At 45.9% G+C, this 60,241-nt stretch overlaps 1 protein-coding gene across 1 annotated transcript; it reads right to left on the minus strand.

Moving 5' to 3' along the window:
- Window positions 1–22,492: 22,492 nt before the first annotated feature.
- Window positions 22,493–53,336, minus strand: LOC148454881 (riboflavin-binding protein-like). The gene is made up of 7 exons (XM_088460668.1): window positions 53,311–53,336; window positions 50,609–50,760; window positions 49,463–49,562; window positions 42,911–43,039; window positions 42,368–42,476; window positions 27,090–27,320; window positions 22,493–22,561 (listed from the first exon to the last, which is right to left on the minus strand). The coding sequence occupies exons 1-6, from the start codon at window positions 53,325–53,327 to the stop codon at window positions 27,096–27,098; spliced, it is 732 nt and encodes a 243-aa protein (XP_088316794.1). The 5' UTR covers window positions 53,328–53,336; the 3' UTR covers window positions 22,493–22,561; window positions 27,090–27,095.
- Between the last annotated feature and the right edge of the window lie 6,905 nt (window positions 53,337–60,241).

Raw genomic sequence — 60,241 nt, forward strand, 5'->3', positions numbered from 1 at the left:
CTGCTCTCAAGTGTCTGTATGTAAAACTGCTGGGCACCCCTGCAGGGAAATTAATGCCCTCGAGAAATTAATAGGGTTGACCCACAATATTTTCATAGAAACTTGTGCACTGGATTGGGTGCTGTAATCCCAATTTATCAATATAGCATCAGCATACTGCGTAGCTAAGTAATCAGACGGTGACTTTTATTTTCCAGTACAGATGAGAGCAAAAATATAGTTGCTAATGGGTTAGTGGTGACCAAATGTATATAACATCAATTTGTACTATATGAGTGTTAGTTCCTAATGCTAGAGAAACTGTATACATATATGGGACTATTATCTCCCACATTGCAGAATAAGTCCGCTCCTGATGTGGGAGCAATTAGGTAGATGTGAGGATTACTCATTTTATGCCAGTGACTGGGACCTGCTGAGTTCCTACATGAACAATCTGGTTACACTGTGACACCACCATCTCCTCATTGTGGCAATAGCTGTTTTTTCAAATTATTGATATTCTACTTGAGAACTACTAGAATCATATAAGAGGATGGAAGGGGTGTGTGCACATGATATGAAATAATGACTGAGGTACATACAGTAATCCTACATTGTGATCCACAATCGCTCAGAAGCATGTCATTTATTTACATTCATTAGCTCTCTGCATAAGAATAGCAGTGATTTAGGATTATCAATTCCTACATCCCAATACAGAATAGAGGGGTACATATAGTTAAATTTGAGAAAGAAATAAATCAACCAGAATTAAGGATGAATAACTGTGGACAACACCGGTTTTAATTCACGTACACTATTTTATTTAAAATATTTTAAAACATTTTTTGCTGTTTTATATGAGCTAATGAAAGTCATGTGTTATATTTACTATGGGTCACTATAAGATATGTTTGTGATTAGAATTAGTCCATGAGTGCCCCATAATAGGAATACTTTGTCCTCTTACTTTACCTGTATCTACTTTGTTTCTCGGAGAACCTCCCCTCAGAGTAATTATACATTGTATTATAATTTAAATGCAGGGGAAGGACAATAATACAATATGTCTGTGCAGATATTCTCCCTCTTTTTGACTATTAGGACAAGTGTGCTGCATCTCACAGGACATGTAGCAATGCATTCTCCTTGTAGCTTGGGCAGGTAATTCAAACCTGAATACTTTGGACTGCTAGGTATTGGTAGGAGAGGGAAGGAATGCCCACCAGCTGAATCCCAAAAGGAATGAGAAACATAGTTGTTTATTGTGTAGCTTCTGTTCCCAAGATTTATGAGTTGAGCGGCTTTGGCTGTTCCATCATGAGGCGATTTTATGCCTTCAGTGATTCCTTGATTTATATTATGACAGGTTTTTGTACCTTCTGGGAAATACTTGAGGGATTTTCTTGCCTCAGGGTACTTTTACTGTTACCAATCCATTTTATGGGGCCTACTTGGCTAAATTAAGAAGCAGGATCCATCTTGTACTGCCTATCAATTCCTACCTACCTATACACTCTAAAATAATTGTCGCTGTTTAGCGTTCTGAGTCGCACAAGAAATAATTGCTTTCGGACTTTGATTGTGGTTCCAAAGCACAAAAGGTATTATTCAACGTAAAAACAGATCGTTACACGCTGTGATCTAACTACAATTAGCGCAAATAACTTATACAGACCCAAGGTACAGTCGTTACATGCGCATGCGCTCTGGATCCAGATCCCGGCATCAAAGAAGAAACCTCCGTCAACAGCAAAGCAAGAAGACTGAGATCCAGTTTCATAGAGCTCACATATATACCCTTACAGAGATAGGTAATACAATAGAACAGATTGGCATGATTCCATTGGTTCTTCTTCCTGGTTCTTCTGTTACAGTATAGTTCATAGGTCAGTTCGTATGGTCACAATCCAGCCTCCAACAGCCCTTTGTGTCCATTTTCCCGCTGCATAATAAATCTAAGCTGGCTACATTACAGAGTACATTTTAATGTTTAACTCTCTATGGTCCATAGTTTGCAGACACATGTTGCGATCTTCTCACCGATGGTACCGAAAATCTGCAAAGACACAGTGGATCAGAACGACCAACACGGTCTGCTTACCATGTACTAAACCTTAGATATCAAATAACATTTATTTCACAACATTACTAATACTGAATTAACCTTGAATATTACACTTTAATGCTAGGGAAACTTTGTATGTAAGTGTGCAGTGTGTAAGTATTGGGGTATTGAGAAAAGACGCTAGTTAGCGTTGTGCGACTACGTGTTAGTGGAGTACACCGTGGTACGTGTTTTGCAGAGTTGATCATTTTATATGTTTAGTGACACTGTATTTATTTAATGAGGACTTTTAACATCTTTCTATTGCGTGGGAATCGCACGACGCTAAATAATAGCATCGCTTATGGTGTGCGAGATTAGCTAAAATGGCGCTGAGCAGCCAGTCGCAAAATGGCGTCTCGATGCCATTCGCAAAATGGCGTAGTGCAGATCTAATTTTAAACCGATTCTGTCTTAACCAATTATCCGGCTTCGTCATGCCCATTACACAGACTCCAGTACATTTATACTCATCCGTCACTGTTACATGGGGGAATTATACACTCCCTTTTTGTTATTGTTTATATATCGGAAGAGAAAAGGTTGAAGATGGTTCTGTCTGCTCTGCAGGAGCCTACTGGGTAGGGAGGAATTGCAGTTCCTTATGTATTTAGGCATTATAGAGCAGCACGTACATATTTGGTGACCACATGGTAGATGATCGATATAACATATGTCTTAGATGCTTGATGTAGTCTGTTGTAGAGTTGATAAATATATTATCTCAAATTATTGAACCATGTTCTGCCCATCTATGCTTTCACCAGCTCTTTCATGTGCGGGCGCAATAGCAAAAATATTAGAGGTATCGGCTGTTACATATACCCCATATAATATCATGAACAATGGAAATAATTTGCATTCTTGGATGGTTTAGGTTTGTGGAAACTAAAGGGAATTCACCATTTTGAATACGGTATCCCTCTTATCAGGATCTCCAGCAATATGAGATACCCCCATGAATAGTTCTACAAATTTTTGCAATTAAGGCATGCTGTATTTACACAGCGGGACCTTGGAGGTCCAGATACAGCTGTATCTCTGCTGGAGATCACTTTATGGGTCTGCGTACAATGTTAATTGCCAGAATATATTACATGTGCCCCAATAGGGATCTAATTCCATGAATGTTTTTTGATGATAGGACAAAGGATGTGGGTGACCTACTCGAGGAGGACGTGAGGGTAGTACTGCACAAAGATTTCCGCTTGACTGCATAGGTTTACGGAAAAAGATGGCCTTGTTTGTGGTGAAGCCCTGGCAGAGAGAAGGAGTTGGCTGGAGTGAAGACATCCTTACTGAGGTAGGGAGTAGGTCAAGGCTTGACAAACCCTGGAGGCCAGGCCATGGTGACCAAGAGTATAGACCTTGCAACTAAATTTTTAAAGGACCAGGGACACTACTAATAAAGCTACTTTTAATTAAATTGAAAAAACTCTGCTCCAGAGGTGTTTATGGCCGTGGCCCTCCACATTCAATTAGTGCGGCTCCGCTTCCTCTACTCTGCCTAAAATATGTCACAGGAAGTGTAGAGTATACGTAGACCGGGCGCACATCATGCAGAGATTACTGCAGCGGGAATGTGGGCAGGGATGGCTATCTACCATCAATGATTCAAAATCATCAATGCATTATTGCTGATGTTGAATACTTTTACCATCAATGACAGAGTCAATGGTTCTCTGCCATCGATGGATTTTAGTAGGAGCTGTTTTTTTTTTTTTTACTGGACGGAGCTTAGTGACAGCTTTAGCTAATACATTTCTTTTCACCCTTTACCGGTATGACAGGATTAGGAAGAACAAAATCTACATCTCTTTTTCCAACGCAGAATCACCTCCCTCTTGGCTCACACCATGATCGGCAATAAGCCCTGTTCCTAATACAGGTTGCTCTGATGCCGGTGGGAAAACTTTTTTTCACCCTTTCTTTTGAAAGGTCTCCCCAGGATTTGGTCACGCCCCCTTCAGTACCTGATCCCCTGAATATGGGGCCCTTGTGCATTGCACTCCCTGCATCCATTATAAATACACCTATGACTCCACCCCATCCCAACCACCTCCCTCCTGCAGCTGTATACTTCTCCATCTAGGGTCTGTCCCGATGCTCTAGTAGTGGTAGCCATGGGCGGGATGGCGTTTGCCGCAGGCATTCACCTTGGCTCCCACTGTACGTGCATGGGACATGACAGAAGTTAACAGATTATTATATAGATATGTGAAGGCTGCTTGCTTATATAATGCATATGCTGACAGTGTTGGACTAGCAAATGAAAGTTCCACCAGGGAATGCAGTGATAGGTGCCCAAGCTTAAGGGGTGTGGCCAGCCACCACAGAGGGACTTGGCTAACCATTAAAGGGGACTTGTAAAGAACAGGGCCCTTTTGTAAAAGAGGGGAGAGGGGTATGTCAGGACCACCCACTTTAATTGACAGGACGACTATTCTTGATGTAGTACACAATTGTACCATGATCATGCTCCACCAAGTTTTTCTCCCCTAAAGGAAGGGGTGGGTCCCACAGGGAATGTCCCCTGTAAACCTTTGGGCCAGTCCAACCCTGCTTGCATGGGCTGGACACTTTATTTGAATCAGAAATTTGTGGAAATATTGTTTTCTCTACTTACAATATGGGTGCATACTAGTGAGGCTTCATTTGGACATGTTAAGTTTTAATGAGTTGAAAAATGAAAAAAAACAAAAACCGAAATGGAACAATTTCCACTAATTTTGAACTACTGAATTCTATGTAGGGACAGAGCTGACGTGTTATTTAATTTCCTTGCTACAGACATGCAGGACCGCTGAGAGCTGGTACTGGGAGGGGACATGTACATTCTATGTAGGAACAGAGCTGATGTGTTATTTAATTTCCTTGCTACAGAGATGCAGGGCCGCTGACAGTTGGTACTGGGAGGGGACATGGCCAAACCCGGGAGGCGCAGCACACTGCAAATGTGGACATTTGTCCCCCTCAGCATGTGAACAAGTTAGTACCCGCCCCCCCTCCCCCCCTCAATGCCCCTGCAGACATGGCTAAGGGTGGGAATACACTAGAGAATTGCAAGAACCCCTGTGTTTTGGAAAAACTACCCTCAAGTGTTTGGTTCGGTTTCAGTTATGGTTTGAAATTTCTTTTGGTAAAAAACAGCTAAATCATGTAATTTGGAAATGTTTACATTCAATCCAAAACTCAAGATCCAGCTTTTAGATCTAAACTTATGGGTAGACTTGAGATGATTCTATTTGGAACCCCAATATTGATTCAGGACTCGGTATAATTTGGAACCTCAAAGTTCAGGCGTGTAGGGTTTTCAGCAGAGCCAAACCACTCATCTTTATCACCTGAAGACATCTGCTGGTGTGTACAGACAACCCTCCGACCAACCAGTACACTGGCCGCAGAAACTGCCGACACTGACATCACACCTGGCCAGGCAAATTAAAATTCTCGCCCAGTTGGGATGTCAGGTCAGACATATCCAGCAGCCGATTGGTAAGTGTGTATGCGTATCAAATCGGTCACTTGGTATGCAAGGACAATTGGTCGGACTGACAGAGGAGTATATAGTAAAATGTATCACTTACTGTATATTACCTTCATCTGTCATAGATAAAAAATTCCATGCTTTCGGGAGTTGTTTTTTTTATCTTATAATTTTTATTGAGTTTTGAAAGCACACCCAAACAAAATAACAAAAACTGCAGTATAGTAGTAATATCAGCAGACATAAGATATATCACAATTCACAATAGGTCACATATTGATAATCAAATCAGGTGATACATAAAAAGAGAACATACAGTCAGGTGCATAAATATTGGGACATTGACAGAATTTTCAGATTTTGGCCTCTATTCACCACCACAATGGCTTTGAAATGAAACAAACAAGATGTACTTTAACTGCAGACTTTCAGATTTAAATTGAGGGTAATTACATCCAAATCAGGTGAACGGTGTAGGAATTACAATGGTTTCTATATGTGCCTCCCACTTTTTAAGGGGCCAAAAGTAATGGGACAAACTAAACAATCCTAAATCAAACTTTCACTTTTTAATACTTTGTTGCAAATCCTTTGCAGGGAATTACAGCCTGAAGTTTGGAATGCATAGATATCACCAGACGCTGGGTTTCATCCCTGGTGATGCTCTGCCAGGCCTCTACTGCAAATGTCTTCAGTTCCTACTTGTTCTTGGGGCATTTTCCCTTCAGTTTTGTCTTCATCAAGTGAAATGCATGCTCAATCGGGTTCAGGTCAGGGGATTGACTTGGCCATTGTATAACATTCCACTTTTAGCCTTAGCTTTTGAAGTATGCTTCGGGTCATTGTCCATCTGCACTGTGAAGCACCGTCCAATGAGTTCTGAAGCATTTGACTGAATATGAGCATATAATATTGCCCGAAACACTTCAGAATTCTTTCTGCTGCTTCTGTCAGCAGTCACATCATTAATAAATACAAGGGAACCAGTTCCATTGGCAGCCATACAGGCCCACGCCATGACACTACCACCACCATGCTTCACTGATGAGGTGGTATGTTTTGGATCATGAGCAGTTCCTTTCCTTCTCCATACTCTTCTCTTCCCATCACTCTGGTACAAGTTGATCTTTGTCTCATCTGTCCATAGGATGTTCTTCCAGAACTGTAATGGCTTTTTTAGATGTTGTTTGGCAATCTCTAATCTGGTCTTCCTGTTTTTGAGGCTCACCAATGGTTTACATCTTGTGGTGAACCCTCTATATTCACTCTTGTGAAGTCTTCTCTTGATTGTTGACTTTGACACATATACACCTACCTCCTGGAGAGTGTTCTTGATTTGGCCAACTGTTGTGAAGGGGTTTTTCTTCACCAGGGAAATAATTCTTCTGTCATCCACCACAGTTGTTTTCCGTGGTCTTCCGGGTCTTTTGGTATTGCTGAGCTCTCCGGTGCGTTCTTTCTTTTTAAGAATGTTCCAAAAAGTTAATTTGGCCACACCTAATGTTTTTGCTATCTCTCTGATGGGTTTGTTTTGATTTTTCAGCCTAATGATGGCTTGCTTCACTGATAGTGACAGCTCTTTTGATCTCATATTGAGAGTCGACAGCAACTGATTCCAAATGCAAATGTCACACCTAGAATCAACTCCAGACCTTTTACCTGCTTAATTGATAATGAAATAACGAGGGAATAGCCCACATCTGTCCATGAAATAGCTTTTGAGTTGATTACTTTTGGCCCCTTAAAAAGTGGGAGGCACATATAGAAATCGTTGTAATTCCTACACCGTTCACCTGATTTGGATGTACTTACCCTCAAATTAAATCTGAAAGTCTGCAGTTAAAGCACATCTTGTTTGTTTCATTTCAAAGCCATTGTGGTGGTGAATAGAGGCCAAAATATGAAAATTCTATCAATGTCCCAATATTTATGCACCTGACTGTATATATATATAATTAGTAATGCTGGAGTTGTGCACTTTGATTTTTTCTTTTTGCGTCTGCAACAATATTCTCAACAGGTAGCACCTCCCATTATATATATATATATTCAGGGTGTGCAGTCTAGGGCCCTTTTCCAAATTTCTGTGAAATATCCTGCATTGTGCCATTAGTACATAGGAACAATACAGAAAATTCTGCAGAAACTGCACATTTAAGTAGAATACTAGAATGATCGATTGATTGATTGATTAATTAATTGATTAGTGTTGATAATTTTGCAATAAAAAAAGCCAATCAGAATGGAAAGCATTGTTAAAAACCAAGCATTCAAAATCTCAATGAAGTTGTTTAAATTACTTTTTAATTGATTTATTCATTGATTGATATTGATAATTTAACTACAAAAAAAGCAAATAAGACATATGGAAAGCATTATTAAAAAACAAGCATCCAAAATTCCAATGAAGTTGATTCCTCAGGATTTAAGGCATAGTCACACTGAATAATACCGCTTGTACACCGAAATTCCGGGTCTGACCCATTATTCTACCCATTATTCACCTATTTGTAAATATCAGTTTTCCTCCAAGATGCAAATCAGTGGAGATCTCTGCATGGCTCGCGGAAGGCATTAAATACCTAAATTGCATAATGCGCAGCCATGTTTCCCGCTTTTGCGGATACCCGGTCTAAATTTAAAATCCCAAATATTTAATCAATTCTGTTTAAGGTTGTTTAATTATTAGACCGTTCCCCACTATAGATTTGCTCAGTCTCCGATAAACCTTTACTAAAGGCCATACCTCTATAGCATAGGATGTGCACAAAGCCACTGGTTCTGCAGCTAAAGACCCACAAGGAGTCGCTTGGGAATAATATCTGGCTGAGACTCCTGATGGGGAAGACTGGGCAGTAATAAGAGAAAATACAGCCACAAACTCTATTTGTGTGATAATAAAAGACAATAGCTACAAATCACTTTATCATTGATACTATGGCTGATGTTCTTGGGTGCCAGGGATGTGACATGGTCACGTCACGATCTTGTGACCGTCCCCAGCGCTTACTGTGGGTGGAAGGAGTTGGAGGAGCAGAGACAGCCACTTCCCTGCGCAGCAGCAGGACTAGGTAGACAAAAAAGAAAGAAAAGTTTAACAAAGCTGTTTTTTTGCATACTATGGCCCGTATTCACTTAGAAGCGAAAACCCAAGATCCGCGAAAAAGTGTATTTTGCTACTTTTATATTTGTACCCCCACTTTGTACTTTTTCATCCACAAATTCAAACTACTTTTTAGGGGTGTTCCTCACTTTTTTTTTTAGGGATTTTTTGACCAGGGCCGGCGCTTCCACTAGGCAAGCTTAGGCAGCTTCCTAGGGGCGCCGGCCACTAGAGGGTGCCCGGCCCTCCGATCACCCTCCCCCCATTTGCCGCCGAGATTGTGTTACCAGCAGGCACACTACTCTACCCTCCCCCCCCCCCCGCGCTCCCCCGATGCCGGAGGACGGAGCTCACTCCTGAGCTCCATTTTCCGGGTCCCGCAGTGCACTATGGGAGTGACGTCATGACATAACTCCCATAGTTCCTAGGAGCGTGCGCCAGGGACGGACGGCAGCAGGCACTGGAGTGGGGTTTAAGGTAAGTGTTGTTTTTTTTTAAATTATGTGTATGTATTTGTGCGCGTGCGTTGGGGGCTTATTACAGGGGCTGCATTACTGGGGGCACTACAGGGGGCATTACAGGGGCGGAACTACTGGGGGCACTGCAGGGGCCTTACTATTGGGGTCACTACAGGGGCCTTACTACTGGGGGCACTGCTGGGGCTGCACTACTGGGGGCACTACAGGGTCCTTACTATTGGGGGCACTACTGGGGCCATTATAGGAGCCGCATTACTGGGGGCACTACAGGGGGCATTACACGGCCGCACTACAGGGCCTTACTATTGGGGGCACTACAGGGGCCTTACTACTGGGGGCATCATATGGGGGCACTACAGGAGCCTTACTACTGGGGGCACTACTGGGGGCACTACTACAGTGCGCATTACTTTTAGGGGCATTATTACTGCTGGGGGAACTGCGTAAGGGGCACCATTACAGTGGGCATTGCATAAGGGGGCGCGTGCCTGCGTATCGCCATATTCAATTTGTAAGTACGTGAAAATGGGACCCGGCGAAACTTAAGCGGAAAGTACTGTCAAATTTGGGGAAATCAGCCTGACACCCCCCCCCAAAAGATGCTCTGACATGGGGGTTAGGTATGGTATCCCCCGATTTGGCTTGCTGAAGGTATTTGGTGTTTTTAAATGGGATCAATAGCTGCTAAATAGCGTTTTTGTATAAGTGGTGAAGAATAGTTGGGCTAGCCATCAATGGTCACCATCGATAGTACCATTAATAACTTACCGACTATGTAAAAAAACATTGGTACCCAGTCTGTGCCATAGATGGTGGAGCACCATTGGATCTCCCCCATCAATGGCAAAACCATCAACCATCGGTGGTTAACCATCAATGGTTGTTTACTATCGATGGTCGATGGCCATCCCTAGTATTTATTAGGCCTTAGTCAGATGGAAAAAAAAAAGGAGCCAACCAAACTGTAATACAAGAGGTGCAAACACATTTATTTACCTTTTTGCATTCAGTTGTAATACTGAGAGTAACTTTACTTGTCGTTAGAGGAATAAATGAGCTGTCTGATGCCAGCCTGGGCCCCTTAATGATCCTGTCACTATGCTGTGAGATTCCAGAGCTGCCTTTAGCATTTCACAGCTGCCTCTGACTGATCAGGGGCTAAGTCTGGCATTCACTGGATGGGTTCAGCAGGAAATCCTGATACAGGAGTTGAGCAACCTGGATGTCTGGGCCCATTTACCCTCTAATGAATAGGGGCATAATCAGAGATGCCCCACGGAAGTGAAGTTGTTAATAATTACATTCTCTTCTGTTTTATAACATGGGCCGCTGACAGTGGCGGAACTAGAGAGTAGTGAGCCCTGGTGCAAGAATATGCTTTGCCCCCCCCCCCCCATTCCTGGCACCCCACACCACAACATCTGACACAAACCCACAGAAGAAAAACAAGAGACGTTAGTACCTTGTTGTATTGTTTACTTCCTTTCAAGCATGTGTATGGGACACTATAATATGACCACATACAATTAGCAAAAATGTAGAAAAAAACTGAAATATACAATGCCACATATAAATATTAAACATAACATTAAAATCAATAAATAGTATATTACATTTTAGCACAGAGTCTGTTTTCCTTGTTGGCATTTTTCTTACGCATAAATAAGCAGGTTTCTAAGATATACCGATCGCCTACTGCTACTGTGTCTCTCCAGCTCAGAGACTGGCAGTAACAGTGCTACAAATAGTTTAATGGGCCTGATTCAGACACGGTCGCTATGAGCGTACGCTCGCTCGATGCGTATGCAAATATTTGAAAGTGACGCGGCAGGGAGCGATCGCTCTCCAAGGCATAAACACGACCATCTTACCTGTATGAGCGTTCGCTTTGTGTATGCAGACTCCCCTTAGCGAATGCAGAGACGCCCACTGCCCCACGTCATCTCCTGGAAGTTTGTGAAAACATTGGTACATCGACCACTATTGGATGTGAACGCAGTGCTTGTGGTAGCTTTTTTGTACCGCAAGCATTGTGAGGAAAACAGAGTAAAAAATTGGCTGGTGACGTGTACTATGACGCTGCCTGTTAATTATGCACGTCCCCAAAACGGCGTTGAAACACTCAGGCACGCCTGCGTTCACATCTCCACTCCCCCGTTTTTACTGGACTGCCCCTGTCACCACCCACACACGGCCTCTCCTGTCACTCACTCTGCTGGGCTGGCTTTGCTGTGCGAGCAAGGGATCTGCAAGCACACTGTGTAGTTTTGCGCACGCACACTGCTATGCATACACATGCGCAAATTAGCAACCATCGGCAATAGCGAGCGCACTGCGGATAGCGTCCGGGTCTGAATCAGGCCCAATGTCCCTGTATGCAAGGAATGACTCTTATAGCTTAGTACAACATTTCAAGAGAGACCCAGGTTTCTGAGGTCTTTGGGATATACCGTATATGTGGACAAACAAAAGTGAAACCTGTCTCACCACATAACTGACCCTAAGGATGACATAAGCACAGTTTACTTAATATTTCTCTGAATTTTTCAATAAGAAAATTTTGGCCTAGGGTTGCTATGAAAATATTCTGAAACTCTAGGGTGCAGTGACTAGACAGTCTCTATATAATGCAGCAATGGTCACTGCTGCTGCAGCAGCATCCTAAATAAAGCGCATATAGGGCGGTATTCAATTAGTTTCGCACCCGCAATACTTTTTTGCATAGCAGACTTTTCGCCTAAATCGCGTATTTTAGCTGTGGAAACTTATCGTGCGCGTCCCCACTATTCGCCGTATTCAATTCCAAAAGATGCGAAAGCGCAACCCGGCGAATGCAAACCAGATGAAAAGTGCTGACAGAATTGGGGAAATCAGCCTGACACCCCTAAAAGATGCACTAACATTGGGGATCAGTGTACATGCCCCCGAATAGCCCTAATAAAGCTATTACTTAAGGTGTTTCAACTTCTTCTAATTAGCGTCTTTGCACAAGTGGTGAAGAATAGCATTAATGAGTAGTTGTCACAAGCCGAGCAAGCGCCTTGTTTCCCACCGACTCGGGACCTACACTGACTCAGAATCCGGTTCCGCTGATTACCAAGCACCGGGGGGGGATGCTGCAGAGAGTGACTCAAACTCCATATGCTGCTGATTGGCTGCTCCTCCTATTTGTAGCTTCCAGATTCATTCCCCCTCGCCGGTTATAGAGTTTCCTCCTACAGCTTGGTCTGGTTGTTCCAGCTATCCTCCGTGATTGTCTACACTTCAGCCGCTGCTTCTATTTACCACTCTCTGCCTCCCTCCACGCTGCCTTCCAGGCTTCAGCAGGTAGCTCAATTATTCAAGACTGTTGTTCCACTCTGCTCTGAATGCTGTTAGCTTGCTGTCTGTTTTCACCATCCACATGCTGTGCTCAGTGAATGCAGGCCCAAGCCTTTGGGTCCATGCTTCCTCTGTATAATCAGCAGCTACAGCTTCTCAGCCCTACTGTGTGTAATCAAACTGTACATTTACACCTGAACTATTCACCATCCACATGCTGTGCTCAGTGTATGCAGGCCCAAGCCTTTGGGTCCGTGCTTCCTCTGTATAATCAGCAGCTACAGTTTTCTCAGCCCTGCTGTGTGTAATCAAACTGTACATTTACACCTGAACTATTTTCAGCCTGTGTTATCCTGCCTTCCTGGCAGGCAACTCATCTAGCCAAGAAATCCTGCCCTCCTGGCAGACAACTCATCTAGCCAAGAAATCCTGCCCTCCTGGCAGGCAACTCATCTAGCCAAAGAATCCTGCCCTCCTGGCAGGCAACTCATCTAGCCAAGAAATCCTGCCCTCCTGGCAGGCAACTCATCTAGCCAAGAAATCCTGCCCTCCTGGCAGGCAACTCATCTAACCAAGTTATCCTGCCCTCCTCGCAGGCTACTCTACTAACCAAGTTTTCCTGCCTTATCTGGTGAGACTTTTCCATAACAGTAGTCCAGTCAAATTTGGGGTACTTGAAAGTGGGTGCAAGCATGGTTTAAAGTCGCAAAAGTCAAGTTTAAAAGAATGTAAAAAACGCACCTGAAGGAAACACCTGCAATCAACAAACACCTCACCCATACTTGCAGACCCCAAAAAGTCTAATTCGCTAGTTTTTAAGCGTGTACCCCCATTTTGCACTTTATTGTCCCCTTTTTCAAGTGCTTTTTGGGGGTGTTCCTCAAATTTTTAAAGTTTTTTTTTTTACACAGTTATCCTTTGGGGGGCTGTCCCAAAGGTGCTGAGTGGTTTCCCCACCTTTGCACCCCAAAATAGCGATTTTGCACTTATTTTCTCCACCTTTTCAGAGGCGAATCTTTTTCATTGCATTGCATTGCGTTTTTGTGTACCTAAAAAGTGGATGGAATTGAATATGAAAATACTTTTCTGACAGGCAAAAAGTCACAATATATACTGGCCTACTTGTTTGCCGTGGAGGAGAAGCCCGGAGAGGAGTTGCAGTTGGCCCCTGAGGGGGTGGAGCTGGAGTTTTGTGTCAATAAGCTCCACCCCCATATTGGCATAATCGCACAAATCACTGGTCTAAGAAGAGTGGGTTTCGTTCTGATCGAAATGAATACTACACACGTGACCATTTGAGTGAGTACAAATTAACACACTTTATTTACAAGTAACAAACAATTAACATACAACGTATACAGTATACTCAACTTTTGTCTATATATTCAGATGACACCGGTAGTTCATCATCTTCAACATAAGATCTTCATCTTCTGGGGAGCCCTCGTTTCAACAATGCCCAGGTAGTTCAATTTATATTGCAGGCACCGTACTGCAGTCTCAGGTCCATGCACAAGCCAAAGAGCCTTTGATTTATATACCAGAATATGGGTGCTGGTTTTCCGGATATTAAGCCCATATTAGTTACATACTGGATATCAAGCACTGGTTGGTAGAACGTAGCATTGGCCAAACTTATCTTTTGCACATGCCCTGTAAGCACTAACATATACTCAGACAAAGAAATACAGTAATGACGTATCCTAATGTCTGAAGATAAACTCTCAAAGCTCCTTTGTCTGTAGAATATGGACATCACTGTCAGTTACCCATAATGCGTAGCGTCTCTACACATCTTACAGTGGTCACTCTATTGGAATGTGGCTCACTGTCTACTGATAACACCAGATAAGCATTACTTGTTCCCATGCACGGTTACAGGACTTTTTTCGGGCTGCACCCACCCTGTGGAATGCCTTCCCATGCACAATAAGACTTTCCACTAGTTTCCAAACATTCAAGCGTTCTCTGAAAACTCACCTCTTCAGACAAGCTTATCAGATTCCAGGACCGCCCACCTAACCTTTTATAGCTCCCTATCTAACTCTATTCTTATAGTAAACACCTATCACATCTTCTCTTTCTTCAATTGAACATCCTCCTAACCCTAGGCCAACTTTCCAGTGTGATTGGATTATACAGCCCACCAAGAATATCTGCAATTGGGCTGGACCAATTTGCAATAGCACCTCTCCTTGTGTATCAACACCTATTTCCCTATAGATTATAAGCTTGCGAGCAGGGGCCTCTTACCCTTATGTATGTAATGTATGTATGTCTTTTACAACCCAGTATAATGTTAATCTTGATTCAAATTGTAAAGCGCAACGGAATTTGCTGCGCTATATAAGAAACTGTTAATAAATAAATAAATAAGCTATGAATGGCTCATTATACATCTCTAATAGTAATGACTGGTACAAGTTAGGCTCCTCAAGTTATGGCTTGTTTGACCTCAAGGTGATTCTGTCCATTCTATGCTTAGACTGCAACTGTATGAATATAATCTCTTTGCAAACCTCAATGGGACCTAGCAAGGGTATATGTGTGTGTTACAACTTATATGCCTATGTAGAAATTAATTATTTAACCCACTGGTTACATATATATTATATATATATATATATATATATATATATATATATATATACTAGAAACCCCATTTGTTCCTGAGGAAGCCCTTCTTAGGGTGAAACATTAAACTGAGAAGCACTGAGTCTGCCGGCTGACCCTACATCTGTGTCATTCCCCCCACTTAACAAGAAAAGACTCCAGGAAAGGTAACCCTTTGAATATTCCAGATTTGATGCTGGGAGGCTGTCATTTTTGAAGGAACCTGAGGTAGAGCATAGCATCAATAGGTGTTTTTCCCCCTACATGGAATATTTTTGATGTGGACGGATTTAACACAGCAAGTTTTTCTGAATATCAATAAGAATTGACTTATCACTATTCTATTTAATTAAATCCCTACATAGGGTTTTTTTTTGTGCAGCGAGTAATTTGCTTCCTTTGTGCTTTTCTGCACATTGCTATTTTTTCTTCTATTTGTTGTGGCAGTTACATGTTGTGTGTACCGGTACATATGTGGTGTACCGGTACTAGGTATTTTGTTTTTTAGTGTTTTACTATTACTAGTTATTAATTGATTGTATATCACTGTTTTGCTATGACATAGACCCCCCATTTTTTTACAAATAAAGACGCAATACTTTGAATATAATTTATTGACTCTATGTGAATTCATTACTCACACTTAAATTGCACAGGAAGCCCCTTTTCTCTTTTGCATGTACCCAATACGCTTCCTAGCAGCATTGTAAGTGTAAGGTGGTCACTTTTTTGTGGTCGGAGCGTGGTGTTAACCCCCTATTATATAATACTAGAAAATACTTAAAAATCCTGCGTTTGACCCTGAAACCACCAATACTTTAACTTTTAATGCAAATTTTAACTGTGTCTGGGGGCTCTATTTATTATGTTAATTATAGAGGTCTGAAGCTATTCATCATTGCTCAAGCGTGGAGACTGCTGATCTGAAAATCAGCTGTCTCCCTGAAGCGCTTCACTGATCCTTTCGGAGCAGTGACACTATTGCTCATGCATGATCTACAGGTCACGCATGCGCGCAAAAGCCTTGGCGTCCGGAGGAAGGAGCTGGACAGGGGCGGACGGATTTGAAAGGATCCTTCTTCGCAACTGGGGATTCCCTCCCATAGGGAAGGAGCAGGGTTAGCAGCGAGTGCGGCAGTAAATGTCATCTGAAGATGGCGAATGCTCCCGCAGTCAATTTCCGAAAATATTGTAATTTTGGAGTTTGATCAATTCTGTCCCCATACTAGTGTATGGGGACAGCAGGTCATTCCGGGAGAGAAAGGTAAGCAGGAGATATCTGTGATACTAGTGTATGGGGACAGCGGGTCATTCCGGGAGAGAAAGGTAAGCAGGAGATATCTGTGATACTAGTGTATGGGGACAGCAGGCCATTCTAGGAGAGGAAGGTAAGCAGGAGATATCTGTGATACTAGTGTATGGGGACAGCGGGCCATTCCGTGAGAGAAAGGTAAACAGGAGATATCTGTGATACTAGTGTATGGGGACAGCGGCCATTCTGTGATAGAAAGGTGAGGAGATATCTGTGATACTAGTGTATGGGGACAGCGGGCCATTCCGGGAGAGAAAGGTGAGGAGATATCTGTGATTTTTGATGAATGGCTCGAAAACATAATTTCTACAAAAGCAGGTGAAAATTAAGATTTTGTAAAATTAAGTGATGATTAATAGAGCCCTGGGTAGTTAGGGCTCAGGATGCAATTTCCTTGAGGAATGGCAGATGCCAGCTGTACACATTTCGCTAAATGAAAGCTCTGCCATAGCTGAGAGGTTTCAGGCCATCGCTAGGAGTAAGGGGTTAGAATTCTCTCCTGATATTTGGTATGTAGAACTTTGAGTAGAATGTGCTGATGCTGTAGGTTAGGGAGAGTTCTTATACCAGCAACAAAACACTGATCACTGACAGCAGAAGAGAAGGCCCCAGTATGGGAAATACATGGTGTATACTTACTAGAAGTACATGTAGTAACTACTAGTGCGCTTTTTATAGGGTATTCCTTATTGATAAAAATAGGTTTATGGAGAAATGAGAATTACAGCAGGATATAAGTGGAAGAGAGACACTTGAGAGACATTCCAATGTAAGGGTGTCCCCATATATTTGTTTCTATTTTGTTTACTCATATAATTATATGGGACTAAAGATTGAACCCCGAAGACAAGGGGCTGTAATATAATATGATGTGGAAAGCTACTGATGTGTGCAATATTTAAAGTCCCAGATTAAAAGAAAAAAAGCAGTAGCATAAATATATTTAAATATTAACATTTAAAGAAACTAAAAGCAGAATAATAGAAATTGTACAGTGATGTTGGCCAAGATTGGAATATTGGCCCTGATTCAGACCCACTCGCAAGTGGGCGTACGCACGTTCGCCGTACGTAAAAAAATATTTAAATTCAAGCACTCGCTCGTTTTTTCCTACGCAGCTAAAAATCCGCCCCAAACTCAGGCGACCCCTCCTCTGACTAACGAGCGTGCCAAATAGCGAGCGTACATCCCCGAAATGGCTTGAAGGGAACGCACGCACAAGTACAAACCGGAAGTGGGACTGTCAGATTCCGATTACCTGCTCGCTTTTTCGGCCTACCTCCTTCAATCGTATCATGCCAATCAATATATCAATTAGCTTAATTTTTTATTTTTTTCTTTGAGCAATAAATTGAAACAAAAAATCTGACATTGGATTGTGAAATTATTGTACAAATGGATTACATTTAATCCTGGACCAAAAGGCAAAAACTGGCAAAAAACAAGAAAAATTAAAAAAAAAGAAATGGGCTCTTTAAGGAACGTTTAAAAAATCATATAACGAGGCAAATTCAAGAGGTAAAAATAAAATGGTGCGAAAATTAAAACATGATGACATTATTGTTACAATAGGCCCTAGCCACCAAATTGAGGGCAAAATAAACCCCCACAAATGTACGCAAATTGATTGTGTCATCCTGACATTAGCAGCTCTGAGTTCCACCTGCGTACGGTTTTGTGCTATCCCAAAAAACTGATTTCAAAACACATACCAAGCCGGTTTTCAATCCAACACTAATTGCTTTTCAGCCCTCCCGCGATTAATTGCAACAACATCGTGGAGTCCTGGGACGGAGGAGAAGGCCATCGCCAATGTGGTCGAGTAATCCAGACCCTAAGCTGTGCGAGCATTTTGAAGGGAAAGAGGATCATCCAGTGACGTATGAGTCGGTCCGAACACATTTTACGCTCGCATTTGCTAATGTATGTACGCCCCAAAAACGCCTCGCCACGCCTGCGTTTTTCCATCTCCACCCCCGTCAACACCCAAAAACGCCCTGTTCTGTCAATCACATTTGACATGTCACTTCCTGTACGGTATTTGACGAACGAGACCCCAAAAACTCGCAATCTGCCATACGCACATGCGCAGTGTTACACCGACGCATGCGCGGTTATTCAACATCGGAACGCAACGAGCGTACTGCTGTTTGCGAGTGGCTCTGAATGAGGGCCATTGTTTCCTAATATTTTATTACCTGTGGTTGCTATTTATAATCCCACCACTAGAGGGCAATACATAACTTTAATATTTATTATGGTAGTTGAGATGAATCAGAAGGAACCGTTTGTATTTAGGAATCGGATACGTCTTTTCCATCATGAACTGTGTGTTTCTCTCCTGATGACTTGGGCGTGTATTTACTAAGCTGTGTTAGGTGATGAAGTGAACGGTGATAAGGTACCAGCCAATCAGCTCCCAACTGCCATGTCACAGGCTGTGTTTGAAAAATGGCAGTTAGGAGCTGAGGCTCAATTTATTAACATAATTTTTACTAAAATAAAGTGAAAAAGGGTGTTTTCACACCCTTTTCATATTATTTTAGTATCCCCTAAAGTTACTAAAGGGCAATTGGAGTAGAATTCATAAAATTCTACTCCAAGCCCTAATTATCACTTATTTTTAGTAAGCAGATCACATTTCCCATAATTGTAATGGGAAATGTCATCTGGCCAAAGTTACTAAAAATTAAATGTGAAAAAATACAGGGGAAAGCCCTGTGATAATAACGCCACCTGGAGGTGGCGTTATCCAGGGTCTCCCCCGGTTACCGGACTCCTGCTCTGCTCTAATGGGGAGAACAGAGCCCGGAGCCGGCCCCAGTGATCAGCTGTATGGTCTAAACACACCGCAAGCTGATTACTGCAAAAAAAAAGAAAAAAAGATAGTAAAAATAAAAAGCTTACCAGAGTCCAGGAACCGGTGATTGGGGGTTCCGTGATGTCCTCCCTCCGGTCAGCTGGTCTCCCAGCCTGCACTGGGGCCCAGTCGTCACCTAAGTCCTAGTGCAGGATGAGATGTTAGCTGACCGGAGCCACGGAGGACATCACCGGAGCACCGATCACTGCAGGTAAGTGTAATTAAGGGAGGGGGCACCGAGGGGACCGCGATTGCCGTGGATGATGCCTACAGGCAGGGGCGGGGCTTAGCGATGGCTTAGCGCATGCACTGGCACTTGTCACGGTATTTTTTGCGAAAATACAGTGATAAGTGTGCGGAGGGGATTCGCAGGGACAGAGCTTTATCGCAAGCTCTGTCCCTGCAAGGGATTTTTTAGTAAATCCCTGTGATATTGCCTGATTTCGCAATCGGTAATATCACACTACAATCTGCATTCAAAATGCGGATTGTAGTAAATAGAGCCCCTAATGTTTTATTACCTGTGGTTGCTATTTATAATCCTACCACTAGAGGGCAATACATAACTTTAATATTTATTATGGTAGTTGAGATGAATTAGAAGGAACCGTTTGTATTTACATCTAAGGAATCGGATACGTCTTTTCCATCATGTACTGTGTGTTTCTCTCCTGATGACTTGGGGGTCTATTTACTAAACTGTGTTAGGTGATAAAGTGAACGGTGGTAAGGTACCAGCCAATCAGCTCCTAACTGCCATGTCAAAGGCTGTGTTTGAAAAATGTCAATTAAGAGCTGATTGGCTGGTACCTTAGGAGATAAAGTGAATGGTGATAAGGTACCAGCCAATCAGCTCCTAACTGCCATGTGAAAGGCTGTTTGAAATATGGCAGTTAGGAGCTGATTGGCTGGTACCTTAGGAGATAAAGTGAATGGTGATAAGGTACCAGCCAATCAGCTCCTAACTGCCATTTTTCAAACACAGCCTTTGACATGGCAGTTAGGAGCTGATTGGCTGGTACCTTACCACCGTTCACTTTATCTCCTAACACAGCTTAGTAAATAGACCCCTTGGTCTATGCAGATTGTTAGCTCTTATGCTGCTAACTAGTGAAATCTAGTATCACAATGTAAATACCTCATCCTTATACAGCAAACGAGGGTCTGAGCACTTTTTTTTACTTCGTTCATTGGCAGTTAGGAAATGTGCGGGGATAGAACAACCTGTAGCCAATCAGATTACTTGAAAGGCACAAGGGCACCAATAGTGACATCACTGTGGGCGGCAAATTTGAAGCAGCCCTATATAAGGAGAAGCCTGGCCACTCCCAAACTATACTCCAGTGTTCTAGTGATCCCTACTGCTCGTTCCTGACCCATGCCACTGCCTGGTACTGTGCTTGATATCTGGCATTGACCTTGACCTGTTCTACGTCTGATCCCTGGTACCATCTTGTCCGTTTGGTTCTGACCCGGCTTGTCGACTACGTTTGGGCGCCTTCATCCCACTCTGCTCCAATCCATCCGGATTACCAAATTTTCTGTATACCAGTCCAGCGTCGCCTTGGAAACATTACAGGTGCCTTTGTCGTCCTGATAAAAACATTTGTTGTTTCCATAGAACTGCAAGTGCATGGGCCTCCCTACCAAGTGTTCTTGTAGAAACCGCCACATTAGTGGCCATTTGGAACCCGTGTACAATTGTATGCATGGTATAAGTTTCGCTTGCACGGGGGTGTCCAATCACTTTGTGTACTACACAGGGCTGCTCAGTGCTAGAGGGAGCAATGTCTCGGACACAGTGGGACAATTTATCAGATCTTAGTGTGGATGAACAGCACAGACATAAGGGAAGTCTGAGTTACTCATCAGCATGTCCACGTTTTGTAATAATTATACATATTTTCCACAGATTGCTGCGGTATAACGAGGATTACAGGCTGCATTAGGAGCACAGAACACAGATGGCTGCGGACTAAATTTGCATGAATGGGAGAAGGAAATGTCACTCTGGGATCGCTCCTGGCTGTTTTATTCTGTAACCAAGTAATATTTTATGTGCAGAAATGTTCATTAATGTGATGTTCCCACAGAGTCTCCTAATGTTCTCACATTACATGACCCTTGCTCAGCTGTCTCTCACATGTGCCTCTAGGTTACTGTTGGGACAAGGGAATGACCTCACAGCCGGTATCTCACAGAACATGAGGCCGAGGCAGCCGCCTGAGGCCGATCTCCGAATGTCTCAGCTGACTTGAGAAAATAAAATCGAATAGAGAATAGAATTTTCCCCTTAATAGCCGACCACCGGCTTCTCGACTGTCTAATACCGGTAGGGGTCTAATGAGAGGCGTCAAAATCCCGACGCCTATCATTATCCCTACGCCGGGAGCCCGACGCCCAGCATACCAAACGAAGGTAAGCCGGGCAGCGGGCGCGGACAGCCGTGTGGGGGGGAGGGTTAGGTTAGGGGCTCCCGGGGGGGACTTAGGGTTAGGCACCCCCTGGGAGGGTTAGGCTAGGGGAAGCATGGGTTAGGGGTATGCACCCCCGGGGGGAGGTTAGGGGGCTTGCAGTCGGGATGCCGACCGCCGGCATCCCGACTGTCTAATCCCGGCAGGGGTCTAATGACAGGCGTCGAAATCCCGACGCCTGTCATTTTACCTATGCTGGGAGCCCGACGCCCGGTATCCCTATCGAAAAAAAGCAGTGGTGAGGGGGTCTCCTTAGTACATCCATGTTGTTTGTGTACTCAGCTGCGTCAGGACGCCATCCACATTGCAATTCTGGTCCACAACATCATGGAGACTCCATGGCGGAGCCCAGAGCCACTGAGCAAATGGGCAAAGCTGGGGTCATTTGTGTAGGTGGCTGATCCAGGAGCCCCCCCCCATCCACCCTCCCCCTTCAAACTTGATAATCTCCCGTGGTGAGTACAATCCTGACCAACCTATACATACGGTCCTGGGGTGAGGTGCAAGAATCAGTCATGCATGCAAACACATTTAGCAGCACTTTATTGTGAGGTTATTGACAGTGTTATAGGACACATTCTGGGGGTGCTTGATCTGGGTGTCTCCACCCTCTAGCGGGGCATCGGAGGGATTTCCTGCTCCAGCACTGGATCAGACAGTGACTTTGCATTACTTTGGGTGGGTCACCGAGAATGAATCATGAACTGACAAATTCACTGAAGATTCAGAGAGCAGATCAGAACAGATTTATACCCACAAATATATTCCCAAATCCTGCACGAAACTAGGGACCATGTTCTTCTCTTCTTCACCCTGTCTGTTCCTGACAATAGAAGAGAGTGGAAAATTAAAGTATTCTGAAATCCCCTTGTGCCATGTGAAGCCCTCAGCCGCCATTGTCGGAGGTGATCAGTGATGTATTTTCCATTAAATAGGTTTAGATCAGTTGTAGGGAACATGCATGTATGAGGGAAAGATGACACTCACTATATGGACAGTACATGTCGACCTGACAATGCCGGGGCCAGGATCCCGACACAGGTGTAAAGCTACTTAAAGCATTGTAACTGTGAAAGGGTTATAATTTTAAACATACCACTTAACGGCATGTTTAAAGTTACATCACTTGCACAGCTGCAATGTTCTAAGTATACATTACACCTGTACATCTGTTTCTCACTACCTGGGGAGCAGGCTGGCAGACCTGTTGAGAGACCCTGCTATGACTTTATGTAAGTGATGTTTTTAAATGCTGTTTTGTTTGAATTGGACATTAGGGGGCCTATTCATCATCACTTAATTTATACAAAAGTAGGTGAAAAATAAAATTTTCACCTAATTTTGTATAATTTAAGTGTCAGGGCTATTCATCATTCATGCAAAGCAGGAGATATCACAGATATCTCCAAGTTACAATTGCACATCGATCATTTCCACAGTCCCCAAACTTTAGTATGGGGATGTGGAAATTGTGGAATTCATCATGTTCCGAAAAAGCATTTTTTTCAGAACTTGTGAGTGATGCTATTCGCCACCCTGAGGTGGCGTATGTCATCCGGTAACATGCACCAGCTGCCGATTACATGGCAGCTTGTGCAGCAGAGGGATCTGTTCAGATCCCTCCTGCTGTCTCTACTTACCTCCGGCGTCTCTGGCTGTGACCGGCTCCCTGCTGTTCTCTTCTGCCAGCGGGAGCTTGTGCTGCAGGGGCTCCGGGGAGGAAAGGTTAGCAGCAGCGGCAGTTGCAGGGTTGGAAGGTGGGGAGTCAGACTCCAGTGGCAGATAGAGAAAGAGGGTGGTCGGCTACCGACACCAGCGGCTGCGGGGAGCCAGAGCCGGCACCGTCACTGGTGGCCGCAGGGAGAGGGGGAATGCTGCACTTATATATACAGCCGCCGGGAGACGGGACGTATACAGGCGGCCGCGGGGGGGAGAGGGGGCCGGCGCTGTCACTGGTAGCGGAAGGGAGGGGGAGGCGCGGGGGGTGCCGCATGGACATCATCTACAGCCACGGGGAGCCGGGACTGACACAGGCGGTCACAGGGGAAGAGAATGCCGGCGCTGACATATGCAGCCGGAGAGGGGCTGCACGGACAGGGTGAGCCGGGAATGACACAGGCGGTCACAGGGGAAGAGAATGCCGGCGCTGGCATGTGCGGCCGGAGGGGGGCTGCACAGACAGGGTGAGCCGGGAATGACACAGGAGGCCACGGGGTCGGAGTTAATTACAGCAATGGGGTGTGCAAGGGCACCAGGGACACATACAGATGATCCTGGAGCGGGGGCGGAGGCTCTGTGTGGACAGTATGCAGGCAGAGAGGGGACACTGACATGGGAAAAGTATCACTTTCCGAAAAGATGTCTTCGCAAATATAGCATCTTTTCAGAAGTGATACTTTTGAAACAGGGGAAGCGATAGATAAATAGATAGATAGATATGAGATAGATAGATATGAGATAGATAGATAGATAGATAGATAGATAGATAGATAGGAGATAGATATGAGATAGATATGTGATAGATAGATAGATAGATAGATAGATAGATAGATAGATAGATAGATAGATAGATAGATAGATGATAGATAAATAGATAGTTATGAGATAGGTAGGTATGAGATAGATAGGTATGAGTTATAGATAGATAGATAGGTATGAGATAGATAGATAGATAGATAGATAGATAGATATGAGATAGATAGAGAGATAGATAGATAGGTAGGTATGAGATAGATAGGTATGAGATAGATAGATAGATGCATGCTCCCTACAAGAATATTATCCAGAACGCATTTCTGAAACTTTACTGTGGATAGGTCAGGTCAGAAAATGTCCGGAGGTGACCTAATCTCGTAACTGGACATTGTGTCCCTGGCGTTCTCACCACTGCTATAGCTTTGCAGCCACTTCAGACTACAAGGCAGCCTCTGATGCCCCGGATGAGACAGAATGGGATTGAAATGCCGGCGGCTGTGTAGCCACCGGTTCAAATCCCGACAGCACTAGCCCGACGTGGAAGAAATCCGACAGTGGAGGTAAGTAATCTAACCCTCCCCTCTCCCCACCTTACCCTAACCCTCTCTTAGGGGTGCCTAACCCTAACCTCCACCCCTAGTGCCTAACCCTAACCTCCCCTCATTAGTGCCTAAACCTAACCACCCCTCCCCGCACCCTAAACCTAACTCTCCCGGGGGGGTTCCTAACCATAACCTCCCCCCCTAGTGCCTAAACCTACCCCCCCCTTCCCCTAGTCTGATCCTAACCCTCCCCGGGGGGTGCCTAAAACTGCCCCCCCGGGGGGTCCCTAAACCTAACCCCCCCATCCCCGGCTACATCACTATTACCTCCGGCGCTGGACGATTAGTCCGGCATCCTGTTGGGGTCCTGGCATCTGAATTAACACAGACGTCGGTATTTCGATACCTATGTTAAATCCCCTGCCGGGATTGTAGTGTCGGGATTGAGACCAGCAGCCATGCGGCCACCAGTCTCATAACTGCATCCCGATGAGACCGTGGGCCTGATTCAGAGATGGCCGCAATTAGCAATGCTAACATATGCTAATGCAGAGCAGGAGTCGTCTGAAGAGAAATGGCGCCTTCTGCCAGCATCGCAGATCCGGTGCTGCATCCTATGTCAGATACACTGCTGATGCCCGACGCAGTGGAGCGATATTTTTTCTCTACAGCACATGCATCAATGTTACACAGCGCATGCATCCAGGTAGCATACGCATAGAGTCGGAGTTGTGATTGAGGGGCATGGGAAATGCACAGTCTTAGAAATGTGTTGGAAATGTGGTGGGCATTTCTGGGCGGAGACAGGGAGGTGTCTTAGCGTGTGCATGGGGCTGGTCCGTCTTATGGGCGTTATGGGAGTGAAATGGGCGTGGCTATGAAAGTGGTTTGCGCGTAACCACTCACACAGGAGCGCATACTTGGACAGAGAAACATCATCTGCTATAGGGTTGGCGCAAGTTTCGATCGTGTGATCGATGGTTCATCTAAAGATGTACTGATTAGTATTTCAGCATCTACAGACGCTGAGAGTGGGCGTCTCAGTCCTTGTACAGTACATGCAGGTGCCAGGATGTGTACCAGGGAAGGACTTTGGAACGGCATTTGCATAAAGTTGCAGACAGGCGACCGCCAATAGGCGCAGACACGGAATCAGCCCCAAAATATCTAAGCAGTTTCCATAAAGAAATTTGAACTTTTGCACTACAAAATTAGCCGCCATCTTCTTGTATTAATCTGCAAGTTTCCAGAATAAACAGCTGAACTCATGGGAAGATAAATGCAGTGATACACACAATGGCATTTCAGTCACATTGTTTCAGCTTTGTGATGACCCTCAGTGTCTTGTCTTCGTATTACAGAACCCCAGGCTGGGGGGGGGATCAGAGCAGTAAATCCATAGTCCTCAGCGCTGCTGTACATCCGTGTACCAGAGTGTGGGATACATCTGACCTCCTGAAATGTTCTGCCCTGCGCTAATAACATGAGACACTACAGTCCCAGCAGCACCACACGGCCTGAAAGGCAGCGCCAAATAATGTGAGTTTGTTACATCTCCCGCAAATGTTATCCCAGTTTAATAGTTTATATACTGACATGAGTCCAAATACTGTCTCAGCTGATTATATATATGTCGGCCTGAGGGTGTCTGGATATAGTGCCCTTGGGGTACATTTGGGTGAGTGCCCTGTGGCGAGGAGTAAGGTGTAGAAAGTGCCCTGTGGTGAGGAGTGAGTACCCCTGGAGTGAGGTGGAGTGACTGCTGCTGGTGTGAAATGGGGTGAGTGTTCCTGGGGTGATGTGGGGGAGAGTGTCCATGGAGCTAAGTAGGGTGAGAGCCACTGTAGTGTACTGAAGCAGGGTCAGTGCTCCCAGAGTGAGGTGGGATGAGTGTCCATGGAGTGAGTGCCACAAAGTGAGGGAATAAGGTTTGGTGAGCATCCATAGGTGTGTACCAGAAGTGAGGTGGAATAAGGTCACCCAGGGGTGAGCTGGGACAAGTGCACCATGTGTGAGTTGGAGTAAGGTGTGGTGAGTGTCAATGGGGTGAGTGCCCTAAAGTGAGTTGAAATAAGGTGTGAGGAGTGTACATATATGGGGTACCCCCCAGTTTGAGTTGGAGTAAGGTGTGGTGAGAGTTTATGGGTTCAAGGTCCCCGGAGCTAATTGGAGTAAGGTGTGGTGAGTGTTCATGGGGCGAGTGCCCCGGTGGAGGTGGGTGAAGCAGCGCTGGAACAGAACAATGTAAATATATTTTCTATCACAGCTCAGGAGATACATGGGGACCAATCTGTGCAAATTACTAGTTTAACTTTAAATTACATTCTACTGTACCTGTACTCAGTCATCCTCATCCTCATCAGGTTTACCCTTGTCCTGGGGCCCCGGCTGTCGGAGTTTGCAAGCCTGTTCCTCCCTACTCTCTGCGGAGTTCTCATTCTCCAGAATGAATTCAACCACATTCCCATCTGTCTGAGTCATGTCCAGGCAGCGGCAGGGAGAATGGCTGACCACGAAGGAGATTCCCCAGGCGCTCTGACATAAGTCTGTGCCATTCGCATACATCTGGTTGAGAAAGGAGATAAAATGTTTTTCTTTTCTACCAGTGTCAGTATGTATGGAGCAGGGAATATATAATAATAACAACGTAATATGAAGTTACAGTTCTACCTCCAGGGTAACCCCTGACTACACTCACTGACTGAATCTAAACATCTCCTAGCTAAACTATACGCTCTTTCTTCATGTGTCCTATTATCAGATCCTGTTTACATGGTACTTAGGGGTCAATTCAATTGCATGCGAAGGATGCGAGTTGTCGTTGCCACAGCGTTAAAACGCCAGCAACGGCACAGCATCTTGCACCCCTGGCGGCCCGTTCCAAGCCCGAATTTGCATAATTTTGCTCGGAGCCCTATGGCGCTGCAAGCACTTTTATGAGAATTCAGGCTTCCGTCACCTGCGTGGACATCTTGTGGAATTATATTGGCCCCTTAGTATCCTTTATTTATAGGGCGCCACAAAGTATCCACCATAGCGCCTTACAAAGAGAATACAATCGATAAACAAACAATATAAACTACAAATATATAAAATACAAAAAAGAGAACAGACAGACTAAAAAGAGACAAAAATAAAAAGTGAAATAATCGTAAAACAGAATGAGATACAGATATAACAGGAGCAATCGGTGACTCCGTGCCTGGGCAGGACAGACAGTGGGAATCAGGGTCTCTGACTGTAGCTCTATAAGTGGGGCACACTGGAGACAGGAATAGTGCAGGGTGAGAACTAAGATGTCAGAGGGCCCTGCTCGTTACAGTCTAAGGGACTGTATATCATATATCTATGTACCTACCTGTATTGTGCTGAGTACTTCTTGTGCCAGTAACTAAATCCACACAGTACTTTTTCCCAAGGGCTGAATTAGATTAATGTAATGTATTGTATCTCTGACATTAAGGGTAATATCCATCTGTATGCCCCATCTGGCCCTCGATACTTTGGTGTCTGAGTCGCTGCAAATTGCACCATCAGGTACCATATTACTGAAGCTATTTAGTGGGACAGCTGCTCCGAAAAGCCCTAACACTGACATTGACACCGCTAATCAGTGTGACCCAGTAGAGAGAGTGCACATACATGAGCAAAAAGACTCCTTCCCATGGTAAAGAAGTCTCCAGGAACAAATGCCATCTAACGATGACTTAGGTACCCACAGTCATATTCCAATAACATTTCAGGTTTCAGAGTTTGATGAATGAATGGCCCCATACTGGTGTGGGGGCTGTGAGGTAAGCAGGACATTTACCTGAGTAATGAATGGCCCCATACTGGTGTAATGGGGCTGTGAGGTAAGCAGGACATATCAGTGCTATCTCCTGTATTACCTGAGTAATGAATGGCCCCATACTGGTGTATGGGGGCTGTGAGATAAGCAGGACATATCAGTGCTATCTCCTGCATTACCTGTGTAATGAATGGCCCCATACTAGTGTATGGGGGCTGTGAGGTAAGCAGGACATATCAGTGCTATCTCCTGCATTACCTGTGTAATGAATGGCCCCATACTAGTGTATGGGGGCTGTGAGGTAAGCAGGACATATCAGTGCTATCTCCTGCATTACCTGTGTAATGAATGGCCCCATACTGGTGTATGGGGGCTGTGAGGTAAGCAGGACATATCAGTGCTATCTCCTGCATTACCTGTGTAATGAATGGCCCCATACTGGTGTATGGGGGCTGTGAGATAAGCAGGACATATCAGTGCTATCTCCTGCATTACCTGTGTAATGAATGGCTCCATACTAGTGTATGGGGGCTGTGAGGTAAGCAGGACATATCAGTGCTATCTCCTGCATTACCTGTGTAATGAATGGCCCCATACTAGTGTATGGGGGCTGTGAGGTAAGCAGGACATATCAGTGCTATCTCCTGCATTACCTGTGTAATGAATGGCCCCATACTGGTGTAAGGGGGCTGTGAGGTAAGCAGGACATATCAGTGCTATCTCCTGCATTACCTGTGTAATGAATGGCCCCATACTGGTGTAAGGGGGCTGTGAGGTAATCAGGACATATCAGTGCTATCTTCCGCATTACCTGTGTAAGTTTAAATGAGGATTATATAAAATGTAGACATCAGTGGAATCACAATCTCAATAATTCCATAATTATTCCTCTGGAGACTGAGCCATGTAGTAGCCGTCACTCCCTGTGGGGAGGACACGTGGCTGCGGAAGTGACTGCACCACAGAGGAGGCACAGAGTAAAATATAACTCTCCCCACGCTGCTCACCCATCTATTTCTATCACCACACAGTACAGCCCTGGCGTCCTCAGCTGTTATTGTGGTCTATGAGAAGGCGCCAAACACAGAACATTTCCTCCCAGCACTCCCAGAGTTCATCACTCAGCGGCAGACATACATGTTTACTACATACATATTTATTACATGCTGCCTTTGTGGGGTCAGTAAGGGTGGTATTGTTTTGTCCTATTTACTCCTGTTGACCTGTATTCTGCTAGAGATACACCATCTTCAAAATAGATAAAAGAAAATAATAATAATAAAATAATGTTTAAATAAAGATTAAAGGGCATGGAAGTAGTAACAGGACTAAGGGGGTCTATTTACTAACATAAGTATCATTTTTCATCGCCATGTATCACTGTATTTACCAGAAACAGCGCTGTGTTACCGACCTACCGGAGTTGGTGTGAAGTACCGCTGGACCTAAGCCTGGCGGATGAAATACCGACGACAGAAGGCCGGCACATGAAGATCCCGACTGAGGTGAGTAAGACCCCTTACCCCCCCCTCCCTCTCCCTTAGAGGTGCCTAACCTTAACCGCCCCCCTTAGTGCCTAAACCTAACCCCCTTCCCCGCACCCTAAACCTAACCCTCCGAGAGGGGTGCCTAAACCTATCCTCCTCCCCATGGTGGTGCCAGACGCTAACCCCCTCTTCCCCTAGCCTAACCCTCCCGGGGGGGGGTGCCTAACCCTAAGTCCCCCTGGGAGTCCCTAAACCTATGTTTGGTGAATGTTTGCTAGCTGAGCGCAGTATATCTTTTTCTCTGTCCCTAAACCTAACCCAAAGCGGCTATCAGCTCCGGACGCCCGGCTTACCTACATTCGGTATGCTGAGCGTCGGGATTTCGGCGTGGGGCTAATGATAGGCGTCGGTATTTAGACGCCTATCATTAGTCCCATGCCGGGATTTCACTGTTGAGAAGCGCCGGCTTCCTGACTACATCCCGATTAAATTACCACTTGTACCTGAAAAATCTGTAGGGCTACTCGTCATTTCATAAACTTTTATAAATAAATCTTATAGTCCATTTTTGCACAGAAATGTACAGTCGTAGGGGTCTATGTACTAATAAAGAGGCTAGAGTGATGCATTACTGCTCCTTTTTCATACTTGCACGAGTAGACCTAACACAGTGCTTGTTGCTGTTGCTTTATGCAGCTGTCTACCAGGCCAAGGTGTCTGGAAAGTGCCACAGTGACGGCACTTCCCAGTCTACCAGGCCAAGGTGTCTGGGAAGTGCCACAGTGACGCCACGGGAAGCGAACGCTCGCCAAGGCGTAAGCATGCCCACCATGTCTTAGCGAGTGGCCACTTTGTCTGTGCGTACGCCCAATCGCACAGGCAGAGCCGCCCACCAGCACACGTCATCTCCAGGAAGTGTATTAAAAACATTGGTACATCAAGCACCATCGGATGTGAACGCAGTGCTTGCGGTTGCTTTACCCTACTGCAAGCAGTGCGAGGAAATCAGTGTAAAAAAATGGCTGGTGACGTGTACCATGACGCTGCCTGTTAATTATACACGCCTCTAAAACGGCATTGAAACACTCAGGCACGCCTGCGTTCACATCTCCAACCCCCCCGTTATTAGTGTCCTGCCCCTGTTACCACCCACAAACAGCCTCTCCTGTCACTATTACCTTGGGCTGCCTTTGCTGGGTGAGCGAGAGGGTTGCGATCGCAGTGTGTGTAGTTGTTGAAAGCGCAGAATGAAGCGTGCGCATGCGCGTATGCAAAACATCGGGCCGCTTGCGAACGCACAGCGCGAGCGAGCGGCTCTGAATCAGGCCCTAAGTTTGGGTTTTTTCGTTTTCTTTTTTTACGGTTTCCTGCTATATGAGTAGCAGAAAACGTTAAGTGCTGTAGAGGGCAATGACCTGCTCTCCACAATGCGATGTATGATTTGGACATTTACAAAGAAGATAATTGTGTAATCTTCTCCTTTAACCTGTTCCTTGATAGCTGCAATACTTACATCATGCAGAAAGGTTTGCTTGCTGTATAGACCCCTCAGCCTGTGTCACCACTATACGTGTTTTGTAACTTTGTTTCATAGCCCTCATTAAGGTGAGCGCATCTACATCGTATGCATAGACGTGCGCAGAAGCCATTCCCCCTCTGACAGATCATGGAATACCCCGTCTCCCCCTCACTCCGGGACAAACACTACACAATTGGACTCACCTGACTGCCCAGGTGAGTAGTGTATGTCATACATGCCTACTTTCCCGGTTTGGCCGGGAGCCTCCCGAAAATCAGGTGCCGTTCCCGACCTCCTGCAAAAGTAGGCACTTGTCCCGGTAATTTACCCTCTCTCCCGCCCGCCGGATATATCAGAAAAAAATATATACACCTGCAACTCAGTGTCGAGATTACAGGCATTATGTTGCCAGGGCGGGGCTGCGATCGCGAGGTCACGCCCCCTGGCCCGCGCTCAAAACTTTGACATGCCCCCAGCTGTGCCGAGCTGGCTGCCTCTCGGGATGAGGCAGCCAGATAGTCGGCAGTCCTGGTGTATGTCCAGGTGGGAGGTCCATGACCCGGTGGAGGGGGTAGTACTGAAGAGACAATCCCTATGCCGGCTTCTGCGCACACCTATGATTGTATGGATACTAAAGGCCCCATTTATCATAAATATTTGCAGCTTATTCACCTGTTTTTTTGTGTTTTTTGGGGGGGAGGGGGGAAGGGGGGGTTTAACCGCAAATATTTACTATCATCCCCATGTATGACAGAGGGACCGCAGCAGATATCTCTGATACCTGCTGTGATCCTCCATTCCCGCAGGCAGCTGCATCCCCCATAGGTGTCTATGGGGGATGCTGTGCTGCTAGATTTACCAACATCTGGAATGCGATGCATTTGGGATAATGGCCCCCGTAGCTAACGCCATCTGAAGATGGTGTTAGCCCATTGTAGCCAATGGGCTACACATCGCAAAACTTACCGGGAGAGGGTTCCTTAATAACCCTCCCCCAGCAATGGCGGCTGAGCAGTCAGCAGGACTGAGCATGCACAGTAGCCTGACAGCACTGCGGGCACATTGCCGGGACAGGCTCCTTTCAGAGCCCCTGTCCCTACATGTGGCGGATTATACATCCCAGCGCTATGGTAACACCATGCCCAGATCGCAGTGCAAATACGGTCATTAATAAATGGGCCCCTAAACTATAGGGTATATTATTTATATCTCTTCTATAGCACATCTCATATTCCTGTGCAGCAAGGGCACATACTAGTAGGGGTGTATTTACTAAAGTGAGAGTTTTTACAATTGGAGATGTTCCCCATAGCAACCAATCAGATTCTACTTAACTGTGAACTTGCACCTTCTAGAAGGTAATAGCTAGAATCTGAGTGGTTGCTATGGGCAACATCTCCACTTCTAAAAACTCTCACTTTAGTAAATTTACCCCATGATTTCTACTCAATACCCACCATGTTATAGGTGGGCACATATATTGATTATAGCATGATGAATCCTACGCTGTATTTTCCAGCAAAAGTACTGATACATCTAAAAAGTGTGTTATTTGGGACAGAGCATATTCTGTAATGTCCCACTTGTTACTCTACAGAACAGGTGTTGCAGGTGCTGGTAAATACTACAGGTCTCTCTAAAGCTGGCCATACACGCTACAATTACGATATCCGCGGATCACCCCGATAATTGTAGCATGCGTGCGGGCGACCGAGGGTTACATATTACTCAGTCGGGCATGCCGGATTGTCCAGCATGCCCGTTCGATGCGATATTTACCGGTAAACTGTCGGCCGCTTCGGGCAGTGTATGCCCAGCAGCGGCCGACTGACAGACATTTCCTGTGTTCCTTCCCACGGAAGGAACAGGGAAATGTCTCCTCCCCCGGGGGCGGAGCGCGGATGTCGGGCTATACACTGTGAGATTTCTCTCACAGTGTATGCCGGCGACATCTGCGGCTGGCAGGCTGCCAGATAAAATGTCTGTCGGTCTGACAGACATTTTATCTGGCCGTGTATGCCCAGCTTAATACGGGTCAGTAAACCACTGAGAATGGTGTTTGGTTAAATCCATTAAATTAATCTGCGCAGATTATCAGTATTAGTAACGTGATGCTGCTGCCAAACCAGGTGTTAGCTGCTAATTATTGCCAGCTGTATAATTACTCCTAATGAGACCTTTCTTTGGAACAGACATTTACTGGCAGAAAGACCTAACAAATACCACGTAACTAAAATGTACAGGGGGGAGCAGGTTGTGAAGTGAAGTAGATATTAGAGTCCGTGTGTTTGATAAACTACAATTCTGGCTTTATAGACAGTAACCTTTTGCCGAATAAATCAAAACGGAACAAATCACATTCCTGGCAAATACTCCCCATTGCCCCTGGCACTACGATTTTATTACCTGTAGATAAATGAGTTGTCATTAATGTAATAATATGCAGAATATATCAATATGGATCTGTCAGGGGACAGATGGAACAAAGCAATGTTCCGTAGATCTTTAGAGGGGCCAGTAATGTAATAATCTGCAGTATACATCACTACCCGTTCACACAGCATGGTTTCACAGGTTACTAACCTGTTAAACCCTGCTATTTACCTGGTTTGGATTGCCGGGTCACTCGACCCGGCGATCCAACCCTCACCCCTTTTACTCCAAGGAGCTGCCCGGGTTAACCCTGCAATAACCCGGGTTTTAGCTCCGGTGTAAAAGGGGTATAACTAATACCACTTTTACACCAGAGCAAAAACCCAGGTTATTGCTGGGTCTACCCGAGTCGCAGCTCAGTGTAAAAGGGTCCCTGGAAAAAAAACCCAGGTCTAGTGACCCGGCAATCCAACACTGTTAGCTACCAGTGTTGGACCCAGGATGGACCTGGGTTTTGGTGCAGTGTAAACGGTGCAACCCAGGTTATCTGACCTGGGTCATGCCTAAAATGAGCTGATTGGTGGTTGTGGAGCAGTCACCTCCCACTTTTTATGACCTCACAAGTTTAGCAGGGCAGACCCAGGTTCAGTGTGAACGGGGCTGACCTGAGAATAAGGGTGCCCATCCTCTAGCAGACATGAAAACGACTGCACGATTACGACCTTGCAATCGTGCAGTCGTTTGTCAGTCTGTGATGTGCCTACACTGAACGAGCAGTTGTTCAGTGCAGGCTCATTAATCATCTGGAAACTTGCTGAACCTGACGATATCATCAGGTTGTCCAGCATGTTTGCACTTTAATAGATGTTTAAACGACCAGGGGCACGCACATCGCTGGTCGTTTAAGACACTTTTACAAACGATTTGCAAGCGATTTGCAAACGATTTATGAACGATTGAACGATATCGTTATCGTACAATCGCTCACATAAATCGCCTAGTGGATGGGCACCTTCACCCAGATTGATGGCGCTGTGTAAACAGTGTCTGACCTGGGTCAGAACCATGTCTGAAAACCCAGGTCGGACCCAAGTTTTTGGTGGAAAAGAGGTATTACATTCTGCAGAATGTATCACAATGTATCTGTCAGGGGGAGGTGGAACATAGCAATGTACTTCAGATCTCTATAGAGGTCAGTAATGTTATCTGCAGAATATATCAATATGGATCTGATGATACAGAGCAATGTTCTGCAGATCTCTAGAGAGCTCATTAATGTTATAATCTGCAGAATATATCGATATGGATCTGTCAGGGGGTAGATGATAAAGAGCAATGTTCTGCAGATCTTTATAGAGGTCATTCATGTTATATTCTGCAGAATTTATCACTATGCATCACATACACACACGTGTAATAATCAGCGGTGGCTCCTACCCTATTAGATGAGTGGGGCTGCCGTCGCTGAATACGAGAGGGAGGGTGCAATCCAGGGCCATAACTAGGGTAGTGTGACCAGTGCCATGGCACAGGGCACCGCAGGGCAGGGGGTGCTGTTTGGGCCTGTCAATTTTCCTGTTTATTATTATTCTCACTTGTAGCTTCTTCTAATTTTATCCCCAGCATCTCCTGGTCTCCCCTATCTCTTTCCTGGCCCTTCCCCATGAGTCCATGGCCCTTTTTCAGGTGCACTCTTATGTCCCTATTTACAAAATTGGGGGGGGGGGGGGGCGCCAATGCTCTCCCTGGCACAGGGCACCAAAAAGTCTAGTTACGGCTCTGGTGCAATCACTCACCCGCCGCTGCTCCGCCTTGCCGGGTCCTTGCGCTTGTGCAATCGATCTGTGAGGTGCCGGGACCGGCGCTTGCACACTAGCGGCGGGGGTCCTCGCACGCGCATGCCACCATCATCTGCAGCTCCTAGGAGCCGGTTAGGGCTGGAGAAAAGGCAGAGTAGCTTGTGGCAGGCCGGACTGGCAGTCCCAGGGGGAGGAGACACCTTTCCCTGGGGCTGCCGGTGGTGTATGTGACTGGCAGGTAGCGCTTCCAATAGGAAGCCACTGCCAGTCACACAGTGTAGCTAGTGCAGTCACGGACTGCACTGACTACACAGAGGTGGTGGATTTTACAGGGGAAGGGGGGGGGGGGAGAGGTGCAGCTTCGCAGCCCCTAGGCAAAATCCGCCACTGGTAATAATAATCTATATGATTCGGCGATCTGGTCACAATGCTCTGCAGAATGATGGGTGAATGGAGATGGCAGACATTGGGCAGTCAGCAGACTCATCTCGGTTCCAGAGTGGAGAATTCCTGCTGCTTCCACATTGGGTCCTGCTGGCTGGAGATCACTCATAGAACTTCTGGCACCAACAGCCACAGAACAAACACATCCCAATGTTATGACATGAGAGGCGCAGCCAAGACGCAGCTGACAAGTGATCCGTCATCCGTGTGGGATATAAACAGCGGGGGTCTGGCTAAGGAACACTTTAAATCTTAATATCTATTAATTGCATCTTCCCAGAAGAAACTGAGCTGAACCAAGTTCCTGCACAACAGAGATCTCTCCCATTCCCAGCGGGGGGACGCAAACAGGCCCCTAGTTATAGATTGTGGGGTCTTATGTTACAGCGGAATGAGAAAGAAAGGACACAAGAAACAGATAACAGGCATCGGTTCATGCTAAAAACAATCACTGTTGTATGAAGTATTTAACTTTGTACATTTAAAAATGTATTTGTGAATAGGCCCCTTTTTCACATGATGAAGACAAGTTTTCATTGTTGAAATAAACTTCCCTTAAATCATACTTGCCAACGCTCCCTGATTATCAGGGAGACTCCCTGAAATAGTAGCAATCTCCCTGTCTCCCTGAAGAGTCTAGGGCAGGGGTCTTCAACCTTGGCCCTCCAGCTGCTGTGGAACTACACATCCCAGCATGCACTGCCATAGTTTTAGCATGCTGCTATATCAAAAAGGTGGCAGTGCATGCTGGGATATATAGTTCCACAGCAGCTGGAGGGCCAAGGTTGAAGACCCCTGGTCTAGGGGGTACATTTACTAAAGTGAGAGTTTTTAGAAGTGAAGATGTTGCCCAAAGCAACCAATCAGATTCTACTTCACATTAAACTAGCACCTTCTAGAAGATCTAGAACATCTCCACTTCTAAAAACTCTCACTTTAGTAAATTTCCTTTACCGCCGCACTCATAGGTGCTGCTTTCACAATCTCCCTGAAATGCTTTTTGAAAAGTAGGCAAGTATGGGGCCTTTTCATCATAACTAAAGTATTGAGGGAGGTAATTAGGTTTAGAACTCGCATGAAGTTCTACCTAATTACCGGAGGATTCATCATTCCTCCTCCCTATAACTATCTATTCCGAAAAGCTGTCATTTTTGTGATGACAGCTTTTCGGGAAATAGATAGTTTTCCCTGCCTGCTCTAACTTACCGCAGCTGGAATCCGTGCTGCGCATGCGCTGTTACAATCGTAAGCCCAGCGCATGCGCAGCACTACTTACAGCTGCGGTAAGTTTGTGTGCGCCCCCCCAATCCCCCTTCCCCCCTCCACTCACCTCCGCCCATCCCGCACTTACCTGCCCGCTGCAGCGCCTCCGGCTCCGTCCTACTGGTCTGTCATGTAGTCTCCTAGCAGCCCACAGTACAGATTAGAAAAAATAATTATTTTTTTTTCTAAACTTTATTGTGCTTTGCTGGTAGAACACAATGTCAGCATTGCAGACGGAGCCAGAGGACGCATCAGAGCGCCAGAGGGAGACGCCGGGGGACCTGCACAGCTGGATGCAGCTAAGTCTGTGCTGCTATTCGCCACCTCACAGTAGCGAATAGTAACTCCATCAAATTCCGAAATTACATAATTTTTGGAATTTGATGAATACCATAATTTCCATATCCGCATACTAATGTATGGGGAGTGTGGAAATTAACGCAGGGGGACTTAGCAAGGAGATATCAGTGTTATCTCCTGTGCTAAGTGAGTTCATGAATACTAAAATAACGTTATTTAAGGAAAATGTCCTTAAAAACGTTATTTTAGTGTTGATGAATAGGCCCCTATGTCTTATTGCCATAATTTATATGATATATATAAATATATCATACATGACTACTCTTCCGGAAGTCGCAGGAGGCTCCGGATGTTTCGAGTAACCCCCCCCACCCCCGGTAGAGTAGGCATTTCTCCCGCATTCCTGCCCACTTCCTAGTGAAGTGGGCAGAATTTCCGTGGCGATCGTGGGGTCTCTGTGTAGGGGGTGGGGTTTAATAATGCAATTCTTCATGAATAAATTTGAGCCAATTGCGGCAATTTACCGCCATGAGGGGGTGGGGCTTAATTACACAAAACGTCAGTTTTTTGTCTGAGAAACCCCCCAAAATTTCTTCTATGGCCAGGATTGCACTGTGAGGAGCTCTTGATCTTGTACACTGTGATGAGAGCCTTCAAACATGAACTGTAATGAGATCTGTAAATCATACACAGTGAGGTCAGCTGGAAAACATGCACTGCGAGGAGCTCTTGAAATCATACAGTACAATGTGAGGTGAGCTAGAAAACATGCACTGTGAGCAGAGCTGGAAAACATGCACTGTGATGAGTTCTGGGGACTGGGTTAAGAGGAAGCATTACAATATTACTAGGAGAAATTATCCAACACTTTTTTTATGTGTTCTCTGGTGGAGCTGGTAATATCCTCAGCTTGTAGGGTTTATATGTACTGACAACACTTTGCTCAAGTAGCAGAAGTGTCCTCTGAAGGGCCTGGCAGCCTCCGGAAACATTTGTAGTGCTGCTGAAATGTGGAGGCTGTGGGCAGTGACTCAGTAGATTGGACCATGTCCCAGAGCCATGTATAGTAGTAATGAGCATCCCTCTGCCCACACAGTGCCACCCCTGACGGCTGAATCATGGACTGCTCACACTCAGGAATAGGGCTCTCCATCAATCAGGGATAAAGATTACACATTAGTAATTCTATCTGGTGTATACACCCATCTAAAGCAAATAAACGCTTTTAATAACATTACAGGACTGTGGCTGACACAGGGGTAAATGTATCTGTACAAAAATCGCCAGCGGTGGGGAAAAACATGCTGAACAATAATCGTGGCAGAACAATCTCTGAATGGATAATAACATAAAAAATCATTAAAAGAATGCCTTGTTAAGGTTTAATGGTTTTTAAATATGAATATTTAAAAATAAAGATATATATATATATATATATATGTATATTATATATATATATATATATATATATAGAAAAAACATAGAATTACTAATATATATATATATATTGTTTAGTATTTTGTTCAAATTTATTTATTCATATAATTTTATAAGCTGGCTCACAAGTGTATATTTCCCCAGAGACTGGCCTGATAAAGCAGTGAGCTATCCTGTAATGGGGCATTACAGGTTAATTGCGGGCCTGTATCCCCCCAATTACTAGGGGCCTGTACTTGGCCTATATATTGTCTTGATAAATAATGGCCATATTTGAATAAATAGCCTGTCCTGGCATATAAATCCCAAGCAGGACAGTAAGCAGCCCATTCTGAGAGCTCTAAATACTAATATTATTGTGCACATTGGCCCAACTGCCAGAAAGTGAACTGTTCACCCAAACAAAGTGACCCTTGGCGGAATATCCTTACAATAGCAGAGGAGTCTTAGTGGAGTAAAAAATGATTGACGCGCGTTTCACAGACGTGCTTCCTACCTCTGATACTTGATGCACGTTTCATAGAAGTGCTCCCTGCCTCTGATACTTGATTTCCATTTCACAGGCGTGCTCCCTGCCTCTGATAATTGATGCACGTTTCACAGACATGCTCCCTACCTTTGATACCTGATGCGCATTTCACAGGTGTGCTCCCTGTCTCTGATACTTGAAGCGCATTTCACAGACTTGCTCCCTGCTTCTGATACTTGATGCGCATTTCACAGACATGCTCCCTGCCTCTGATACTTGATGCGCATTTCACATACATGCTCCCTGCCTTTGATACCTGATGCGCATTTCACAGACTTGTTCCCTGCCTCTGATACTTGATGCACATTTCACAGACATGCTCCCTGCCTTTGATACCTGATGCGAATTTCACAGGCATGCTCCCTGCCTCTGATACTTGATGCGCATTTCACAGGTGTGCTCCCTGCCTCTGATGCTTGATGCGCATTTCACAAACATGCTCCCTGCCTTTGATACCTGTTGCGCGTTTCACAGACATGCTCTCTGCCTCTGATGCTTGATGCGCATTTCACAGGCGTGCTCCCTGCCTCTGATGCTTGATGCGCATTTCACAAACATGCTCCCTGCCTTTGATACCTGATGCGCGTTTCACAGACTTGCTCCCTGCCTCTGATGCTTGATGCGCGTTTCACAGACTTGCTCCCTGCTTCTGATGCTTGATGTGCGTTTCACAGGCGTGCTCTCTGCCTCTGATGTTTGACGTGATTTGAAATCCCTGCTGTCTGCTTCTCATGTAGAGAATTATGCAGCTCAATATTTTCACCAAAACAATGTGACCATGATTTAATTTGTGAGCTATTGCCAAATCCATACAGGTTTACACGTTGTTACTCTTTATTTTTAATGGTGAATATTTACCCTTGAGTAGTCGGATACCCTTTTCCTCCAATTGATGAATGTCAGGAATTCCACACAGTACAAGTTAAGATTTTAATTGGATAGACAGTGTACACTATGGGCCCCAATTAACGAGACATAACCTCTTTAGCACTCGCTCAAGGGGTTATGTCCTCCTTTCAGCATTTAACAAATAGCGGTTGGACCATATGGGCTAGCCTTTACTCTCCACGCGCATCAGTGAGCCTTGGGCGCCCATGACCCTATCGCCGGTTCACCTGTTGTCCTTCCTTGAGCCACATTTGGTAGGTAGTAACCACTGCATACCGGTAACACCCTTTGGAGATGCGCTGACCCAGACGCCTAGCTATCACAATTTGGCCCTTGTTAAAGCCATTCAGATCCTTACATTTGCCCATTTATTCTTGCTTCCAACACATCAATTTTAGGAACTGAGGGCTCGATTCAGACCCGCTCGCTAGGATGCATTCGCTCGTAGCTGGGCGATTTTTGCATTCTGCGCATGCGTATGCATCGCAATGCGCGTGTGCGAACCAATGCGAGATATTGGGAAGCGTTCGCTCGTTGCACATAGACTTCCCAGCAGAGTGAGTGACAGCAGAAGTCGTTTCTGGGTGGTGACAGAGGCAGGCCATTAATAACAGGGGAGTGAAGATGCGAACGCAGGCGTGCCTGAGCATCTCAACGCCGTTTCAGAAGCGTGCATAATTAATAGGCAGCGTCATTGTACACGTCACCTGGCTTATTTTCACACTCAAATGATCGCAGTGTTTGCAGCAGGGTATAGTCAACCTCAAGCGCTGCGTTCGCTTCCGATGGTACCCGATGTACCGATGGTTGCATACACTTCCTGGAGATGACATACGCAAGTGGGCGTCTTAAGACAGGCAGGCAGGCATCTGCATACACAAACCGATCGCACGCCAAGACATAGTGGGCGTGCTTATGCCTTGCCGTGCCATCGCCCGCCTTGCTGGGTGTGTGCCGGATTTGCATACGCTGAGTGCGAGCGTACGCATCTCGCGAGCGGGGCTGAATGAGCTCCTGAGTGTCACTTCACCTGTCCTCTAGAACAGCGTCACTCAGAGCTGTTTATGAGGATTACAGATGCCTGCACTCAGCTGATAATTTATCCATCTTTGTAGGGCAATTGTCCTTTGTATATATGACCTTTTTTCCTGCATTAATGATTCTCGTTAACGCAGTGATCTTATTATAGACTGAAACATCTAATGAGTCTCTCATCGTATTGATTATCCTCATTTATACGTATATAATTCTAGCTGTGGATTTACAGTGAGGGCGCCGATATGGTGCATCGGAGAACCAGTATAGAGCTCAATTAAGAGATGTATGGAACTCCGATGTTCATGTACGTCTCCGACATTTGGAGATCTGCGTATGCACAGAAGCCACACCGCGCATGTGCAGATGGCGCAGCCTGATTGACAGGCTGCAGGCATTCCGGTGTGGAGCGGGGGACCATTTCCCAAAATGGAGGCGTGTCGCCTCAGTTTTGTGGGAGTGCAGAGGACAGTGACTGCATCTTCCGTCGCAGATTTACTGGACTCGGCTGTTGAGATAAGGCGGCCATGCTGAGGAGATGGCTCACTCAGATGGCTGATGCTGTGACCGACGGTCGCGATGTAGATCTGATGCTCCGTCTTTGGATGCAGCCCTCAGACCTGAGATGCCGGCAGACGGTGTCTTTGTACACTAGTCGCCTCATACGGCATTAGCATAATTCTGCACAGCAGCTGCGCCCATCTCTGAATGAGACCCATTAACATCACAGTGTCGCCCGATGTCTTACCTGATCATAGGGGATACATTCATTCTTACAGTGGTTCCCGCTCTCATCCATGGTCCAGTCAGTGATAAAGTTGTGGACACAGGTCAGGTCTGACCGACAAGCTGCAAACCTGAGGGTAAGAGGAAAATTACATGGGCTATAATACTGGCGGTGGGAGGGGGTGGCAGGAATACTTTGGACTCCGGAATCCATGAACATAGTGTGACATCAACACAAAGGGCCTGATTCAGAGATGTACGCTAATGCGACCGCAACTGCGTCTCCGTACTCCGTACGCAACGCAGTTGCAAAAAAATGCTAGTGTTAGCCAAGATCACCCGAGCATAAAGACGCCCACCACTGCCTTCTCACCTGCGTATTACTACGCATACCTACTTAAACATCGGTACCATCGAAGTACATCGGCGGCCATTTTACCCTTGCGGAAGGTCTGACCTGTCAAATAATAGCTTGATTCGCGTGCAAATTGCAGTTGCGTTTCTCTCTGAATCAGGTCCAAAGTCCAGGTGACTGATACACAAACTGCCCACTTCTACCACTTACCAGTTGTCACAAAATGATTGGCACAGGGGCACATTCTGGATGGCAGCTGACATGTTGGGGTGAGCCCAGTGACTAGCGATTGGGGAGCACTGATAGAAACATTCAATCTTCTTCATGTAATCCTCACATCTGTAACATACAATAATTACATATATAGAAATACACTCAATTCCGGGGAACAGACTGAAAGTAGCTGCTGGAGTCACTTCCCATTACTACGTTCTTATACCTGGATGCTTGTGAACTTCTTACTTTGACTTTCCTTGCGTTATCTCTCTTTCCTCCCAATTAGATTGCAGCTCTTTGGGGCAGGGACCTGAATGCTTTTTCTTATTGCACTTTTCCCGCCCATTCTTACTCTTAGGACCTGATGAGTGGGACAGAGACCACGTCTGTGTCTGCGTCTATAGATGGTCGCCCGTTTGCGACTTATGCAAATACCGCTACCAGCCCTTCCCTGGTGTACCTCCGTGTTTCCGAATGTGCAAGGACTGAGATGCCCACTGTCAGCGTCTAGACACTGAAATACAGATTGGTGCTTATTTTGACACCACCGTCAGTCACACCATCAAAAGTTGCACCAGTCCTATGTCAGGCACAGTTTCTCCGTCTGAGTATGACCTCCTACGTACTCGCCATGTACAAAAGGTTGGCAGGTTAAAGGTCGACATGGACATAATTGACACATAAATGGTTGACACATTTTTCTTCTAACCGTAATCTTCATCCTAACCCTAACCCTCTCCTTGGTGCCTAAACCTAACCGTCCAGTAAGTGCCTAAATCTAACCGTCCCTTCTGCAGCCTAACCCTCTGGTAAGTGCCTAACCCTTAAAAATAAATAAAATAAAATGTGTCGACCATTTCTGTGTCGTCAATTTCCATGTCAACATTTTGAACCCTTTGACCTTTAGTACTTGTCAACCTTCTGTACCATGAACATTTTGTCATTTTGTCATGTCGACCTTCTTCCATGTTGACCTTCTGGTGTCAACCAAATAATTGTCGACCTTTTTCATTGTCGACCTTCTCCTATAACCCCTCCTATGTGAGCAGTTGAGCATCTGTGTACACAGCCACTTTCACCGACACGCCCATAAGATGGACCATCTAGGTGCGTGCGTGCGGTAAGCCACCTACCTATCTCCTCTCATAAATGCCCACTACATCTTCAGCACATTTGTGACACTGCTCATCTCCCAGGCGCCTCAGTCGCAACTTCTACTCTGTGCGGGCGCTATTTGGATGCATGCACAATGCGGCATAGACTTGGGTGCTGAAGATAAATATGTCTCCACCGCGTCCGACATCAGCGGTGCGTGTGACTCAGAAGCAGGAGTTCAGTTTCTTGCCATCTGGGAGATCCTCTTTCTGTTTGTCTTATGCATTAGTGATATTATTACAGTATCGTCACTACAGCCTAGGCTGGCATCAGCAAGATCGGGGGTCCATATAGTGAAATGTCATTATCAGCATTGGGCCAAGCAAGTCAGCAGGGGCGGATTTAGGGGTCAGGGCTCCCTTAGACACAAAAGTAATGGCCGCACAATTTTATTATTTTCATTGTTTGTCCTGTGCGTTCTTTTTGTGCTGTCACAATTATTAGTATTAATTTATAGTCTAAAAATGTGATGACTTGTCAAAAATAAATTTGACAAAATATTTAAACGCCAACACTGTTGTCTGTGTCTTTATTTTAGAAGTTAAGTTACATTGTATTTAAGAAGGTTGTTATATGGTAACACGATAATACACGTTAGTAAGTTTAATGAGTAATGGCTCATAGGGGAATAATGACCGCAATGCTATGACTTGTGGCCAGTAGAGTTAATCTCCCCCCTGTGCTTTTGGCTTCACAATATTTATGACTTCCAGAGCCAGGCTGAGATACATGGGAGGATTACGCCTGGATTCACTTCATCAATGTGCGATGGGATGTGTTATCCTGCCAAGCTGCTCGCTTAACCCCTCTGCTGCCTCCGCTGCTGGACACTGCAAACACGCTCATCTCTGGTGTAACTACAGATATGTCTATATATGGTCTATGTACCATGCCCAGTACTATCCAGTGTACATTCTGTGAGAGTGGGACTGATTCAGAGATGGACGCAATTGGCGCCGATATTGCGACACGATTTGCTGCAGCTGTGCGAAAATATGCAAATATTGCAGCCGCCAGGACTTGTATTGAGGTTCCCGCTGGTTCATTCACAATTCCAACCGATTGCGTACAAAGATGCAGCATCGGAGGCAGATCCGTCGATTATCGCAGTTCTGAGTAACCTATGGTCACACAGAATGTCCGTTGGAACTGGGACACTGGAAAGAGACATGTCCCGATAGCGGTCGCAACACACCACCATTTCGGTCGCCACGCGCAGTTGCCACAAACGGTCCCCGCCTGTCAATCATATTGCAAATAAATTCTCCTGCGTCCGCGCTTTTGCAAAACAACCGCATGTACATGCACGGTGAGACTCCGACGCATGCTCAGTAGCAAAAAACATTGGCCATTTGCGAAAACATTGGGATTGCGTCCAACTATGAATCAGACCCAGTGCAGGATAATAAAATATGTATATGCGTAGCTCCTCCTTCCCAGCAGGTGGTGACAGCACTGCGCACACAAGACACAACTAATGTGATCACTGAAAGTACCTGTAACGCCCAATCATTTTTTTTTGGTCTTAATTGCTAGCAGATTATGAGATTACTGACCCATCCGGAAATTTGCAGAACATTGCTGTGTTCTATCTACCCCATGATGGATGGATAGCGAAATATTCAGCAGATTACAGAAGCAGATTTAGTGGTCAGGCCGCCCCTAGGCACAACATCATTGGCAGCTGCCCCACCCTCCAAATTTTATTCTTTTAATTATTAATTTAACATTAATTTTTTTTAGTTTGAAAGGTGAAACACAAACTGCAGATTAATAAACAGTGAGTGCTTGTGTCTGAGAACAGTGCTGCTCTCAGTGCTGGATTATTCACAGGGGCGGCTGGGGCAGTTGCCCAGGGGGGCTCCACACACAGCTATATCATCAGTATAGGGGACACTATGGCATGATGTGAACTGGAGGTCCTGCACAGCATAATGTGAACTGGGGGCTCTAGAGTGTGTTCAACACATTTGTGGTGCTGGGAGTATTTATACATTATACTTATAATAGCATCACCAGTACATCATATTGATCATTTTATTTGTAGAGGCCCACACGAGCTTGTTACCCTGGGGCCTCCATAAACATTAATCCGGCCCTGGCCTCTGTGCTTGGTGTTCCTGGTGTGGGAGGTGCCAGCCTGACATGGGTCCACTCTCACACATACAGGTAGTCCCAGATAACAGCTGGTGTGGGGTGGCTCCTGTGCATTGTATGGGCACATGCCTCTCTCTGCTTGCGCACTTTTCTCACAACTGACGAGTCTGAGCACGCACTACAACTGAAAGTGTTTTTCTGCTTAATGACCAAAATGTAATCACTTGGCCTACAGATGACGCTTTCAGGCCAGCAGCCTACCAGGCCTTCTGTGCCCCCTGGCACCCCTAGACATGCCTTGTGGGCAATCCTCCACTGGCAGATTATTACATTACTGACCAGAGATCTGCAGAACATTCCTCTGTACAATCTACCCCCTGATAGATAGATTCCTTCACAAAGAAGGGACTAATGTATCTGTACAAAACAGAAATGATCTTCTGGAAGAGCAGGAAGCTGGATACTCTCTGAGATTAGGTCACGTTTACAGCTGCGTATAATGAATCAGTTAGTACCCTCCTCCTCATTGTGTATTCTCAGAAGTCATTATATCACTGCAATGTATAAGCACAGACATTTCCTATACTGCATAGATGTGCGTGATGTAGTGGAAGTTTCCATGAATTGCTTCTTTTAACTTCAATCAGAAAATATATTTTTTTTCCAAAGGTTATTAATATCTTGTTTCAAGTTAATTTGTTAATTCATTATCTGTTTTGTGCATATGTATGTTCTGTGCATTCTAGTAACTGGAAATTCCTGCAGCAGGTAAGCCATATAACATGTATCTTAAGATGCAATCCCACTTATGGGATCCGGTCAAGATCCAGGCAAAGGGGATTCCGGCGCTTAGAATACTGGTACCAGAAACCCGACACTTGCCAGAATCCCGCCGCCGGCATCCCAAAGGTAAGTAGCGGCAATGGTGTCACAAGGGGGGAGCAGGGGGTGTGGGCCGCACCCTGGTGTCACCAGCCGAGGGGTGACACCAAAGTGCTGGCTCCCCCTCAGTGACAAGAGCACAGTGAAGGAGCCGGAACTTCACACAGGCTGGTCCCTGGGTGCAGCCTGCACCTTCGGCACTCCTGGTGTGAAAAAAAAAACAATGGGGTTTCAAGCCGTGAGGCCATGCCCCTATCTGCGAGGCCACGCCCCACCTGTGAGGCCACACTACCATATTTGCCGGTGCGCAGCTACAACGCGTGTAGTACAAGCTCCCCGCCAGTGCCCGCACCGGGTGAAAAGAGAGGTAGGGACGCCACTGAGTAGCGGGGTTAGGGGGAGGGTTAAGGTTAGGCAATAAGGTTTAGGGTGCGGGGAGGGGGAGGTTAGGTTTAGGCTGCGGGGCGGGGGGAAAGGTTACGATTAGGGATCAGGGAGGGAAGGTTAGGGTTAGGGGATACCTACTGACTAGAGTCGATATCTTAACCCTGCCAAATGCTGGCGTCGGGATTTTGACGTCAGGATAACGAGCGCTGGCATCCCTTTACCCAGCCCCCACTTATGTATCTTTGTCATATTTTATCAGCTTTCCATTTACAAATTCAGGATTCTATTCATCATCACTTAATTGATACAAAAGCAGGTGAAAATGATCACCTTCACATACTTTAGTATAAACTAAGGACCTGAATCATCACGGATCACAACTGCAACAGCGTACGCAGATCAGCCGATGGTGCATACTGCGCATGCGTATGCACCGTAGTGCGTGTGCATGAGTTAGCATTACGATCACCTACTCAGATACAAAGCCATCGCAGTCCGAGGGACGGGACATCAGTGTTTGGGGCTGATGACGGTGGAGTGGTTGGAGAAACGTAGGCGTACCTCTCCATTTGAATGACATTGCATGGGCGTGCATAATTTAGCCACCGCGACAGCATAAGCAGCTTGAGTATTCACTGCGTGCGACGAGGTTAGCAATTTCTGAGTAAGATCAGACCTGTTGTAATGGTGCGTGAGGGGCCGATGTTACTCGATGTTACCGATGTATACGCAGGGCTACAAAGTATTACGGATGTGAGATAGCGGCAGTGGGCAGTAGTGGGCGTCTCTATGCTGGCTGTGTGACGGCTTTGCAATTGCATTCATTAGCATATTTTCGCTGCAGACATGCATGCGTAATTGCAGCTGCGATCGCAATAGCGATCCGTAGTGAATCAGGCCCTAATTGTCAGGGCCATTCATCAAGTCTCGAAAAAGCTACTCTTTTGGAACTTGGTGGTGTTACTGTACGCCATCCTGAGATGGCGTACAGCCCCCTCATTATCTTCACAGGCTTCTGTTTCTAATTATATTACTGTTTGCAGTTGTGTTTTTACCTTTTCATTATGTATAATGCACGAATATTATACAATATATGTGTATGTATTCTTATTTTTGTTATACACTGCTATTGTGTATGTTTAAGAAACAGGGGAAAAGTGGGTCTCGGGTTCATACTGGTTAAATTCTAATGCAGCAGGAGGCGTCTGAAGTGCAGAGACATCTTCCGTGAGGCTCTGCAATCCCAGCATTGTGACCGTGGTCGCAGCCTGGGATCACCATCATGACCATGTTGTGCGGCAGCGGCCAACTGAGTAAGCCTCTTTGTTCTGGGTAATTATTGTGCTGGCTATACCATATTAACCTTGGTTATCAGGTCTATCACCCTCCCCCCTGGGTTGGGTATGAAATCCCGGCAGTCGGGATGCCTGCTGTGAAAATGCCGACAGTGGAATCCCGACAGAGGTCAGGTAAGTATGTTAACTCTCCCCCCTTCTCCCCCTAACCCTAACCCCCCCTTTTTGCATGCTAATCCTAACCCTCACCACCCCGCACCCTAGCCCTCCTCATTAGTGCTTAAACCTAACCCTCTCCCCCTGGGGCCTAAACATAACACTCCCCCCAGAGTGCCTAACGCCCCCCCCAGTGGTACCTAACCCAACCCCCCCAGTGGTGACTAACCCAAACTTCCAGCCCCCAAAGCCTATCCCTAACCCCCTGTGGTGCCTAATGTTAGCCCTTCCCCCGCAGCTAACATTGAGGTCACCCCGGGATTCCGGCATCGGTCTGTGAGCTGACGTTGGGATTTAGCCGCCTATGTTAAATCCCGGTTCGGGATTCCAACGCTGGGATTTCAACAGAAGGCGTTCCGGCCCTCAGTATTTTAACTACATCCCCTCCCTCCCTTCCCCCATGGCAAATGATTATTATTTCTGATTCTAAAATAATTCTAAAGTCATTTTTAGAGTCAATACCTGCTATTTATGGTGTATGATAACTTATGTACAATGTACAGAAAGTGCTTACGTCTTGCTGAGGTTCCCACATCTGTTCCAGTAATAATTATCCACCTTTATGATCGGAGACGGGGAGAATTTCTCGGTGAAGTTGGCGTGACAACAAGAGGCTAAATGATAATACAAAATAAATAGTCAATTGTTGTTGGACATAATGAAAATGGAGAATGGTTTTATTGACATTCTAAATGAAAAACTGCAGTGGAGTGAAGCTGAGGGTGGAGTTGATGATAATACCTACAGTGGTCATAGGGCTTGGAGAACTACGGTCTTGAAGGGTTTAACCATGAGGGAGATAAAAATAGGGGTAGCGAAACTTATAACCCTTTCACACTACAAGCATAACCCAGGTTACTGTGCAGTGTGAAAAAAATAAGTATAAATAACGTGTGTTCAGCCCAGCTCATACTCGTTAGTACATCCCTCCCAGAAGGAGTGGAGGAGAGAATGTGTCAGAGGTACAGCCACTGAGGGGGCGACCAGAAAGGTATGTGGAGAATCAGCACTTTAGGGATGGCCATCATCCATCGATGATTCATAATCATTCATGGTTTATGGCCGATGTAAAATGTTTTTCCCATAGATGGGGGAGAACCAGATGGTTTCCCTCCATCGATGGAAGAACATAACTGAATAGATGTTTTTTTGCTCCGTGCCGGGACACAGAGCATAGCTCCGCCCCCTGGCACCCGCGAAGCCACCACCCCCCCACCCTGCTCTGATTGGTCCATGGGCTGATCAGTCATAGAACAGGGATGACCATCGGTTGGTGAAGCCATTTATGGTCATCCATTGCATAGTTGGTTACTGTCGATGGCCACTTTCTATTTTGCCATAGATGGTAACCATACCGATGGCCATCCCTACAGCACTTTATACATTTGTGGCTTTTTGCAGCGAGTGAACAAAGGACGTGGCTCCCCCGATATAACAATGCAGACCTTGTCCCTCCTGTGAAACTTACTGATGGTATTGTCTTACGGAATTTTTATTAAACGGCTTTTCCATTAAGGCAAAGGATAGGGGGCCATCTCAACCACACAGCTCCACAGAGCTTAAAATTACAGTTTTGCTTTCTGAACTTAATGACTTTTTTAGGGCCTCAATAACTGTCCACTGTGTCTCTGTAGATGGTTTTCTGTAGAGAGTCACTTACATGTAGAGTAGAGAACACACTCCTGCATGTCGGGCTCAGGGCTGGGGGCTTCCTTGTGATGTGTCCCATTCAGACAGCTCATATGACAAGAAACAGCAGCCAGGAAGGTCAGTGCAAGGATTATCTGCAGCAGACTCATGTTTGTTCTGTGCCTGCAGGAAAGGACATATTTATGGTTATTACACATTATCCATCACAGTGTGAAACTCTCTCCCACCATCATTACCCTGATCCAGCAGCTCTCCCAGTGGTAAGATCGGTAACTACATACTAACAGACCCACTGAGACAGTAGGGAGAAGGGTTGTGCGGAGAGGGGGTGCTTACACCATGGGCCCTAATAATGGGGACACACAGCTAGGGAGGTAGAAAGGACCTTTATATGATATTTTGAAACTTAATTCTTTCCCCTTTGGATGCCTGTTTTTTGCCCTGTGCAGTTTATATAGCTGCTAACATATTAACACAATCTCCTGTGAAATCTTCTTGCTGAGCTCAGTGCAGCCTTGGAAGACGTGGGTGCACCACAATCCCCATCCTAACCTATCACTAAACTTACAGAGTCAGAGATGGACGGATTTGCAGAGCTGCACACAAGCGACTGTACAATTCCTCCATCTAAAATGCTAATGCAGCAGGAGGTATCTGTAGGTAACCGCAAATGATAATGATACATGCCTACACTCCCGAAAGTAGCAGGAGTGTCCCGATTTTTTCGGGTAGCCCGCCCGCACCCCTGGAAAGGTAGGCACTTCTCCCGCATTCTGCCCACTCCCTAGTGAAGTTGGCAGAATGGGGAGAATTTTCTTGCAGATCGGCGGGTCCGCGAGTAGGGGGTGTGACGTAATGACGCAATTCTAAGATTCGTGGGAAATATCAGTGACGGGGCTTAATGACATGACCCATCCGGCCCTGCCCCCAACACCTCCCATCTTCTTCTCCTCCACGGGCTTCAGAAGATATCTCCAATACCTGCCACGGCCCCTCAATTTCTGACTCCATAGGTTTCTAATGGGACTGCTGCTCTACTGGATTTGCCGAACTTTGCATTCCGGAACTAGGACCTGGCCGCTATCGCCATCAGCCTATAGTAGCCTATTGTCTACTTCTCCCTATTTTTTCAGGAGATAGATCCGTATGGTTGCACACAGTGGCGTATCTATAATGGGTGCAGTGTGTGCGGGGCACACGGGCCCCCAGGTCCAGGGGGACCCCGCACCGCACACCCTGCACCCATATTATTTTAAACTTACCTGTCCGTGGTCCCGCGGCGGGTGTCACCGCTGCTCAGAACACCGGAAAATGGCCGCCGCGGCCATTTTTCCGGTGTTTTACGCATGCGCAGTAGACTCCGGGCACACTTTAGTGCCCGGAGTCTACTAATGCTCCGGTGGCTGGCCAGCCGCATCAGTCTGCTGCCGGCCACCGAGGAGAGAGGAGGGGGCCCCACACGGGGAGTGCACATGGGCCCCCTCCTCTCTTAAGACACCCCTAGTGGCACATGTGTATGCGCAGTAGTGCGGCTGAGCGTAAAAAACAGCAAGTAAAGTGGTCGCTGTGATACATCTAAGCGAATAAAGATTCCTTTTAGTAAAAACCTCCTCTGCCTGGCGTGCTTAAGTGAAATTAAAAAGGGGAATGCTTTTAATGGCATAACATGGGCCATTAAAAGGATTGCCCTTTTAAATATTGAGCTTGAAAATGCTGGGAAGCGGCAGCTCTTAGAAAGTAATTAAACCCCACACACTGAGGAAAAATCCTTTTCCCTACACGACGGAGAACAAAAAACTCTGCGTGATAAACCAAAGATTTCAACTTTTGATTAATTGGTCCATAAGTCTGTTTTCTTGTGCTCAGTAGTCCCCTAGCGGTGTTCCATGGCCCAGGTGTTCCATAGCTCCAGAACAGCTGTAAGTTCTTAACCCAGAGGATCCCAAACGCGGTCCTTAAGGCTCCCCAAAAGTTCAGGTTTTAAGAGATATCCATGGTTGAGCACAGGTGACTTAATTAGTACCTCAGACGATTTGAATTAACCACCTGTGCTCAACCATGGTTATCTCTAGAACCTGACCTGTTGGGGAACCTCTGTCTTAACCTATTACTTGATCCCTACAAAAGGTCTTTTTTTATAACTCTGAAATGTACTTTATTTTTCAGTTTTTGCTAACCTAAACTTTTTGTTAAAACCTAAAACAGTTTCCCGCCTACCTCTGTACTATTTCAGGGTTTTCACTGGACTTGAATTGCCTAAATGTTAACAAACACTGGTGGTAAAGTGGTTGTGTACTGCTACATCTGAGAGGCGCCATAAATTTGACTTACATCCATTTGTAAACCAGCCGCAAAGTAGCTAGTAAGATCTATTTGCCTTAACCAATGCAGGGAAATGCTACTAAAGAACTTATTGGAATGTATATATTAAAGAACTTATTTGAATGTATATATTTTTATATAACCTCTTCATAATGGGGGTAAGATGCAATCAGGGAGATTGTTAGACGTTTCAGGGAGACAGGGAGATTGCTACTATATCAGGGAGTCTCCCTGACCAGGGCCAGATTAACAATGGGGCGGATGGAGCTACAGCTCCAGGCCTCCATATAAAAATAGGCCCATTGTCATGACAACATGATGTTGACTGGTCATCTCCTCTCCACACGATCAGCCATAAATCATAAGTAGTAAAATTGTATTTCTATTTACCTCACAAAAGGAAGCATTTTTTTCTTTTACATATTTAGGGAGACATTGGGGCTGAGAGTATAGCGGTGTACACGCCCACATGGCACTGGCCACACCCACACAGCACTGGTCACACCTCCTCTGCTTCTCATAATAGGCCCGTGTTCATTTTCAGCTCCAGGCCCATGTGGCCCTCAATCCAGCCCTGTCCCTGACAATGAGGGAGAGTTGACAAGTATGGTGTTCACTGACCTGGGCTGGACCTGGGGTTTTAGTGTAAAAGGTGGGGCAGATATAAAATGTTCAGAGAGATATAGATTTGGGAGGGATGTGTCCAAACTCAAGTCTAAATAACAATGTAAAAATAAAGCTTTCCGGCATTTGTATGCTACATGCAAAAGCAGCCAGTGTTTACCCTGCATGCAAAATAAAAAAATGCACCCCTTGAATTGCAGCATGGTTTGTTCAGGTGCAAAGTTACTAGCCTCTTTTGTATAGCTCCCAAAACAGAATCAGCAGAGTTACGTAATTTAATGGTCTCTTGAAAATCTCGGCACTTCCTCAGGGCAGTATATAATAATAAGGGTTACTAAATAAATAAATATTTTAGGCTATGTACAATAAAAGCGAATCCCTTTGTCAATAGAAAAGGAAACAATAAGGTTACATTTCAGTAAATCATGGAGAAGACAAAACAGCAGAATGTTATTCTGAGAAAAGTGCAATAATATTGATAGGGGCCGCAGTGACCGCAACATGAATGTAGGATTATAGTGATGGAATCAGCAATTCCTAGTTAATTACTGGCATTTCCACCATCAGACATAATAGAGAACTGTTCTGTTACCATAACGTTTTATGTATGATTAGGGAGACTTCTACTTACAACACACATGTTGCAATCAGATATTTTGAAAAACGACCAGAAGACGAACCAATGATCACCTCACACATTATAACATCAGTAGACATTTGACGTATGATTACAATACAAACACTCCAGAGACTTCTAGATCAAACACAATTGATTTTTCTCTATTCCTTATCTTACTATTGATCGGCACCTAGATCTTATTGTATTTAATCTATTGTAACCTATGCAGATTTTGATGTCCTTACAATTTGAATTAAAACTATTTCAGGACATCACTGTGCAGAACAAGAACAAAATTAATTTACAAACAACCCCATGCCCACATTTTTACTAAATAAATGGGAAATTCAATAATGGTTCATCCATCTAAAATGAATATTGTAATCTATGTTTTGTAACCTGCATCTTGCTGCATCCAGGTCACTGAAGTTTTGAGCAGTCCCAGCCCTATATATAGATTTATTGGAACAGCTATTGCAGGGATTGGTATGAAATACCGCCGGCCACCTGGGGAAGCCGGCTGCCGGTATATAGGCAGTCGGCTTCCCGATTGCCTCCCCTATTGCAGGCTGGAGCCTTACCTTTGCTGCTAGTGTTCCTGCTGTGCGGTTGGACTGTCCAAGCTCAATGTGCAGATCTCAGTATTTATAAGCTACTGGTCTGTCTATTTGCTTTCCTTGACTTCTTTACACATTATAAGCCTATCGAGTGCTGTATAGGACTGGTATGTGTATAACCACCTGCACTGACTGTAGCTGCAATCTTGGGGAGCCCCAGTGAGTGGGTCCCGATTTACAGGCAGTTACCCAGATACCCAGATTTGGGACATGAAAGCTCAATATTCTGCATTTTACAGGATAACTACAGGGCATGATTCTTACTAAGTACTCCATGATTTCCAATGTAACAAACCCATAATAGACGCAGCTTTGGACACTTCTTGTGTTTATCAGCAGATTGCGATTGCACCAAAATAAAGTAATTGCAGAAGGCACATGTGCCGCACCAATGCATATGCACCTTAATGCAGGATTCCAGAGTGGCCAGTGGGCCTGATTCAGAGATTTACCCTAATGCAATTGCATCGGCGATTTCACAAGGAACTCAGGGCCTGATTCAGAGCTGGACGCTCTGACCAGAGCGCTCGCTCTGAATCAGGGCCCTCCTACCTCATTTTGGAGCGGCCTCATGGACGCTCGCATAGCTGTGGGTTACCACCCACAGCTATAGCGAGCGTCCATGATGATGGTCGCGATGGTCAAGACCATCGCGACCATCGGACTTGCGACGAGACCCTGCGGTAGGGTCTCGCTGCCGCAAGCCCAGGAGTGATTTTGGCTCTATCAGAGCCAAAATCACTCCCACTGACATCACTACTGATGTCAGTGGGGCCGGACTCAGACGGTAGGCGTTCCCATGGGAACGCCTCCGTCTGGCAGCCACGCCCCCGGCACGCCCACCAAAGGGGGCGTGCTGTCACTCCCCATCGACAGCACGCCCCCTTTGTAGCGAGACCCGGAGCGACGGATTCCCCGTCGCTCGCCGGGTCTCGTGCATGCGCACGACGGAGCTCCCTCCATCGTGCGCATGCGCACTTTGGCACCATCGACCCGTTTGCGAGCGTCCAGCACTCGCGAGCGGGTCAGAATCAGGCCCTCAGCTGCGAAAATATGCTTATGTCGTCCAAAGCTTAGCCGAGCAGAGGGACGCCCACTGCTGCCTTCTCATAGCCATCCGATGACGTGCAACAGCGTAAACATCGGTAAACATCAGGCAGTCACGCAGCATGTAAGTCAAGTCTGACCATCCGCAAACACTGCTGCTCTCCTGACATGCTGAGAGCTCTCATACTGCGATAGCGGTCGCAATGGCTGACTTCACAAGTGATTCCTATGTGTAAGCAATGTGATCACTGTGAATGCGCTGTGAAGTGTTCACATATATGCAATAGCAAACAATCGCTCGCTCTGCGCAAATATCATCCTTGCGTCCATCTTTGAATCAGGCCCTGTGTGTGTGGCCGTATCCCCCCTCCATGAAATGGGCGTTTCTGGACACCAACTGTGCTAGTGTGAGCTGTGCTTACAGGGAAGGGATGCCTGGGTCTGACTGATCCTTTGCACCCATGGGGCTGCTGCAAGTGCTGATACTAGTGATGGCAGAAGCAACTGCGGACAGAAAAAACAGTGGGCGGTGCCACCATATACTGTACATGAAGCTGTATGGAGATTGCATTAGCACAAGGGATTAAAAATCTGGCTGCTGCAGCAACTTTGCATCCAGGTCAGTTTCTCATTCGTCATTCACAATGTTGACTGGACATAATGCCGACATGACCATTATGTTGATAGTATGAATGTCGACAGCCACTATGTCGACAGTACATGTCACAGTTAGATTTAGGATTAAGGTTAGGCTGTGGTCAGGGTTAGTCTGAAGTTAGGGTTAGGCTGTGGTTAGGATTACGCTGAGGTTAGGATTAGGCTGCAGTTAGGGTTAGGCTGTGGTCAGGGTTAGTCTGAGGTTAGGGTTAGGCTGTGGTTAGGATTACGCTGAGGTTAGGATTAGGCTGCGGTTAGGGTTAGGCTGTGGTCAGGGTTAGTCTGAGGTTAGGGTTAGGCTGTGGTCAGGGTTAGTCTGAGGTTAGGGTTAGGCTGTGGTCAGGGTTAGTCAAAGGGATCAAGGCATCTCAAAGGGATCAAGATCTGAGGTTAGGGTTAGGCTGTGGTCAGGGTTAGTCTGAGGTTATGGTTAGGTTGCAGTTAGGGTTAGGCAGCAGTTAGGGTTAGGTTGTGGTTAGGGTTTTGCAGGAGTTAGGGTTAGGTTAGGAGATAGGATTAGGCTGCGGTTAGGGTTAGGCTGTGGTCAGGGTTAGTCTGAGGTTAGGGTTAGGTTGAAATTAGGGTTAGGCAGCAGTTAGGGTTAGGTTGTGGTTAAGGTTTGGAGGCAGTTAGAGTTAGGCAGGAGATAGGATTAGGCAGCAGTTAGGGTTAAGCTGTTATTAGGGTTAGGCTTAGAGTTAGGGTTAGGCAGCAGTTAGGGTTAGGTTGACAGTTTCTGGCCCCTGCAAACGACCAAACGATGGTCGATGCAAGGCCACATATTGTCGTTATCGACTTACTACCGTCGTCTGTGCAAGCAAGCAGACCTGGTCGATATTGTCCAGGTTAGCCAGCTTACTATAGGGACCCTCGAACTACGTTTGCAGGTGTTCGCGGGTCGTTATAGTCATTAAGGGGTTACTGCATGTGTGGGATGGACATCCAACACATGCAGGACAATTAGACAATGATCGTCTGATCGTTATCTGATCGTTGCCATCATACCGTGTGTACGCAGCATTAGAGTTAAAATGTTATGTCCACATGCATGTGTGTTGACATTATGACCATGTTGACATATCCATGCTATACAACACCCATTGCGGATATACCTGCATTAGATAGTGAAAGATACCCTGCAGGATATTTTCCTTTGCATTGGGTCCTATGGAGGGGATCCGCTGAAGCTTCCGGCGGATGGGATGCCAGACGTCAGGATACCCACGCCGGAATCCCGACACCCATCAGAATGCGACGCTGGCATCTCAAAGGGATCAAGATACCGACATCGGCATCCCGAAGGTAAGTATGCGGGTTAGACTTAGGGCTAGCTCAGGGATGGGGGGGTAGGTATAGGGACCTCTCGGGGGGGGGTTAGGTACTGACCGGTGAGAGTTAGGACAAAGCTGCGGGGAGGGGGGTTAGGTACCACTGTTGGGGGGCTTAGCGTTAGGCACCGCACAGAGACGGTTAGGCTTAGGGTGCGGGAAGGGAGGGGTTAGTTTTAGGCATAACCAGGGGGAGGTTAGGGTTAGGCACCAACGGGGGTAATTAGCTTTAGGCACCAACGGGGAAGGGTTAGAAGGGGGAAGGGGGAGGGTTTTTAGGTTACTTACCTGCTGCTGTCGGACTTCTGACCGCTGGCATCCCGTCCGGCGTTATATCGTACCGATTCCCTATGGAGTCCCTGCTGGTCCCTGTGCAGCAATACAATTATTATAGAGTGTCTGCAGCTTAGGTTAGAGCAATACTTCCTTCCTGACAGTTAATGTTAATGAAATAAATCATCTGTGTTACAAATTACAATGTGTTATTTTTCCATTTCCCTCATTCCAGGATTAACTTTTTCCTACACGATGTTGTCTTGTGAGTAGGAAATGAAAGGAGGGCACAATGTTCTTGCTGTATCCCGTACATCATTGCTCTATAGATGACCATATAGATAATATAAATGACGTTAAGTTTTGGACTGGTCGCGTAACTATAAATATTAGAGCTGACATAAAGTTGTGCGCACATTAGTTTTGACAAGATTTGCTCTGTTTTGTGCTGCGCATGCTCACAAGTAATGTACACGCATCTGTGACCACCACTTTGCACCTCCTTGGATTTGGATTTTCAGCTGATATGCTTCAGTGCTTGAACGGGAGCTTCCTATCTCACTCTGGGTCTGATTCTGAGTTGGATATAGGGCCTGATTCAGAGCTGAACGCTCTGACCATAGCGCTCGCTCTGAATCAGGGCCCTCCTACCTTTTTTTGGAGCGTCCTCATGGACGCTCGCATAGCTGTGGGTTACCACCCACAGCTATAGCGAGCGTCCATGATGATGGTCGCGATGGTCTTGACCATCGCGACCATCGGGCTTGCGACGGAGACCCTGCGGTAGGGTCTCGCTGCCGCAAGCCCAGGAGTGATTTCGGCTCTATCAGAGCCAAAATCACTCCCACTGACATCACTAGTGATGTCAGTGGGGTCGGCTTGAGACGGTAGGTGTTCCCATGGGAACGCCTCCGTCTGGCAGGCACGCCCCCGGCACGCCCACCAAAGGGGACGTGCTGTCAATCAACATCGACAGCACGCCCCCTTTGGTGCGAGACCCGGAGCGATGGTGAGCCCGTCGCTCGCCGGGTCTCGCGCATGCGCACGACGGAGCTCCCTCCATCGTGCGCATGCGCAGTGGGGAACATTGACCTGCTTGCGAGCATCCTGCCACTCGCGAGCGGGTCTGAATGACCCCCATAGCTCCATATACAGCCGCATTTAGTGAGTTTTAGCAAAGGGACATGCACATAATGAATATAGGTATAATCTATGGCCGATAGGAGTTGGACAACGTTGGTCAATATCCTTCCTTGCGTGAAATGGGCATTTCTGGACGGCAGCTGGGAAGCAATGTTGCAGTCATGCAGAAGAGATCCATCTCATGGAAATGTCATTAGGAGCGTCGTGGGCGTATTACTAGAGTACCATGCTACTGTGAGGCGCTCATACAGCAAAGGGAAGCCTCCTGCTGCCAACGGATCTCTTGGACCCAGAAAGTGGCTGGTGCATGTGCTGATAATAATGATGATGGTCAGAGCCGTAACTAGACTTTTTGGTGCCCTGTGCCAGAGAGAGCATTGGTGCCCCTCCCCCCGTTTTTTAAATAGGGACATAAGATAGTGAACCTGAAAAAGGGCCATGGCCTCATGGGGAAGGGCCAGGGAAGAGATAGAGGAGGCCAGGAGATGTTGTGGATAAAAGAAGAGGAAGCTACAAGTGAGAATGATAATAAACAGGAAAATTGACAGGCCCAAACAGCGCCCCCTGCCCTGCATTGCCCTGTGGTTGCACTACCCTAGTTACGGCCCTGATGATGGTCACGGCTGTGGATGGAAAAACAGTGGGCAGAGCGGCTTCTCATTTGTAGCCATAAGGATTCTGGCATTAGCCGTATGGATACTCTCATTAGCATAAGGCAGTAACTCCGCCTTCCGCGGCTTCCTGCAATAACAGCCACTTTTACGTGTAACTCAGAATCAGACCCTCTAAGATGCTGTTAGAGTATTAGGTCATTTTGCTGTGGTCCTGTGATTGTGCACCAGGTCTTGCTCTCTCCTGACCATTTCGGCTCTGCCTGTCAAGTATGACACAACACTTGGCATTGGTTGACTACCCTTATGCGATGATACTGGCCTTATTCTTAGTCCATCGGTTCCCAAACTTTTTTGATCACGGCGCCCTAGCGTATCAGCAATGATTTCACGGCACCCCTA

Source organism: Taudactylus pleione, unplaced genomic scaffold (assembly GCF_031769625.1).
Source record: "Taudactylus pleione unplaced genomic scaffold, aTauple2 ptg000969l, whole genome shotgun sequence".
Classification (NCBI taxonomy): domain Eukaryota; kingdom Metazoa; phylum Chordata; class Amphibia; order Anura; family Myobatrachidae; genus Taudactylus; species Taudactylus pleione.

Bases quoted from the DNA above. Each gene is read 5' to 3' on its own strand.
- LOC148454881 (XM_088460668.1), bottom strand. The intron at 43,040-49,462 runs GTAAGCACTTTC...TGTATGTTACAG, and splicing joins TGTGGGAACCTCAGCAAGAC to ATGTGAGGATTACATGAAGA. The intron at 42,477-42,910 runs GTAAGTGGTAGA...TCTTACCCTCAG, and splicing joins CAATCATTTTGTGACAACTG to GTTTGCAGCTTGTCGGTCAG.